This window comes from Oncorhynchus clarkii, chromosome 23 (assembly GCF_045791955.1).
Source record: "Oncorhynchus clarkii lewisi isolate Uvic-CL-2024 chromosome 23, UVic_Ocla_1.0, whole genome shotgun sequence".
Lineage (NCBI taxonomy): Eukaryota > Metazoa > Chordata > Actinopteri > Salmoniformes > Salmonidae > Oncorhynchus > Oncorhynchus clarkii.
Window position 1 is genome coordinate 43648480 of NC_092169.1, and position 71486 is coordinate 43719965.

Below are 71486 nucleotides of genomic sequence, written 5' to 3' on the forward strand. Positions count from 1 at the left end.
CTCAGCTCAGGCACCCCCATCTGTCGTTGTGTAGACTTTAGTTTTTCAGCACTTACTGTGCTCCTGTGGAAGTATTCCACAGCTGCTTTCACTTTGTCCACAGTGGGCTTCATCACCTTCAGAGTATTTCTTACAATCAGGTTGATTGTGTGGGAAAGACATGGATGATGGGTCCATTTAAACATTTTCATGGCTATGGTTATGGTAACTGCTTTGTTGCTAACACAACAGACCACTTTTCCATCTACTTGCCATTCTCTGGCCACTCTCAACAGTTCCTCTGCCAAGTTCTCTGAGGTGTGTCTGTCGCTGAACTCAAAGAAGTCCAGAAGATCGCTAGACATCGAAAAATCTTCAATGAAGTGACATGTAACTGACATGTAAGAAGTGGTTACCCTTGATGTCCAGCAGTCAGTGGTAAGGCAAACTGCAGTAGCTTTTTGGACTCTTTCCCGCACTGAAGCCTGTGTACTCTCGTATTGTTGTGAAATAAGTGATTTTGAAAGGGTTTTCCTGCTTGGAATTGTGTACACTGGATTTAGACTATTGCTATAATTTCTAAAACCTCTCTCCTCCATGATCGAAAATGTCTGGAAATCGGTGGCAATCATTTTAGCCAATGCAATATCAATTTGGCCTTGTTTTGCTACAGACATAGACATTGGCATAAACTGGTCCATAGAAGACTGTGTTGCTGTGGGTCGTAGAGTAGGCCTACTTGACTGAGTGGATACATCTCCACGTGTGGAGGTGCTGGCTCCACCAGTATCACTAGCAGGCCTGCTAGTTTTTCGAAGCTCCGCTACAGCTAGCTTCACAGTTGGGTGCACAGTTCGCATATGCCGGTGTAGGTTGTGCGTAGAACAGGCTTTATATGAGATTTTGTTTTGGCAAATTCTACACTGTGCTCTAACATTGTCTACATTATTAAAATGCATCCAAGTGCTACAGTGCTTCCGACTCATTTTCCTGCTGTTGTTTTCACAGCTGTCCTTTCTCTCTCTCCTCAGCTGCTAAGTGTGACTGTGAGTGAGAAGGCTCGGCCCTCCCTCACCTCACATATCTTTGGTTCATTGGTTGACACTGCGTGTCTGATTGACAGGGACAATAGGTGAGGCTGTTGTTCTGAGCAGACAGTCAGAACGAATGTGTGCGCTTGAGCATTTAGGCCTATATTATTACATTTATTTTTTGTTCTTTGAAATAGTTAATTCTATTAATTTAAATATTTTGATTATTAATATCTTAATTTGTTAATTTTTTTATAAATAGATTAGGCTCTTCTGATATGCTTCGCGAACTACCCATCACTACAGCAGACTTTATTTATTCTTCAATGCGCTTCCCTTTGATGTTCAGTGTCGCTGGACTATTATTGCCCTGCCAGAAGTATTTGGGTTAACATTTTAGTTAAAGGGAGGTTGCTTGCAAGTTTATTGTGTGTTGTTATTTGAAATGTATTGACATGTGGCCGAGGAGATTTTGGACACTTTAAGGCCTTTGTTTTGTCTATGAACACCCACAACACACCCATTCATACCCTCTCTGCACTCCACTGGGAGGTAATACAGATTATTGCAAATCCTCAATTGTTGTTTACTGGGTTCGTTCTTGTCAATTATTTCTATGAAGTTTCCATTAAATTGCTTTGCCATTATTATTGTATGAAGTATTATTGGTGGGGTTACCCCTGTGCTGTGATGTGTCTTTTCTCTCTACTGGCTATCTGGTAAACAGACTACAGTCTAGGCAGTCTCTTCTGCTGATGTGTGTGTGTGTGTGTGTCTGGTAGTGGTGCTCTATCCTAATATTTTCCTTTCGGCAGGGTTAATACCTGCATGGCGCCTGAACAAAGTTTTTATTTCAGCTTTTATTTCTTTCATCACATTCCCAGTGGTCAGAAATGTACATACACTCACTTAATATTTGTTAGCATTGCCTTTAAATTGTTTAACTGGGGTCAAACATTTTGGGTAGCCTTCCACAAGCTTCAACAATAAGTTGGGTGAATTTTGGCCCATTCCTCCTGACAGAGCTGATGTAACTGAGTCAGGTTTGCAGGCCTCCTTACTCGCACACGCGTTTTCAGTTCTGCCCAAAATGTTTCTATTGGCTTGAGGTCAGGGCTTTGTGATGGCCACTCCAATACCTTGACTTTGATGTCCTTAAGCCATTTTGCCACGACTTTGGAAGTATGCTTGGGGTCATTGTCCATTTGGAAGAACCATTTGCGACCCAGCTTTAACTTCCTGACTGATGTCTTGTGATGTTGCTTCAATATATACACATAATGTTCCGGCCTCATGATGCCATCTATTTTGTGAAGTGCACCAGACCCTCCTGTAGCAAAGCACCCCCACAACATGATGCTGCCATCCCCGTGCTTCACAGTTGGGCTGGTGTTCTTCGGGTTGCAAGCCCCCCCCCCCCCCCTTTTCCTCCAAACATAACAATGGTCATTATGGCCAAACAGTTCTATTTTTGTTTCATCAGACCAGAGGACATTTCTCAAAAAAGTACGCTCTTTGTCTCCATGTGCAGTTGCAAACCGTAGTCTGGCTTTTGTATGGCGGTTTTGGAGCAGTGGCTTCTTTCTTGCTGAGCGGTCTTTCAGGCTATGTCGATATAGCACTCGTTTAACTATGGATACAGATACTTTTGTACCCGTTTCCTTCAGCATCTTCACAAGGTGCTGAACGCGTCTCCTTCCTGAGCGGTATGATGTCTACTTGGTCCCATGGTGTTTATACGTGCGTACTATTGTTTGTACAGATGAATGTGGTACCTTCAGGCGTTTGGAAATTGCTCCCAAGGATGAACCAGGCTTGTGGAGGTCTATAATTTTTTTTTAGCTGAGGTCTTGGCTTATTTCTTTTAATTTCCCAATGATGTCAAGCAAAGAGGCACTGAGTTTGAAGATAGGCCTTGAAATACATCCACAGGTACACCTCCATTTGACTCAAATTATGTCAATTAGCCTATCAGAAGCTTCTAAAGCCATGAAATCATTTTCTGGATTTTTAGAAGCTGTTTGAAGGCACAGTCAACTTAGTGTATGGTAACTTCCGACTTCAACTGTACCACTATAGGCTATATATACCACTGAAGACTGAACTTCTCCTACTTATATGTATTCTTTGCATATATTATCTGTAAATGGTTTACTATAGTTTTCTGCATCGTATTGGCAGCCTACTTGTTTTTATTTTGTAGACAATTTCTTTATTTTTTATTTCACCTTTATTTAACCAGGTAGGCTAGTTGAGAACAAGTTCTCATTTGCAACTGCGACCTGGCCAAGATAAAGCATAGCAGTGTGAACAGACAACACAGAGTTACACATGGAGTAAACAATTAACAAGTCAATAACACAGTAGAAAAAAAGAGAGTCTATGTACATTGTGTGCAAAAGGAGGTAGGCGAATAACAATATCAATTTTATTCTGAGGCAAACATTGTGCCTAGGTCTATACAGAAGCTCATGTACAATCTGATTCAATCATACATGAACCATTAACTTGTGAAGTAATATTTATGTAATTGCCTTTGCATTTCACCTTCAATGTACATGTTCTTTACTCTGTAGGAATAGGGCAAAGCATACAAGAAAATGACCTATAAACAAACAACCTGTTCTGCAGTATTAACTGTGTGGCACCGAGCCCTGAATGCTGATTGGCTAACAGCCGTGGTATATTAGACCGCAAACAACCTGTTCTACAGTATAACATGTTTACCACCAAGCTTCTCTTCTTATGAGAAGCTGCAAGCAGCAGGTTCTTTGTGTACTGATCAATCTTAATAGCTATCCTTTATTATAGATAGGCTGAACTAGACATCTAACTATAACATAGACCCGAGACTAGACAAGCTAAATATCTAAGTTCATTATATATTTAGGTCTAGGCCAACTAAATCAAACCAATCATACCAACTAGACATCTAACTTGTCTTTAGTATATCAGTATATAGACCAACATACTTGGCCTCCAGCCCTAGATCCAGACCAACTAGATTTAAGATTGTGGCTGTTGAAAGCCAGTCTGTTTATGCCATCATACCGATGCTTTGTCACTCATTGTCATGCCAAACATGTGTGGCTTGACAATGATAGCAGATCTGAGACCAGGCTAGCTCTAATCAAGACAAAATGCGAACAACATGTCTAGCTAGACAATACATCTAAAACCAATAGTAATAGTTGAATAAAGCACACGCATTTTCTGAATAAAATGTACCTATTCCAGTTTAAAATATAATCTGGGTGTTAGAAATAGAAGTAATACAAAAGTAGCCTAATCCGATTCCTCTAAAATAGTAATACATTAAGTTAAATGTCTTTCAACATAACTAGTTGCTATAATATATAGATATTTTTATGTTGATTGATGCTACTTTTATTTTGAAAAAGCGTTCTACGGGAAGTGAGAGTGAAAATCCAGTAGGATTCACGGATATCATTAGGGATTTTCCTTCAATTATTATTTTTATTTCGAAGCTGCTTTGCCTCAAGAAAAACAAGTGGACATAACTATTTTAACTAGATAACAAAACACAACCCTGGCCATGTCTGAGACATACGGTAGGAAATCTTCACTAGTACAGTAAGGTCGCATTACAATAGATATCCAGAGGCGACGATGGAGCAGGTGTAACGTCATGGCTATGTCTCTATCAAAACAAATAGCCTATGCTAGCTAGCTAACGTTAGGGTTTCCTGTTTACTCGTTGATGGGGCTATAGCTTTAGCTAGATAGCTTGCATCTCTGTCAAATGTCATCATTAGCTAATTGGTTTCTTATCTAGACAATCCTCTACATTTCAGAGAGCGACAGTAGCTAACGTTAATTAACTAACGTTAAATGTCGGCGAAAAAGTAGCTAGCTATACATGAAGCAAAAAGAATGCGTTACTTCAGCTAACGTAAGTTGTAGCAAGCTGATTAAGCCAGGTGCTGTGCTGCTGGATGATTGTTATTGCAAATGCGTTGTTTGTGTACACATGTTAACTAGCTAGCTATCCAACTAGCCTAATGAATATGCATGATCTAATGATTACAATGAATATGAAAAATGAAGTTTGTTTTCCCTCTTCTAGACTTCCTGTTCAAATTCCTGGTGATTGGGAATGCCGGAACTGGAAAATCATGTCTTCTTCACCAGTTTATTGAGAAGAGATGTAAGTCCTGTCCAATGCCTGGATTCTACTGACATGTTCTTCCTATCTAGCTAGCTTTAACATGTATTTTAGGTACAAGCTACACTTTAAGGTTAAAAGAGCTTTGAATCAATAAATATGTTGTGATCAAATTATGTGTTGTGCTATTATTAACATGAAACAATTTAATTTAAATCACAGTCAAAGACGATTCGAATCACACCATTGGAGTGGAGTTTGGCTCAAAGATAATCAACGTGGGGAACAAATATGTCAAACTCCAAATCTGGGACACTGCAGGACAAGAGAGATTCAGGTATGATACAAGACAGCATTTCACATACCTACTCATACTGTGGAAGGGCAACAGACATTTTATTCAAACCAGATTGGACCGTTTCATCTCCAGCTGACCATTAGAGAACTGGTGCCAGATCCTTAGAACAGTAAGGGAATAAATAATGGCCGATATGGCCATTATTTATTTTAGCGCTGCTAAAATGCTGATGTCGGGGAGTTACTAATGTGGAGTGCAGCTAAAATTCTGAAGCACTACTACTGAGCACCATGTAGGATTTTCTTTTGTGACTTGGATGGCACCTGATGCACTAAATGCTGTTATGTATAGCTAGCGAAATTTGGAGTAGGAGATAGATAATGTCAATTTAATAAATGCAGTTCTGATGTGTAAAATGTCCCAGTTGGTACAATGATGTATTTCAAAGTGATGTTACAATTGCTATTCTCTCCCAGATCTGTGACGCGGAGTTACTACAGAGGCGCTGCAGGAGCGCTGCTTGTGTATGACATCACCAGGTAAGAGGAGAAATAATACATGCTTTATTATGGGTTACCTTCAAGGAGTATACTGTTTTGGAGCTGTCATCCATCTTTGTGATTAAACAACACATGTTTCTAAAAAGACATATTGAATTTAGTACATAAGCATGACTCACAAATATTGAATTTAGTACATGAGCACGACTCTAGGGGACCTAAATTCAGCAAAAAAATAAACATCCTCTCACTGTCAACTGCGTTTATTTTCAGCAAACTTTCCGTGTAAATATTTGTATGAACATAACAAGATTCAACAACTGAGACATAAACTGAACAAGTTCCACAGACATGTGACAAACAGAAATTGAATAATGTGTCCCTGAACAAAGGGGGGGTCAAAATCAAAAGTAACAGTCAGTATCTGGTGTGCCACCAGCTGCATTAAGTACTGCAGTGCATCTCATCCTCGTGGACTGCACCCGATTTGTCAGTTCTTGCTGTGAGATGTTACCCCACTCTTCTATCAAGGCACCTACAAGTTCCCAGACTTTTCTAGGGGGAAATGGCCCAAGTCCTCACCTTCCGATCGAACAGGTTCCAGACGTGCTCAATGGGATTGAGATCCGGGCTCTTCGCTGGCCATGGCAGAACACTGACATTTCTGTCTTGCAGGAAATCCCGCACAGAACGAGCAGTATGGCTGGTGGCATTGTCATGCTGAAGGGTCATGTCAGGATGAGCCTGCAGGAAGGGTACCACATGAGGGAGGAGGATGTCTTCCCTGTAAAGCACAGCGTTGAGATTAGCCTGCAATGACAACAAGCTCAGTCTGATGATGCTGTGTCACACCGCCCCAGAACATGACGGACCCTCCATTTCCAACTCAATCCCGCTCCAGAGTACAGGCCTCGGTGTAACGCTCATTCCTTCAACAATAAACACGAATTCGACCAACACCCCTGGTGAGACAATCTCGACTCGTCAGTGAAGAGCACTTTTTGCCAGTCCTGTCTGGTCCAGCGACGGTGGGTTTGTGCCCATAGGTGACGTTGTTGCAGCATGCCTAAGGCACGTTCACGCAGATGAGCAGGGACCCTGGGCATCTTTCTTCTGGTGTTTTTCAGAGTCAGTAGAAAGGCCTCTTTAGTGTCCTAAGTTTTCATAACTGTGATAATTGCCTACCGTCTGTAAGCTGTTAGTGTCTTAATGACCGTTCCACAGGTCATTAATTGTTAATGGTTCAAGCATTGGAAACAGTGTTTAAACCCTTTACAATGAAGATCTGTGAAGTTATTTGGATTTTTACGAATTATCTTTGAAAGATCGGGTCCTGAAAAAGGGACGTTTATTTTTTTTGTTGAGTTTAGATATATGACTCATTGTTAGCACATTCACTCCTGTCATCTTTTTTTGGAAAACACTGCTCTAACCTTTCTAAAGTCAAATTTGATTCATTTAAACAGAACCATCTCATCTGTGTCTTCACTGCTCTCGTCCTCTCAATCTATTTTATCTATCTGACCTCATCGTCCTCAGCCGGGAAACTTACAACGCCCTGACCAACTGGCTGACAGACGCCAGGATGCTGGCCAGCCAAAACATTGTCATCATCCTGTGTGGTAACAAGAAGGACTTGGATGCAGACAGGGAGGTCACCTTCCTGGAGGCGTCTCGCTTTGCTCAGGAAAATGGTGCGTTTTAGTATGAATGATGATCCCTCTTAACACTGAAATCCAACGGCTGTATATATCAAGCGTCTGACTGGGAGTGCTGATTTAGGAGCAGGTCTTCTCTGTCATTTTATTCATTGTGTTCAAGAAAGCTAAGCTGATCCTAGATCAGCACTCCTACTCTATAACGCTTGTTACGTATCACCCCAAAAAGTAGCTCCTACCCTCTAGACACTGCTGTAGACCTGAACATCTTGGAATTCCACAGACACCAAGGTGAAGCGATTACCATAATTTGAGTGTTTTCCATGCCCCACTAGAGGTCACTGTAGGACATCACTGTGTGAACTAGTGCACACAGAACCTTGGCAGTTTCATGTCCTCCACAGCTAAATGCTGATTTAGGGCTCTATTCAATCCGTATCACAGAAGTTCAGTGTTGCAGCGTGATTAAAATTTAAAGGCATTATCAGTGACTGTATTCATGGTAAACACTGCTTATGTCCGTTCCAGGTAGAGTCACTTTAACTCTGCCTGCATGTACATATTACCTCGACAAACCGGTGCCCCCGCACATTGGCTCTATACCCGTATCCCCTGTATATAGCCTTGCTATTGTTGATTTACTGCTGCTCTTTAATTAGTTGTTACTTACATTTTTTATTTTTTTACTCATCTAGTTTTTACTTAACACTTATTTTTCTTAAAACTGCATTTTTGGTTAAGGGCTTATAAGTAAGCATTTCACTGTATTTGGAGCACATGACAAATAACATTTGATTTGATTTGAATCCATTGTGCATTCTGTATCACTTCAGCTTTACTTTTTGAATAGAGCCCTGGGTTTCATATCCATCAAGGATAGTCAATGTTAATATTGTGTCCCGCTGTCTTGTCTGTTTCAGAGCTGATGTTTCTGGAGACCAGTGCTCTGACAGGGGAGAACGTGGAGGAGGCCTTTGTGCAGTGTGCTAGGAAAATTCTCAACAAGATAGAGTCGGGTATCTCTCGGCTATCCGTGTCTTCTCACCTTAACCAACAGCAATGAAAGCATAGTTTACCAGCTGAACTGTTTCAGCTCAGGGAATTTATTTCAACCTTCCTTTCTCTTTCTCTCTCTCTCTCTTTGAATCTCTCTCTGTCTCTTCTCTTCCAGGAGAGTTGGACCCGGAGCGGATGGGATCAGGGATCCAGTACGGAGACGCGGCGCTGCGACAGCTGCGCTCCCCTCGCAGGGGACAGGCCGAGAGCGCCCAGGAATGTGGCTGTTAGTGAACAAGCTCAGTGTGCCCAGATCCAAGGTGAGAGACTGCTGCCTACTGCAAAGGATTCTGGTCTGGGACTTGTCCTGGCGTTATCACACTAGTAACTCAATTAATAGCTCAGTTTAGTGACATCCAAACTGCCGCCTCTCAAAATAGCAGGCACAGATAAAGTTGTAATCGTAGATGTTGCTTTTCACATGTTATATAAGAGGCCATTCAAAAGTCTTCTCCATTTCACAGTTGAGGCTGTTTCATTGCATGGGGCATTTTGAGATGCAAATCCATGAGCTTTAAAGATTTGTCCATAATTCACCAAATGCTGAAAGACTGCTAGTTTGATCTCCATTATTGTTGTCAGTTTCATCTGTTAATTCAAGAACATCACATGCCCCCTCGGAGACGGGTTCGAGCCCTTAACTACTTCATGAACCCCTCTCTATATCTGTCCGTACATTAAAATGGGGATCAGAACTCAAATAAAATAAAACATCGCCAGAATGCTGATACATGTTCTTCCCAAATGGTTACCCTGAATAGTTTGCAATGTTTTATTTTCTGTTGCTCCAAGGCGATCTCTGAAACTACTTCAGGGCTAAGTGTAAGTCTGTATCCCAAATGTAACTCCCTAAGTCTAGAGCCTCTTTATGGTACTGTGTCTCCTCCTGTGGTAATGGGGGGGGGGGGGTTGGATTGAGGCCAGGGGGCTGTTTTTAGGTATCTCACAGAGGGAGGAGCCATCTATTTATTTCGGTCCTACAGCTCCCAAGTGGCTAATGTGTCGGTGATACAGAACCATAGCCATCCAAACCGACTCCACCTCTTTTGGTAGAGGGGAGGGTAAAGGTCATGAGAATGACGAGCCTCCCTACTAAGAAGCTGTCTGTATGCGGCTCCACACAACTGGGGTCGATACAGTGTTCCCTCTGGGCAGATATATATTTAACCCGGGATTCTCCTGACTACTGTTGGGTAAAGGGTCTCTGAAGTGCCTTATTTGGGTGTTGTAGTATTTCACAAAAAATGCCAGGCATAAATAGAGGGGTACAATGTCTGCAGACAGGAATCATCAATTAGCTTGTTAATTACAGAGCGTAGAGTTGAGTAACTGCCAAGTATTGCCAGCCCGCAGTTGTAACTCTGTTAATTGCACATTGACACAGATGTGTATCCGCTAAAGGGTCTAATAAAGGGGCTACAAGATCCCTACTCACCTGTGTGCCTGGGTGTGTATTGGATTCAAAGCTCTCTGTCCTTGTTTCCAGGCAGGTTGGTGAAGACTCAGATGACAGATGTAGGGAACATGATACATCGTGGCGGAGCAACTCTTCCCTGACCTTTTTCTAACTTCCCAACTTCCGGATGTTCCATCAGTGGTCCATAGAGAGTCCCGGATTTTTGGCCCCAATCTGGAATGCTGAGCTTGTTCCTGGACCCCTCAGACACAGGCAGAGATGCCCCTGTTCCAATCTCCTCTAAGAGTGGACCAAGCCCTTCAATCATCTAGGCCGTATTCGTAATGCGTCTCTAAGTCGGAGTGCTGATGTTATTTATTTTTCCTCTTAGATCATAATGAATAAGACAACATGGACAAGGGGACCTGATCCTCGATCAGCACACTTAATCAGAGACGCTAAACGGGCCCTGGAATTTTACTTACACCCCTGTACTGCTGCCCTATCCCTACCCACAGCATCTTGCATTATGTACAGTACTATCTGTATAAAGAATATATCATTTAAGTACCTCAAAGCATGTTTTATGGACTGAATATCACAGTATTTCATTATTAGCTGAAGAATAATCTATCGATTATGACATCACATTTTCCTTTGTCATGTTACGGTGAGAATTATCAATCAGCACTGTCTCATGCCTGCTTGTTTCATCGACCTGTTGTTTGTCATGTTACAGTGAGAATTATCAATCAGCACTGTCTCATGCCTGCTGGTTTCATCGACCTGTTGTTTGTCATGTTACAGTGAGAATTATCAATCAGCACTGTCTCATGCCTGCTGGTTTCATCGACCTGTTTGTCATGTTACAGTGAGAATTATCAATCAGCACTGTCTCATGCCTGCTGGTTTCATCGACCTGTTTGTCATGTTACAGTGAGAATTATCAATCAGCACTGTCTCATGCCTGCTGGTTTCATCGACCTGTTGTTTGTCATGTTACAGTGAGAATTATCAATCAGCACTGTCTCATGCCTGCTGGTTTCATCGACCTGTTTGTCATGTTACAGTGAGAATTATCAATCAGCACTGTCTCATGCCTGCTGGTTTCATCGACCTGTTTGTCATGTTACAGTGAGAATTATCAATCAGCACTGTCTCATGCCTGCTGGTTTCATCGACCTGTTTGTCATGTTACAGTGAGAATTATCAATCAGCACTGTCTCATGCCTGCTGGTTTCATCGAGCTGTTTGTCATGTTACAGTGAGAATTATCAATCAGCACTGTCTCATGCCTGCTGGTTTCATCGACCTGTTTGTCATGTTACAGTGAGAATTATCAATCAGCACTGTCTCATGCCTGCTGGTTTCATCAACCTATTGTTTGTCATGTTACAGTGAGAATTATCAATCAGCACTGTCTCATGCCTGCTGGTTTCATCGACCTGTTTGTCATGTTACAGTGAGAATTATCAATCAGCACTGTCTCATGCCTGCTGGTTTCATCGACCTGTTTGTCATGTTACAGTGAGAATTATCAATCAGCACTGTCTCATGCCTGCTGGTTTCATCGACCTGTTTGTCATGTTACAGTGAGAATTATCAATCAGCACTGTCTCATGCCTGCTGGTTTCATCGACCTGTTTGTCATGTTACAGTGAGAATTATCAATCAGCACTGTCTCATGCCTGCTGGTTTCATCGACCTGTTGTTTGTCATGTTACAGTGAGAATTATCAATCAGCACTGTCTCATGCCTGCTGGTTTCATCGACCTGTTTGTCATGTTACAGTGAGAATTATCAATCAGCACTGTCTCATGCCTGCTGGTTTCATCGACCTGTTGTTTGTCATGTAACAGTGAGAATTATCAATCAGCACTGTCTCATGCCTGCTGGTTTCGTCGACCTGTTTGTCATGTTACGGTGAGAATTGTCAGTCGGCACTGTCTCACGCCTGCCGTTCCATTGACCCGTTTGTCATGTTCTTTGTGTTGATATTATTAGTTGTTTTCCCTAATTGTTATGACTCATACTTTAAAAAATTTATTCTCAATAATATAGCTACTCTTTTTTTAAAATAAAGTATAACAAAATTGTGTGACAAGGTGATTCCTCTTACTTTATTACGTGTGTCTGTAATATCCATTTCGAATACTTGGTAACACTAAAAATGAAGTTGATGTTCTACCTGTAATAAAACTGTAATTACTATAGTAAGTCTACCTGTGTAACACTAATTACTATAGTAATATTCTACCTGTATAATAACACTTCCTATAGTAAAATTCTACCTGTATAATAACACTTCCTATAGCAATATTCTACCTGTGTAATAACACTAATTACTGTAGTAATATTCTACCTGTATAATAACACTTCCTATAGTAATATTCTAACTGTGTAATAACACTAATTACTGTAGTAATATTCTACCTGTGTAATAACACTTCCTATAGTTATATTCTACCTGTGTAATAACACTAATTACTATAGTAATATTCTAGCTGTGCAAAAACACCAAATACTATAGTAACATTCTACCTGTGTAATAACACTTACTAGTAATAGTAATTAATTACAGGTAGAATGTTATAGTAAGTCTACCTGTGTAGATCATCAAGGACAACAACCACCCGAGCCATTGCCTGTTCACCCCGCTATCATCCAGTAGGCGAGGTCAGTACAGGTGCATCAAAGCTGGGACCGAGGAACTGAAAAACAGCTTCTATCTCAAGGCCAGTAGACTGTTAAACAGCCATCACTAGCATTGAGTGGCTGCTGCCAACATACTGACTCAACTCCAGCCATTTTAATAATGGAAAAATTGGATGTAATACATGTATCACTAGCCACTTTAAACAATACCACTTTATATAATGTTTACATACCCTACATTACTCATCTCATATGTATATACTGTACTCTACACCATCTACTGCATCTTGCCATATTTATGTAATACATGTATCACTAGCCACTTTAAACAATACCACTTAATATAATGTTTACATACCCTACATTACTCATCTCATATGTATATACTGTACTCTACACCATCTACTGCATCTTGCCTATGCCGTTCGGCCATCGCTCATCCATATATTCTTATTCATTCCTTTACACTTGTGTGTGTATAAGGTAGTTGTTGTGAAATTGTTATAATTACTTGTTAGGTATTACTGTATGGTCGGAACTAGAAGCACAAGCATTTCACTACACTCGCATTAACATCTGCTAACCATGTGTATGTGACCAATAAAATTTTATTTGATTTAATAAAACTATAGTAACAGTCTAATTAGTAATATCTGTGTAATCATATAGTTATGGAGTTGTGCAGGTTTTGTTATTAAATAGGTGGATAAGCTGGCTCACAGACAGGAAGCTAATGCACGGTGATCTACTTACCTTTTGACACCTTGCACCAAAGTTAATATTGACGCCAGTCATTTCATTCAATGACCTTTTTCCCATTGCAGATCGGGACTTTTCAGTTCCCTGTTAGAAATGGCAGTCTCCAGAATGTCATTCCTCTGCTTAGATTGACCGTTTGCTGGAGCAAGATCGCAATATATTAATATGGTTCCCGAGACATGTAACACTTCTCCAGGCTCGACGTGACTGCAGAAATGACAACCTGCAATGCCACCATTGAGTTGAGATGACTGACAGTAAATCCACTGACCCCCCCCCCCAGGGTAGGACCGATCTACTACAGTTTTTTGAAGATGATGACGTTCATCATGAGAGAATGCACTGACAGTTACAGTACAGAAAATGCCCATCACTACTACATGATGGTATGTCCTCTCCCCACCTCCCCTCTTGTCCCCTTAATGTAACACATGAGCATAGTAATGGATGGCATTGTTCATATTTTTGTTAATTGACATTCCAACATTAGATATAATTTGAGGCATATTTGTGGTTGTGCTGACGAATTGTTGAGTATCCAGGTGAAATATGCCTTTCAATCTCATTACTGTAATAAATATTTTCTGGTGGATGTTTTCCAAGTCACACATTTCAGTAAAAAAAAGTAGTTTATTCATTATTTTAAGCATAGCACACAATATCAAAATGCAATCTGATCTCAGTATCAGTACTAATAAATGTGTAAAAGCGTAAACATTTAAGTTTGAACATACAAAATAACACTTAAACAAGAAAATAGTGGTGAGATTTTGAATCTGTTGGAGCTGGACATGAGCTCCCTCCTTACAGGTTGTCTGTGATCTAGACTCACTAGTCCTACTGGCTTTATTCCAAATAATGTAGCCTCACATAAACATATTCACTTCAGCACCGACAGGTCATTATACTGACAGGAAGATTTCCCAAAGCTTTGAGTAAATCAAGACCTCCATAATGGCTGCAGTAAATTGTTATTGTTCTATACTTCACAACATGGACATTTTGTGTACTGCAGCTTACTCACACATATCAGTGAATCAATTGTTATCCGGTGCTGGTAGATTATTACATTTCATGCATCCTGTGGTTATGATCACTGTAATCGAAAGCATTGACCCTGTTGTAGCTATTTGAAACATAATATTAGTTATTTACAAATTATTGCATCTATTTATTGCACATTATTTAATCCAAATTAGTTCTAAACGTTGTCTTATGGTCTTTTACAATAAAACCTGTGGTGTTAAAACATAATACTGACAAATAAAATAAATATATGACAACAGAAGACCATAACATAATACTGAACCACCCCAAAAAATAGATTTGACCATGAGAACATCCACATAAACTAAATTTTGACCTTCATTATCTACAGTATGTACAGAACATTGTCACTGAGGTCAATGTGCTATTGAGGTCACTTTTGGGAGAGGTTTATCAATGACATCTATGCTGTGTCCAGATTTTCATACTTTCACACGGTTCCTGTACCATACTGGGGTATACGGTATTACTTGCAGTGCACACAAGGAGCGCTATTTCTTTCCAAACTTAACAAAGAAGGCAAAAAGCTAATTTAGGCAGCAGGGATCTTGATACAGGAGGGAATTGATTGTTTCAGTTGTAACCAATAAGAGTGATCTTGCAGGTCAGCAAACCAAATGCATAGCTGGAGTCCTGAGCTGGAAATAATTTATTTGGCACGTTAGTTAACTTTTAGTTAGTTATAAGCAGTAGCGTAGCACGTGCCCTCTGCTAAATGGTTTTGAAAATCATACTGTCTGTATTTCAAAATACCCCAATATATCGCCTAAGCCTAATGCCTCCTGAGAGTAACCCTTGGCTGGGGGATGGGGCCTGGCGGTGCAATAAGCTGAGACCAGGACTATCGAGTGTCATTCTGTGTATAAATACCTTTGGACGGTGATATTGGGTTTTCACAAACAGTGGACTATTTACTGCACATTGTTACTGCAAGATAAACAATTCCATCATTCAGAGGATTTTGTGCATGACCGTTGTAAAACTTGAGTTAAGTTAATGCATGATTTGGATGCAATACTTTATAGGGACTAAGGAATATACAGTACCAGTCAAAAGTTTGGACACATCTACTCATTCAAGGGTTTTTCTTTATTTTTATTATTTTCTACATTCTAGAATAATAGCAAAGACATCAAAACTATGAAATAACACATATGGAATCATGTAGTAACCCAAAATGTTTTAAACAAATAAAAATATATTTTATATTTCAGATTCTTCAAAGTTGCCACCATTTGCCAAGAGTGTGCAAAGCTGTCATCAACGCATTCTTTCAACCAGCTTCACCTGGAATGCTTTCCAACCATCTTGAAGGAGTTCCCACATATGCTGAGCACTTGTTGGCAGCTTTTCCATAACTCTGCGGTCCAACCCATCCCAAACCATCTCAATTGGGTTGAAGTCAGGTCATTGTGGAGGCCAGGTCATCTGATGCAGCATTACATCACTCTCCTTCCTGGTCAAATAGCCCTTACACAGCCTGGAGGTGTGTTGGGTCATTGTCCTGTTGAAAAACAAATGATAGTCCCACGAAGCCAACACCACATGGGATGGCGTATTGCTGCAGAATGCTGTGGTAGCCATGCTGGTTAAGTGTGCCTTGAATTCTAAATAAATCACTGGCAGTGTCACCAGCAAAGCACCATCACACCTCCTCCTCCATTCTTCACGGTGGGAACCACACATGCGGAAATCATCCATTCACCTACACTGTGTCTCACAAAGACACAGCGATTGGAACCAAAAATCTCAAATTTGGACTCAGACCAAAGGACAGATTTCCACCAGTCTAATGTCCATTGCTCGTGTTTCTTGGCCAAAACAAGTCTCTTCTTATTGGTGTCCTTTAGTAGTGGTTTCTTTGCAGCAAATTGACCATGTAGGCCTGATTCACGCATTCTCCTCTGACCACATGATGTTGATGTCTTACTTGAATTCTGGGAAGCATTTATTTGGGTTGCAATTTCTGAGGCTGGTAACTCTAATGAAATTATCCTCTGCAGCAGAGGTAATTCTGGGTCTTCCTATCCTGTGGCAGTCCTCGTGAGCCAGTTTCATCATAGCGCTTGATGGTTTTTGCAATTGCACTTGAAGAAACCATTGACTGACCTTCACGTGTTAAAGTAATGATGGACTGCCGTTTCTCTTTGCTTATTTGAGCTGTTCTTGACATAATATGGACTTGGTCTTTTATCAAATAGGGCTATCTTCTGTATACCAATCCTACCTAGTCACAACACAACTGATTGGCTCAAACACCTTAAGAAGGAAGGAAATTACACAAATGACCTTTTAAGAAGGTACACCTGTTAATTTAAATGCCTTCCAGGTAACTCCCTCATGAAGCTGGTTGAGAGAATGCAAAGCTGTCAAGGCAACGGGTGACTACTTTGAAGAATCTCAAATATAAAAGATATTTGGATTTGTTTTACACTTTTTTGGTTACTACATGATTCCATGTGTGTTATTTCAGTTTTGAAGTCTTCACTATTATTCTACAATGTAGAAAATAGTAAAGATAAAGAAAAACCCTGGAAGGAGTAGGTGTGTACAGTCGTGGCCAAAAGTTGAGAGTGACACAAATATAAATTTTCACAAAGTTTGCTGCTTCAGTGCCTTTAGATATTTTGTAATGTGTTAATATGTTACTACAAGCATTTCATAAGTGTAAAGGGCTTTTATTGACAATTACATGAAGTTGATGCAAAGAGTCAATATTTGCAGTGTTGACCCTTGTTTTTCAAGACCTCTGCAATCCGCCCTGGCATGCTGTCAATTAACTTCTGGGCCACATCCTGACTGATGGCAGCCCATTCTTGCATAATCAATGCTTGAAGCTTGTCAGAATTTGTGGGGTTTTGTTTGTCCACCCGCCTCTTGAGGATTGACCACAAGTTCTCAATGGGATTAAGGTCTGGGGAGTTTCCTGGCCATGGACCCAAAATATTGATGTTTTGTTTCCCGAGCCACTTAGTTATCACTGTTGCCTTATGGCAAGGTACTCCATCATGCTGGAAAAGGAATTGTGCGTCACCAAACTGTTCCTGGATGGTTGGGAGAAGTTGCTCTCGGAGGATGTGTTGGTACTATTCTTTATTCATGGCTGTGTTCTTAGGCAAAATTGAGTGAGCCCACTTTTGGAGGATGGCCTTGTGTCAAGAAGAGCAGCAAAGAAGCCACTTCTCTCCAGGAAAAACATCAGGGACAGGCTGAGAAGCAACCCCACATGAATGGTCTCAGGATGCTTTACTGTTGGCATGACACAGAACTGATGGGAGCGCTCACCTTGTCTTCTCCGGACAAGCTTTTTTCCGGATGCCCCAAACAATCGGAAAGGGGATTCAACAGAGAAAATTACTTTACCCCAGTCCTCAGCAGTCCAATCCCTGTAACTTTTGCAGAATATCAGTCTGTCCCTGATGTTTTTCCTGGGGAGAAGTGGCTTCTTTGCTGCCCTTCTTGACACCAGGCTATCCTCCAAAAGTCTTCGCCTCACTGTGTGTGCAGTTGCACTCACACCTGCCTGCTGCCATTCCTGAGCAACCTCTGTACTGGTGGTGCCCCACGGTCCTGGAGATTGTTGGACTTTCTTGGGCGCACTGAAACCTTCTTCACAACAATTGAACAGCTCTCCTTGATGATTCGATAAATGGTTGATAAATGGCCTGTGAAGCCCTTTTTGTGCAAAACAATGATGATGGCACGTGTTTCCTTGCAGGTAACCATGATTGACAGAGGAAGAACAATGATTCCAAGCACCACCCTCCTTTTGAAGCTTCCAGTCTGTTATTCGAACTCAATCAGCATGACAGAGTCATCTCCAGCCTTGTCCTCGTCAAAACTCACACCTGTGTTAATGAGAGAATCACTGACATGATGTTAGCTGGTCCTTTTGTGGCAGGGCTGAAATGCAGTGGACATGTTTTCTGGGGATTCCGTTCATTTGCATGGCAAAGAGGGACATTGCAATTCATTGCAATTCATCTGATCTCTCTTCATAACATTCTGGAGTATATGCAAATTGCCATCATACAAACTGAGGCAGCAGACTTTGAAAATTAATATTTGTGTCATTCTCAAAACTTTTGGCCACGACTGTACTGTATGAACATTAAAAAGTTTTAAAAGCTGTGAGAAAAGCATGGTGAATGCAAACTTTGGAAACAAAATAATTCTTTATGTTTTTGATTTGATATCAAATACCATATTCCCCGTCCTATGTTAATCAAAAGTATTGCACTCTATATCTATCAGGACCTGGCAGAAAAGCAGCGCATGTACTCTGTCATCCAGGGGTCAAAGTCAGGTTTGGTTATGGTCACTTTCTCCAGCTCTGCAGACCGCACTCTCCACCTGTCCACTTTCTGCACCTGCTTCTCAACCTCCCGTCTGGTTTTGGCCCGTAATGCAGACTGGTGGATCTGAGGACCACAAGAGTTAGTGAAATGAAGTAAAGGAATACTATGGGCCAGTTACCGGAGATTCTCCATTGAACATTCCTTTTAGGTCTGGACTAGGCTTAATCTGGGTCTGACAAACCACCCCATTGACCTACTACACTTAAACACTTGACAGACGTTTTGGAATTTGCATTAGCTGTGAGTAATCACCTCCTTGGTTGATGCAGCTGGACCCACATTGTGAGTCTTCTTCCTAGCCATCTCAGCTGGCTTATCACCCCCTCCATACAGGGCAAATGGGTGCCTCTTTTTCTTGTCAGTCTCTTTGGGCTTCCGTAGCTGGCTCCATGCCCTGGGAGGCTTTCTGGACTGTTTGGTTTTAGTTTGGGCCTCTGGCTTCTTCCCTGACTCAGGGGCAATTAATCCTTGTCCCAGCTTCTCTTCCTCTGTCTCTCCACAGCCTACGTCCACAGCACCCTGTACATCTAGGAAGGGATGAGGAATACTCATGAGTTCAATAATTGTTTTAGTATACAGTGCCTTGCGAAAGTATTCGGCCCCCTTGAACTTTGCGACCTTTTGCCACATTTCAGGCTTCAAACATAAAGATATAAAACTGTATTTTTTTGTGAAGAATCAACAACAAGTGGGACACAATCATGAAGTGGAACGACATTAATTGGATATTTCAAACTTTTTTAACAAATCAAAAACTGAAAAACTGAAACATTTTGCACGCCCAATTTTTCAGTTTTTGATTTGTTAAAAAAGTTTGAAATATCCAATAAATGTCGTTCCACTTCATGATTGTGTCCCACTTGTTGTTGATTCTTCACAAAAAAATACAGTTTTATATCTTTATGTTTGAAGCCTGAAATGTGGCAAAAGGTCGCAAAGTTCAAGGGGGCCGAATACTTTCGCAAGGCACTGTACCTTGGTTTTTAATATGTGCAAGTGTTGTAGGAAGAAACAGTTAACAGTGTGATATAAATATGTTTTATCTTACCATGTTAACTTATCAGTATGAGAGTCCTATTGTTTCATTATTTATTTATTTTATTTTAACATTATTTGACCAGGCAGAGACCATGTACAACAAAAACACGAGTCTTTGGTAGCTGTTAGCTACTAGATTTAGCTAACAGCTCATTTTCATCTGCATAAACATCTCAAATATATAGGTGAAATTGTGCAAGACATTGTAAGAAAATTACTGAGGATATATGAATAATGAAACAAACATTTAAATAGTTGATAATAAAACTGTAAACATTGACCTTAAACATGTTTACCAATGGGTGGCGAGGTCTCCGGAGAAGCAACTTCTTGCAGTTCTTCTGAAATGGGGATCTTCTGTTCCAATGGTTCTTTAGGTGGAATCTTTCTCGCACATTCTCGTTGTGAATCTTCTTTTAGGACCAATGGCTCAACTTTATTCTTTTGAGGAGTGGACCTGCTGGATTCCGAGTCACTGTCATTGTTCCAAAACCACGGATTATGAGTTTGTTCCAAAAGCCTTCTCGTCAGTCTGTACTTTATCATCTCATCATAACACTTGGCGTAGGTTTCCCATTCCGGGTCCTTGAATCTCTTCATATACTCCGTTCGGATCCTCTTTGTAACCATTCTTAATTTCCGTTTGTTAGACCCTTATCAAAAAGAAAATGTGTTTGAATTAATTCCTGCCTTGTTACAATGTAAAACTGTTACATAGTAGCGAGCAATACCAGACTATGCCTAGCCTACTCATCCCGCGCCAGACATTTAAACCAAAACATAGGGGGTGTAGTCCGAATCCTAGAGAGAAGACGCCAATGGCTGAACAGCTGTGTGATGCAAAGTTGACACACCCGTTAATGCGCCGCCCTCTTAAAAAACGTCGTCATTCAGAGGACGTTCTTCAAACGACTCTTCTAGATTTTATGCCATAATATTTTCAGTGTAGAGAAATGGTTGTTTTTTATCATTAATTCTTATTTGAAACTCTAGCAAATTAGCCATAAAGCGTGTTGTAATGTAATCGTTATTGCATTGCATTCACTATGTAATTCATTATTAAACTGGTATGACATGATTATTATTGGAAAATTAAGCTGATAATAGCATATCAATCTCCATATTCTATTGTCAGAATACACTAAATAGGACAATAAAACGACTATATAATGTAGGTAATGTAGCTTACACTGCAACGAATGCAAAATGTGCAAGATAACTAGATTATGCACGCTGTAGCCTATGCGATTTAATTCTGCACAGAACTATAGAATGTCTGAAACTGTATTGCAAATCGTAGGTTTGAACATTCTAATGTATTATACTTACAGCATATAGAGTTACTGGCTCGGATTTCACGGAAGCAAAACACAACAGATGGTGTTTCGAGTGCTGTAATCATAGGCTTGCTACGTCTAAGCCCCGCCCGGAGTTGAGATCCATTTAGAATGCCATTTCCTCCCAACAGGTGGCCGAATATATGAGAATAGGGTGAGAATGTACAGACCAAATGAAACATGGTATAACATGAGTCTGATCAGATGCTTTTAAATAGGTGGTAAATGTTGCCTAGAATACAGGGATGTTGTGGCTAAAATGTATGTCTGCAGAATGCGCTGAGTAGCTCTACTCCTGGAGTGCTGGTGCGCAGGGTTTTGCTCCAGCCCTAATATGAGCAACTGATTAGTAACCTGCAATCAGTGTGCTAGATAGCTAGAGCAATGTTTGGTCAAAATCGTGGATAGGCCTACCTGTCTTTTCAAAAGGATGGATGGGGCGGGCGCTTTGAAGAGTTTGAAATGTGTGAAAGATTTGCTCTAAAACTGTGTTCAATTATTTGCCAATGTATTCTAAATTAAGAATATGTCCTTGGAATATGAGATTAGTGTCAAATCTGTGTTGCTGCGAAGTTTAAAGTACCCGGGAAGGAGCAAGCATAGCACATTCAATCGAAGGAATAGCCGAGAGTCACCTTTCACTCTCTCCAAGCCAAATCAAGAGTCTTAAGACTCCACGCAAGTCAGTTTGCATGAAGTTTTATCGCGTGCGTAAACGTCCGAATGTGTGAAATTTGATAACAATTAATGTGGTTGACCTTGGTATCTCCAATAGCCTATTATCTCACAGTGCCATTGCATTCAGAATGAAAATCCTAAATTTGCCATGCAGTCTACCTGTGCATGTGCACGAGTAGTCAAGCCTATTGGTTCATTGCATGATGATCATGGTATGTCTTTTCTAACATAGGCTGTTCATTACAAAACAGAAATGTATGAAAATACCAAATAATGGACTTTAATAACTTAGTATTTATGTACATTCACGTTCACATGTTGAATAATAACATGGCATGTTTCGTTCTTGTTGATGTTGGTTGACATTTGCAGATTTTCTCCCCAGGTAACATGGTTACAAAATAAAAGCGTGGCAAAAAAAGTCCAGTAACAACATGTTGTTTCTCTTCGCGATCCAGAGAAAGCAGACACTGGAGACGATGATAGGTTTAGAAGCACTTGCGGTGGACAATGCTGGGGCCTGCCTCGTCGTATTCCTGCTTGGTGATCCACATGGCCTGGAAAGTGGACAGGGAAGCCAGGATGGAGCCACCGATCCAGACGGAGTATTTACGCTCAGGGGGGGCGATGATCTATAGAGAATGAAGTTGAGTATTAGTTTTAAAAGACATGACATATTAATATTGTATTGTTGAGATCTATTTTATTTTTCCAAAAAGTTATTTTAAATGTCAGAATATTGTCATTGGGTTGTCGATTATATAATTACCTTGATTTTCATGGTGCTGGGGGCCAGGGCAGTGATCTCCTTCTGCATACGGTCAGCAATACCAGGGTACATGGTGGTACCGCCAGACAGCACGTTGTTGGCGTACAGGTCCTTACGAATGTCAATGTCGCACTTCATGATGCTGTTATAGGCGGTCTCGTGAATACCGGCAGACTCCATACCTGTTCAGATCATATCATATTAGAAACATAATCTCTTTAATTCGACCAACATAGCAGGCATAGCATATTACCCCTACCCGTTATACGATGATTACGTACCAATAAAGGAAGGCTGGAAGAGGGTCTCTGGGCAACGGAAACGCTCGTTACCGATGGTGATGACCTGACCATCGGGAAGCTCGTAGCTCTTCTCCAGGGAGGAGGAGGAAGCGGCAGTGGCCATCTCGTTCTCGAAGTCAAGAGCCACATAGCACAGCTTCTCCTTGATGTCACGCACGATCTCACGCTCGGCTGTAATGAAGAAGTATTTTTGCTCAGAAAATGGAACAAATTATTGCAATTACGCACAGCCAAATGTGAACGTCTTGTGCGTCTTTTCTCATTTGACAGATTACACATGGCATTCTCATGGTAAGTAAAACAAGGCAAACGAAATCTCACCAGTTGTGACGAAGGAGTAGCCACGCTCAGTGAGGATCTTCATGAGGTAGTCAGTCAGATCGCGACCAGCCAGATCCAGACGCATGATGGCGTGGGGAAGGGCATAACCCTCATAGATGGGCACGTTGTGGGTCACACCATCACCGGAGTCCAGCACAATACCTTGAACATAAACCAAAACGTCAATATTCATCTGAATGAACTCATAATAAAGAGACATGGTTGGCTACACGGAGCCGATATGTTGTTTCAAGTTAATTATTTAGATGCGTAAACTCTGCATTCCTTACCAGTGGTACGACCGGAGGCGTACAGGGACAGCACAGCCTGGATGGCAACATACATGGCGGGGACGTTGAAGGTCTCAAACATGATCTGGGTCATCTTTTCACGGTTAGCCTTGGGGTTCAGGGGGGCCTCAGTGAGCAGGGTGGGGTGCTCCTCGGGGGCCACACGCAGCTCGTTGTAAAAGGTGTGGTGCCAGATCTTCTCCATATCGTCCCAGTTAGTAATGATACCGTGCTCGATGGGGTACTTCAGAGTGAGGATACCTCTCTTGCTCTGAGCTTCATCTCCTACGTAGGAGTCCTTCTGACCCATACCGACCATGACACCCTGGAGGAAAGAGGAGACTCGTTGGTTTATATGGGGACGTAGGCTATTCCCAGTCAAAACATTAAGTGTGAACGCAAAGATGGACAATACAGGATTTACTGGGGGGGAAATGCATAATATGGGCCTGTTGCAAACATCATTGGAGAGCAGATCTTACCTGGTGACGAGGGCGACCAACGATGGAAGGGAAGACAGCCCTGGGTGCGTCATCACCGGCGAAGCCAGCCTTCACAAGGCCGGAGCCGTTGTCGCACACAAGAGCAGTAGTCTCGTCGTCGTCACACATCTTGGGTTCTTAATAATTCAAGTAAAGATGTATGTTAATTTTTCTGCTTGGCGCACGCACGTCGGAGCTTTGTAACACATCACAGAACAAGATAGAGCAGGATGCACACCGAAACTGTATGTCCAACTTATTATGTATTGTAGCCACAAATGACAGCTAACACACAGGACTTGTTTAGATAACCATAACATTTACTCATGCTACTTTGTCGATATTATTGTAATGAAACAGGCAGGGAGCAGGTCTCGAACCCTCGACCTTCTAGACCGAAGTCCAGCGCACTATCGACTGTGCCGCGAAAGCATGCTCAAGCGACAAAGTCGATATCCGCGCTTATAAACCCAGGGTCGTTACACTACTCCCTCCTTTCAAAGAGCGCGTCCTCGCGCTAGTTTGCGACTCTTCGTTTTACAGGAACGCGCTCACCGGTCAAGCACCTGCACTGTCGTTTGACTGTCGTTTGAAACAAGCAGGGAGAAGATCTCGAACCCTCGATCTTCTAGCCCGAGAGATTCACCCATTGATGTTGTCGCCCGCTGAATTGCCTACTGGACATGTTCTCCTTATTGTATACCCATGTTATAGGCCTACACTAATTTGTTCAATGAGTGTAATGATCTCTGCAATTATTTTTTCTCAACTCCATGAAACTCCTCCAATTTATTTCACAACACAAAATAAAGGTAGGCAAGTCTATTAGGCTTCTACAAACAAGGGTTTACCAAATAATCTGATAGAAAGGAAAATTTATATTTTATCGCTTTTCTACCCTTCCCCATGTTGTAGCCTATACAATTCCATTAGTAATTTCTTCAGGTGAAGAGCCTGTGACATCACTATCAGTATCTTGTGTAATATTAATTGGTCCCGCAGATGTAAAATAAAAACAAATAAGAGTATTTCCATTGAAATTAATCCATAAATAGTAGATCCAGTCTTTGAGGTTTGTGTTGATTCCAGGTTCTTACCTTGTCTGTCTCAAATGAAGCTCAGAACACGGAAAACAACTGCTGCTGGATCGAACTACAGTGGCACTTCCAACCTTATATACTCACCGCGTTCGGCCTATTTCCCTTACCCAGCATTGGGATTGTCTACGTATTCCATTGGACATTTACCCAGCCGTCATCCATATTAGGTTCTTCGGGGTGACAGGGGAGACTTCGAAGGCAGGTTACAGGGCTCCCCGGTTTCGAAGTGAGCTGCAGGGCTCTCCATGTATGGGACTGTTGTCCTGATTCCAAGCCACGGTGCCAGAGCCGTATATGGAGAGCCTGTGATTTGTAAGACACCCTCATGGCATAGCAAACTTTAACTGCAAACAGGATCCCGGTTGGAAAGCCCTTCCCTTATCAAGGACCGCAACCTTATAGCCATATAGGAATGACAACACCAAGGAAAGAAGGTAGTTTACGTTCTTGTTCTGTCAAACTACTGCAGGCTGATTACAAAAATGTGAATGTTCCTTTGAGAATGGAATTCCTTTCATATAATTTTAATGCAATTGCACAGCCGTTTTAACAATGGGTTGGTCTGTAATTTTTGCTAGTTTGATCTTTGGGATTTTACTCGGTTTAGAGCTCTAGATCACAGTGGGTTATCGAAACAATGACAGATGCCCCATTGACTCAGACCTGTAGTAGCATACATTTAATGAACTATTTCCATGATGCTATTTGCTAGTTGCATGCATACAAAGTTATCATTTTTTGAAATGTAGATTTTGTTAGAAGACCAAATAAAGGTATTATTATTCTATCAGTGTATTTATGGCCAGCGTCAGACAGATCCTCTGAAACAGATCATAACAGCTATACTAAGCATGTAAGCAGCATAGTATGTTATTTATTGGGTTTAAAACCAGTTCTAGTAGGTCTAATACATTTATTATACAGTATATATATATATTTTTTAAAGAAATAGTCCAGGTCACCTGCTCACAGCAACACCCCAGTCAAATCATTTGTTGACAGAGACCACAGGAGGCCAGGGTTAATTCAGTGTTGGCATGACGACCCTGTCTAAACCGTTAGCAGTGTAGCCAGACCACATGACACGATAAGCTATCCAAGAATCTCATATCTAACCTTAGAATGTCTTTATGAAAATGAATAGCTGCTGAGCATTATTTTCTATTGAAATTCTGTGAAAATTAGTCCTTCCATTCACTTGATCTTATTATATATTGTGTTGTACAAAATAAATAAAGCGTTTTTTTAGTAGCTCTACATCCGAGGCTGGTTTGGTCTGCAATCCCAGCTGCTGCCACTCAACTGTCTGCCCCAGCAGGTGATGCCCCAGTTTAGCCACTCAGAAGACCACTCCAGCCTGAGCTAGAGAACCTTACACTCTTAGAAAAAAAGTTCTAAATAAAAGTGGTTCTATTGCTTGTTAGTATATTATGTATTATGGCACCCCTAAAGGTTTTAATACAGAAGCCCAATTAACCCATTTTCTTGAACTGCCTAGAACCTTTAGGGGTGCCATATATGAAGCAAGTGATATAAACTTTTCTATAATCTTTTTTATATGAGTGTAATAGGGCAAGGATAAACTAGGGCTGGGATTCAATCCAATCGCCTCATGAGCTTAGTTCAACTGTCGTACCCCATCAAAACCCCAAATATAATATTTGTATACCTCACAGTTAGTAAACAATGTAAATGTCAACAAACAGCCTCAAAATATGATTAAACTACTTTTTTTTTTTCTTTTTTTTTGATTAAACTATAGTGTTGATGTCATGGATGGCCAGTCTTTGCATCCATAGCTCTGTCTATGAATTTGAGAGTGGTTACATTTCTCCACGGCCATCCCTCAGATTTTTACCAAAACCGAGATGGGGTGTCTGCTTTATTGTTTCAATTAAGGATTCTAGCTTTAATGAGGTTTAGAGGTCTCTTCTAGTCACATTAATTTGGCTCCTGTGTTTTCATGACAGATAGGCATGGCCAAAAGTATGTAGACATCCCTTTAAATGAGTGGATTTGGCTATTACAGCCACACCTGATGCTGACAGGTGTATAAAATTGAGCATACAGCCATGCAATCCTCATAGACAAACATTGGCAGTAGAAAGGCCTGTACTGAAGAGCTCAGTCACTTTCAATGTGGCACCGTCATAGGATGCCACCTTTCCAACAAGTCAGTTTATCCCATTTCTGCCCTGCTAGAGCTGCCCCAGTCAACGGTAAGTGCTGTTATTGTGAAGTGGAAACGTCTAGGAGCAACAACAGCTAAGCCCCAATGTGGTAGGCCACACAAGCTCACAGAACGAGACCGCAGAGTGCTGAAGCGCGTAGGGCATACAAATCGTCTGTCCTCGGTTGCAACACTCACTACCGAGTTCAAAACTGCCTCTGGAAGCAACATCAGCACAAGAACTGTTCGTCGGGAGCTTCATGAAATGGGTTTCCATGGCCAAGCAGCAACACACAAGCCTAAGATCACCATGCGCAATGCCAACTGTAAAGTTTGGTGGAGAAGGAATAATGGTCTGGGGCTGTTTTTCATGGTTTGGGCTAGGCCCCTCAGTTCCAGCAAAGGGAAATCTTAACGCTATAGAATACAATAACATTCTAGACGATTCTGTGCTTCCAACTTTGTGACAACAGTTTGGGGAAGGCCCTTTTCTGTTTCAGCATGACAATGGCCCCGTGCATAAAGCGAGGTCCATACAGAAATGGTTTGTCGAGATCGGTGTGGAAGAACTTGACTGGCCTGCACAGAGCCCTGACCTCAACCCCATTGAAAACCTTTGGGATGAACTGGAGCCAGGTGTAATCAGCCAACTTCAGTGCCTGACCTCACTAATGCTCATGTGGATGAATGGAAGCAAGTCCCCGCAGCAATGTTCCAACATCTAGTGGAAAGCCTTCCCAGAAGAGTGGAGAGGCTGTTATAGCAGCAAAGGGGGGACCAATTCCATATTAATGCCCATGATTTTGGAATGAGATGTTCGACCAGCAGGTGTCTACATACCTTTTATCATGTAGTGTATTAGGATTAGGCAAAAATCCAAGGAATTGTTTTGGATAGCCCAGATATCTGAACTGAAATTATGCTGTACAAAAATATAAATGCAACACGCAACAATTTCATAGATTTTACTGAGTTACAGTTCATATAAGGACATCAGTCAATTTAAATAATTTCATTAGGCCCTAGTCTATGGATTTTGCATGACTGGGCAGGTGCGCAGCCATGGGTGGGCCTGCCTCCCTAGTGGGTGGGCCTAAGCAGTCAGCAGGCTATTTGTGGGGACTTGCTTCCATTCATCCACATGAGCATTAGTGAGGTCAGGCACTGAAGTTGGCCGATTACGCCTGGCTCCAATTCATCCCAAAGGTGTTCAATGGGGTTGAGGTCACGGCTCTGTGCAGGCCAGTCAAGTTCTTCCAGCCAATCAGAATGCGCTTTTTCCCACAAAAGAACTTTAATGCAGACAGAAATACTCCTCTGATGTGGAGGTCTGCGGTTGTGAGGCCGGTTGGACATAATGCCAAATTATCTAAAACGACATTGGAGGCAGCTTATGGTACAGAAATTAACATTCAAGCATCTGGCAACTGCTCTGGTGGACATTCCAGCAGTCAGCAGGCTATTTGCACGCTCCTTCATCACTTGAGACATCTGTAGCATTGTGCACAAGGTGCACTTGTGTAATGATCACACTGTTTAATCAGCTTCTTGATATGCCACACCTGTCAGGTGGATGGATTATCTTGGCAAAGGAGAAATGCTCACCAATTAGAATGTAAACAAATTTGTGCACAACATTTGAGAAAAATGCCATTTTTGTGCATATGGAATATTTCTGGGAATTTTTATTTGAGCTCATGAAGTATGGGACCAACACTTTACATATTGCATTTATATTTTTGTTCCGTGTAGTTCAGGTAAAATTAGAACTTTTTTAAACACACTTTACACACACGGATTGGAGAGAAAAAAAAATCAATAGGGTAATAGCACCCTCTTTTGGTATGAGGAAATATTTTCAGAGAATATGTGATGACTGAGTATGATATAAACCTGTCATGTAATGTCAGTACTGCATCTGCTGTATTAGTAGGGCTATAAGTGGGGGTTAATTTGAAAAAGTATTCACAGAATATCAATTAGAGATTTTATATAGATATGAGTAAATGTGATGTAGGAACGGGTAACTCCAGTCCACGGGGGGCCAGAGTGGTGTCACACTTTTCCCCCACCCTTAGCAAAACACAGCTGATTAAATTAATTACATTCTACACTGAATATCATTATTAGTTGATTATTGGAGTCCGGTGTGTTAGCTAGGGCAATACATAGATTTGAATTAAATTTTACCTACTGAATGTTAGATTGTTCAGACATGTTCACCAAACTGGTAGCAAAGTCCCAAAAGCACCTTTGAATAGCAGAATATTTTCATGGAGAGGCACATAATTTTCACAACTGATCAGTGGCTTTATCACCTGGAATATAAGATGTTATTTGATTATCTACATTTATGACAATGTAGCTTGTATTTCAGTTCTCTGTATGTTTGCCGTGTCTTGGAAATAGATCCGCCTAATTGACAATATTTACGTGACATACTTCAGAGTTTGAATGTCCTTCTTATTTTCAGGAAACACTAACCTCTTGAGGATCCGCAATGAGTTGGGTGTCCTCAAGAAGAAAAGCCAACCCCATTGACCATCTCAAAATGAATCCCAGCAGTTATATGAGATATCTGCAGTACTCACATTTGACACGTCCAAAATCATCCATGATCTATTTGATATGCACATGCAGCTTCATCTGATTCACACACTGACGTACTGAGGAGTGTAGCAGATCACATCACCACACAGTTACTGTAAAGGCACTTTCTCTACATTTAAAGAACTCCCCTGTCCTCTGCTCTTTTCAACGCTTGCTTTTGCCCCTCTTAGAAGAAGGCTAGTTTCTCCATCAGTTTCCTGAAGAGGCCTTGGTAGTTGCCAAGGAGCTGTGCGTGCTGACCACACTCCACCATACACCGTTGGCCCAGCACCGCCACAGCGTCAGCGTTCTGGATGGTGGTGAGGCGGTGGGCGATGATCAGCACCGTTCTCCCATCCATGAGCCGCTCTAGAGCCTCCTGGACCAGGAACTCATTCTCTGCATCCAGGGCACTGGAGAATAGGGGAGGAAACATTATTATTTAAAAAAAATGTAAGTTAAAATTAATTGATTAGAATTAGATCAGAGGTCCATTGAGTTCTCTTTCAAATACTTGTTTCGGTCTCTCACTATTGGGAAGCGAGAGACCTTACTCGTTATCAGATAACCAGGGTTAACGCAAGTAACCTCAAGTTATAGCTCACATGATATTGTTGGGTTGTTTGACTTTTGACATCACCCAGCTTATTGACCTTGCTTAACTGTCCAAAATGAAGAGGAAGAGGCTGAAATAAAACATGTGATGTGATTATGCACATCGCTTACCTTGTAGCCTCATCAAGTAGAAGTATCTTGGGGTTCTGAAGGAAGACGAGGGAAATAAACATTACTTCAGCTCATAACTAAAAACATCCATTGTTGACACATGCAATCGGGTGTAATTAAATTACCTTAGCAGAGCCCTTGCAATAGCAATTCTCTGTTTTTGACCACCTGTTGGTTCAAGTAAAATAAGTCATTCCATTCCAGCTGTTAAAGAAGCTATGATGAAGAACTCCATAACAAAACCCATATCTGTCTGTAGTCAGATCATTCAGGGTTGAGAATGTCCAATGAAGTCCAACACCATCATTAGGAAATCTATGTATTTGTTTCACCTGACAGTAGAACACCCTTCTCTCCCACCACTGTGTCAAAGCCTTCAGGGAAACCTCGGACAAACTTGTAGGCGTTGGCGATCTGTCCAGCCCGGTGGATTTCCTGAACTGTGACCATGTTAAAGTCGGGCGCTCCATAGGCAATGTTCTCAGCGATGAAACAGGAGAAGAGTACAGGCTCCTGCAGACCCACAGAGTACAGGGACAGACCACACCTCACAACACCAGCTCAGCCACAACAATGGGAACATGTGGTCAACTAATAATGCCATCATGTGACCGATTACCTGACTAACAGTTCCAATGTGATTCCTCAACCAATAAGGATTCAAATCTCTCACATCATGCCCGTCAATAGTGATCACACCTACAGAGCAAAACAGGGATCTCAAAATCAGAAGACTTGATGAAATGTAAGACACATGCACACAGTGACATCAAATCATATTTTATTGGTCACATACACATGGTTATCAGATGCTAATGCGAGTGTAGGGAAATGCGAGCAGCTTCATGCTCTTACAGCATGAAGCTGCTGTAAGAGATGGCTGCAGTCCTCACCTGAGTCTGGGTCATAGAGCCTGAGCAGCAGGGAGACCAGGGTGGATTTGCCCAATCCGCTGGGGCCTACCACGGCCATGACAGAGCCTGGAAGAAAGGGGCATCTTTGCGGGTCGGGTATGCAAAGGAGACATTCTGGAACTCCAGATTACCCTTCAGTTGCTCCGGCCTCAGCACTATAGAGAAATGAGGTGGAAAAAGGACATGCCAGTTTAGATGCAGAGGAGTGTGAAGTGTGCTGTAGCTATGGTGTTTTGCACAATGCTGTCTCAGTGTGGTCTAGAATTAGAGAGGGGAATGATGCTGACCATTAAGGTGGGAAATCAAGCTTCCTGTCCAGTACCTCCCACAGCCGTGGCCCTGCTCCACAACCCTTCATCAGCTCAAAGTAGAACGAGCTCATCCCTATTCAACCAAACAGACAATTAAACAAATGTTTAGATGAGCTAAGCAACTGAGAATCTGTTTTTTATTTAAGTGTGATTTGTTCATTTATTAATGAGCTGGGGTTTTCCTAAGAATGCATGGATTGGAAATGAGACAATTATATGCACCCTACCTGCAATGCTAATGCCCACCCAGAAGGCGTACATGAGGAATGAAGAGAGCTTTCCCACAGTTATGTGCTCAGTGGCCATCAATAGCCCTCCCTTCTACAGCACAGAGAGGATGATGATGTTGCCACTGAGTCCTGTCTAAAAAAACAACATACGAAAGCAGTTACAACCCAATAGCCCCTGAAGGAACATAGGCCAGGGCCAGAAAAACACAAGCTTCCATCACAGATCAGACAACTGTGATTCCTGTCTTTCAAAAGACCAAAGGGGTGGAGTACACTTCAACTGACGTGATTGACAAAATGTCAACCATCTCTTAGGGAAAATTGGGCAACATTGAATGGCTGAATGCTCACCACTACAAAGAACCCGGCCAGCAAAACAGCTTCCTGTTTGGCCAGGTGGAGAATGTAGTTGGCCTTCTCTGTATACTTGGCCACTTCTGTCAGCTCCTTACCAAACGCACAAACTGTCCTCATGTTGCTGATACGCTCTTCTGCCAACTACAAGAGGACAGAACAACAGAGTATGAGTCTGATCAATTGGTTTCAATTCAATATTTTGGGGTTAAAAGACCTGGATGTTGATTAGGTTGTATTTGTGCTCTGCTTAGAGAGTAATCTAGGGGAAACACTGCCTCAATAATGACTGTAATGATGAGCAGTTAGTGGGCCTGGTCTTACCTGTGTGGCCTCGGCCAGAGAGTCCTGTGTGCATTTGGATATGGAGTGCAGGTATCTCCCGTATATGACAGCCAGGCCAGCCATAGGAGGCACGATCAGAAGCACAAAAGCTGCTAAACTGGGTGACACATAAAACTGTTGGCAGAGAGGGAAGGAGAGGCCAGGAAACGTGAGGAGGCAATTCAGCTCGAGTCTTTTAAGCTTTCTCTGTTACCTTTTGAACCAGTAAAGCCACTAATGACTAAAAAGGATGTGTGAACATATTTATCAATGTATTCAACTTGACTATATTTAGTATAATAATTTGTAATGGATATTTTGCTTTACGAAACAGTAAACAAGGAAGAAACTCTAGTGACTTGCTAAATTTTAATTTCCTTGTTGTGACAGAAAGAACTGTGATCAAAACAGACAGTCAACAATCTACGTAGAGTAACCAGAACAATGGAGCCGTTTAAATCGGGTGTACATGACACGATTTTGGCCATAATTTAGCGGTTCCAGACACGTTTTCGAGATGCGTTTGAGTAGGCACGGGGCCGTCACCTACACTCGTTTAATATTTGGGGGTCAAAGACGCAATCTGAGGGCTACCGATCTCGTCTTTAAGTAGTCACAGACGTCCCAATATTTTCAAATATATTTGATTTTATCGGCACAAAATCGGCAATGCTCTTGTAATGTGAGATGTACAACAACAAGTTTTGAGAGCGGTGATCAGCAATGGCAAATGAGAGCTCACTAGAGAAACCAGTGAGATTACGTTTTGCATCACATAATGTGTACTCTCGAGCAGGAGCAATGGCTACTAATAGTATGCGTTTGTACTTGCATTTAACCAAAGCGAAAGTGTCAAATCGTTACAGGTCTGAAGTTCACAAGGAATGTTATTCAATTCAACTCTGTATGGCAAGAGTGAATGTCTGACTGAACGTTTACAAGGCTGCTTTGAGCCATAGCTCATCACTATTTTAGTGTGTGTGCTACAATGTTGGCAAGACAAACAACTACAGATAGTTATTTAATGTGAGAGGCTCAGCGATGTTAGGATTTTAAAAGTTGTGTAGTGTCCACCCGAGGAAAGCCGTACCTGAAGGGATGAAAAAAATGTCATCTTCCTCATGACAATAAACCAGTTGACTTACATTCTGATGTGACTCACAATCTTAAAACTGACACCAGTACAGAGAAAACAAACCAGTTTACCTGTTTCTCACCACCATGCTGATCCCAGCTGCTGCCTGCGCGAGAGCGCGGAGCCCGCCGGAGAGGTTGTCAGTGAGGAAGTGCCCGATGATAGCCGTGTTGGCAAACAGGCGCTTAATGAGCTCCCCGGTAAGGGTCTTATCAAAGAAACCTGCCTCAGAATCGTGGAAAATAGAGATACGCGTAGATTTCTTACAATATGTTGCCCTGCAAGAGTCATAACCTAATTGTGTAACACATTTACTCTGTATGGCATCAAAGTGTAAAGTAAGTTAAGTTCCCTTATAGTCAGTCACCTGTGTAATCGCTATGGAAACCTCTGCATGCACTGGAAGCAAATGGTGACACACACCTGAGATTTGCATGAGGTAGACACGGGCTGCATTGGCAGCGCCCCCACAGAGAAACACCCCTAAGAGCGTGATACACCGAGAGCAGAGGGAGGCACTGAAGTCCTCTGAGGAGCTGGAATAGATGGTGTCAATGACTTGGCCCAGAAAGAAGGGCCAGCGCTGGAAACCACCAGGAAACCCACAGCCGCTGTGGAGGATAGCGTAGATAAAATATAAGAATCAAAACTGAAAGTTACTTCATTATTGTTAAAAAAAATATATAAACTTTCATGACAACAAATAGGGCCTAAGTAAGTAATAAAGGTTGTAATGAAGTCAACCCTACACAGGCACAAGTTAGTGATAACAGTGTTATTTCAGTGCCACGTTTGTCATTCTAGAAGTTGTCCCTGTTGTACAGTGAACCAGTGACATGTCCTACCAGACAGACGCAAGTTGGAGTTTGTTTTGTTTCTGTTGATTGCAGATCTTTGCTGTCAACTTCTTGTTGTGTTGCTTGTTCGGAGTCTGTGGAGGAGCTGTAGTTGGCTAAGTTGACCGTGGTTGTCCATGAGCGCCTCAACTATGCAAGTGGAACACAGTGCATCTCCGCCGGGGTAAAAGCGAAGCGCGTGCCAAAGGTTTGAACCGTTTCCTTTTCCACTTTACCTCTCGCCCACGGGACGTCTGGCATTCTAATCAAACTAGTCTATGTGTACGGGATTGAACATTGCGTTTCAAAAGATTTACGCCTAGACATCTTGACAACAGCAACATTCCCATTCTGCAAGACAATTAGCGAGCGACTAAGAGACAGAAAAGCAAGAACAATGACAACTCAAGTGCGCTAGCGTTAAGGATACCTCTTTCTGAAGCTATTTCCTGGTTTTCAAACGTAAATGAACCATGTGTATATGTGTTTCCAATTAAACAAAACTTAATTGATTAAAGTCAAAATAGTGGGAATGAAATAGTGTGTGTTCTATTTGCATTATCTAAAACATTTTGGTGAATGGACGGAGGTCGTTCATAACTAAAACTCTGCTAATGCGATTTCCTCTTCCGATGGGTATTCCAGTAAAATGGTTTAACAATTTCACTATTTGGGTGATTCTACATCTACGGGCACTTTAACCAAGCAAGCTTTCAGGAATTAAAATGTATTGAAACACCATTTTACCAGTATTATAATCATCTTTGATTTGTCTAGAAATAATATCCGATGATAGCTGCGATCGTATTATTCAGGAATGTATATATTTTCATTTTTCTCAGACAGCCATAGACAAATGTAATTTCCATCACATAATTAACATCCATTTTAGTTGAAAATGAAATATCATACAATTATTTTATAACACATTTCTTATACATTTGTACATTAACTTGCACTGAATATTATTTTAAGTTCTTTTTAAGGTTTTCCTAAAATGAATCATTCAACATAACGCCTGAATGTATAAACTTGCCTTTGTGACAGCTGAAAATATTTATTTATCATAAAAAAAAAAGATATTTCCACCCAAACGTTTAGTGAGATTATGATAACAACTATATGATTTCCCTATCTAAAACAAATCAATCAATGTAAATTAGACATAGTATACTAATTTACCTAAAACATATGGGTGTGGTGGAAATGACAAGGTGTGGTGGAAAAGACTATGTAAAAAATAACAATATTTTATTGCAAACATTTTGAACAACAACCACTGTAAAACATGTAATTAACTTAAGAATAAGTAAGATTCCAAAAGTGGGCAGAGCGCAAGGACATAGGCCAGTGTTTTTGAAAGATGAGCCCAGATTGCAGAGGGGTCATCCGCATAGAAGAGCTCAGTGAGCAAAGTGAAACGGTATCATTTGTGGTATGTCCAACACAGGTGTGGAGGGTCACCTGCATGTGAGAATCACCAAAGTGAACTGCCTGGATTTCACTGGTGTATTTACGCACGTAGTTCTCTCAGTGGCACAACTTTGATTTTAGAAGTGGGGGGAAAATAATAATCATAATTAGTTTAATCCAGTCGGATAAACATTCCAAACAGCCTACCCGACCGCTCTGAGGTGTCTGCATGGTCCTAAAGCACACTGTTGCCTCATCTTGTATTACATTCAAATGATAAAACTGAAGGGGACAAAAATGCAATTTCAGAATGTGAGGGGGACATATCCCCCCCGTCCCCATCCCCAGTGAAAGTTGTGCCCCTGAGTTCTCTGCAAAGTCAGTATGCACAATGATCTCCTCTTTCTGCAGATTCTCTTAATTCTCTCAGTTTGGAGTATTGGTGTCGAATGTTGTACATATGTTTTCCCAACTTCTGTTTCAATCCTTTGGAGAAATTCGCCAGTAGAATATGCAGTGTGTCACACACCTTTTCTTATACTGTCAAATATACAGTGAACTTCTCCATGTTTCCCTTCTTTGCTTTTCCTTCTCTCTCTCTTCAGCTTTGTTTTTCCACTCAAACCACCATGTCTGATCACCAGCATCAAATTCAGATGTTATAAGCTCTTTGGCTTGGCAAAGGGAGCACTCTCTATACATACACTCTTAATTCAGGTTCTCACAGCACAAAGACTCAATAAGGTTCCCATTGTTGCTGCAACTTTGTAATTTTGAGACTTTGCAACTTTGTGACTTTGTGATACTGTAGTTTGTTCGCCATGAACTGGACATTGGCTTGGGGTTTGCATGTGGCATGTGTCCCTATCCTGGACTGTTGACTTGACAACCCAAAAATACGTCCTTTAAAGAATTCATGGTAGGACATTTTAATATCTGAATTTTCCCTCTTAAAATCCTGATAAAGGTTCTGAATTGTGCCATTCAAGAAGCACTTCTGCTTTTTTTTCTTGTTCCTCGTTAGTGTGTCCTTTTCCCCTGTTGTTGCTCTACTGTTGACATCACGTTCATAGAATCTAGTGATTTTCTCTTCTGTGGCTGTGCTAATTATGTTACACTGCTTTTACCTGGAGTATTGAAGACTGGTTGGCCTGTTTCCCTCAATGCATTTGCTGAAAATCCAAATTCTCTGTTTGCAGCTTTGACCAGGCCATACTTTCTCAGGATGTTGCCTCTGAGCATTTTTGAAGTCACTTGTTTGTCCTTGGCACTGCACATTTTTTGATAATTTTGCTTTAACTGTGCAATGATGGCATTTTGAAACAATAAAATCCTTCTCAAGTTCTTCGGAGTTCCCTTCATTTTTCTGTTTTATATTTGTCTTTGGGGAATCTTATCTCTCCATTTTCTTCATCAGTTGATTATCCGGCTACCCGGATAAAGCACTAAATAAACTTCAGTTAGTGCTAAATATGGCTGCTAGAATCTTGACTAGAACCAAAACATTTGATCATATTACTCCAGTGCTAGCCTCTCTACACTGGCTTCCTGTTAATTAAGGCAAGGGCTGATTTCAAGGTTTTACTGCTAACCTACAAAGCATTACATGGGATTGCTCCTACCTATCTTTCTGATTTGGTCCTGCCGTACATACCTACACGTACGCTACGGTCACAAGACACAGGCCTCCTAATTGTCCCTAGAATTTCTAAGCAAACAGCTGGAGGCAGGGCTTTCTCCTATAGAGCTCAATTTTTTATGGATGGTCTGCCTACCCATGTGAGAGATGCAGACTCGGTCTCAACCTTTAAGTCTTTACTGAAGACTCATCTCTTCAGTGGGTCATATGATTGAGTGTAGTCTGGCACAAGAGTGTGAAGGTGAACGGAAAGGCTCTGGAGCAACGACCCGCCCTTGCTGTCTCTGCCTGGCCGGTTCCCCTCTTTCCACTGGGATTCTCTGCCTCTAACCCTATTACAGGGGCCGAGTCACTGGCTTACTGGTGCTCTTTCATGCCGTCCCTAGGTTGGGTGCGTCACTTGAGTGGGTTGAGTCACTGACGTGATCTTCCTGTCTGGGTTGGCGTCCCCCCTTGGGTTGTGCCGTGGCGGAGATCTTTGTGGGCTATACTCGGCCTTGTCTCAGGATGGTAAGTTGGTGGTTGAAGATATCCCTCTAGTTTTTATTTCTATTTTTTATTTCACCTTTATTTAACCAGGTAGGCAAGTTGAGAACAAGTTCTCATTTACAATTGCGACCTGGCCAAGATAAAGCAAAGCAGTTCGACACATACAACGACACAGAGTTACACATGGAGTAAAACAAACATACAGTCAATAATACAGTATAAACAAGTCTATATACGATGTGAGCAAATGAGGTGAGATAAGGGAGGTAAAGGCAAAAAAAGGCCATGGTGGCAAAGTAAATACAATATAGCAAGTAAACCACTGGAATGGTAGATTTGCAATGGAAGAATGTGCAAAGTAGAAATAAAAATAATGGGGTGCAAAGGAGCAAAATAAATAAATAAATAAAATACAGTAGGGAAAGAGGTAGTTGTTTGGGCTAAATTATTGGTGGGCTATGTACAGGTGCAGTAATCTGTGAGCTGCTCTCACAGTTGGTGCTTAAAGCTAGTGAGGGAGATAAGTGTTTCCAGTTTCAGAGATTTTTGTAGTTTGTTCCAGTCATTGGCAGCAGAGAACTGGAAGGAGAGGCGGCCAAAGAAATAATTGGTTTTGGGGGTGACTAGAGAGATATACCTGCTGGAGCGTGTGCTACAGGTGGGAGATGCTATGGTGACCAGCGAGCTGAGATAAGGGGGGACTTTACCTAGCAGGGTCTTGTAGATGACATGGAGCCAGTGGGTTTGGCGACGAGTATGAAGCGAGGGCCAGCCAACGAGAGCGTACAGGTCGCAATGATGGGTAGTATATGGGGCTTTGGTGACAAAACGGATTGCACTGTGATAGACTGCATCCAATTTGTTGAGTAGTAAAATTTTGTAAATGACATCGCCAAAGTCGAGGATTGGTAGGATGGTCAGTTTTACAAGGGTATGTTTGGCAGCATGAGTGAAGGATGCTTTGTTGCGAAATAGGAAGCCAATTCTAGATTTAACTTTGGATTGGAGATGTTTGATATGGGTCTGGAAGGAGAGTTTACAGTCTAACCAGACACCTAAGTATTTATAGTTGTCCACGTATTCTAAGTCAGAGCCGTCCAGAGTAGTGATGTTGGACAGGCGGGCAGGTGCAGGTAGCGATCGGTTGAAGAGCATGCATTTAGTTTTACTTGTATTTAAAAGCAATTGGAGGCCACGGAAGGAGAGTTGTATGGCATTGAAGCTTGCCTGGAGGGTTGTTAACACAGTGTCCAAAGAAGGGCCAGAAGTATACAGAATGGTGTCGTCTGCGTAGAGGTGGATCAGAGACTCACCAGCAGCAAGAGCGACCTCATTGATGTATACAGAGAAGAGAGTCGGTCCAAGAATTGAACCCTGTGGCACCCCCATAGAGACTGCCAGAGGTCCGGACAGCAGACCCTCCGATTTGACACACTGAACTCTATCAGAGAAGTAGTTGGTGAACCAGGCGAGGCAATCATTTGAGAAACCAAGGCTGTCGAGTCTGCCGATGAGGATGTGGTGATTGACAGAGTCGAAAGCCTTGGCCAGATCAATGAATACGGCTGCACAGTAATGTTTCTTATCGATGGCGGTTAAGATATCATTTAGGACCTTGAGCGTGGCTGAGGTGCACCCATGACCAGCTTTGAAACCAGATTGCATAGCAGAGAAGGTATGGTGAGATTCGAAATGGTCGGTAATCTGTTTGTTGACTTGGCTTTCGAAGACCTTAGAAAGGCATGGTGGATAGATATAGGTCTGTAGCAGTTTGGGTCAAGAGTGTCCCCCCCTTTGAAGAGGGGGATGACCGCAGCTGCTTTCCAATCTTTGGGAATCTCAGACGACACGAAAGAGAGGTTGAACAGGCTAGTAATAGGGGTGGCAACAATTTCGGCAGATCATTTTAGAAAGAAAGGGTCCAGATTGTCTAGCCCGGCTGATTTGTAGGGGTCCAGATTTTGCAGCTCTTTCAGAACATCAGCTGAACTAGTGGTGTGGGGGCTGTGCTTTGGCAAAGTGGGTGGGGTTATATCCTTCCTGTTTGGCCCTGTCCGGGGGTATCAGCGGATGGGGCCATAGTGTTTCCTGACCCCTCCTGTCTCAGCCTCCAGTATTTATGCTGCAGTAGTTTATGTGTCGGGGGGCTAGGGTCAGTTTGTTATATCTGGAGTACTTCTCCTGTCTTATCCGGTGTCCTGTGTGAATTTAAGTATGCTCTCTCTAATTCTCTCTTTCTCTCTTTCTCTCGGAGGACTTGAGCCCTAGGACCATGCCTCAGGACTACCTTGCATGATGACTCCTTGCTGTCCCCAGTCCACCTGGCCGTGCTGCTGCTCCAGTTTCAACTGTTCTGCCTGCGGCTATGGATTCCTGACCTGTTCACCGGACGTGCTACCTGTCCCAGACATGCTGTTTTCAACTCTCTAGAGACAGCAGGAGTGGTAGAGATACTCTTAATGATCGGCTATGAAAAGCCAACTGACATTTACTCCTGAGGTGCTGACTTGCTGCACCCTTGACAACTACTGTGATTATTATCATTTAACCATGCTGGTCATTTATGAACATTTGAGCATCTTGGCCATGTTCTGTTATAATCTCCACCCGGCACAGCCAGAAGAGGACTGGCCACCCCTCATAGCCTGGTTCCTCTCTAGATTTCCTCCTAGGTTTTGGCCTTTCTAGGGAGTTTTTCCTAGCCACTGTGCTTCTACACCTGCATTGCTTGCTGTTTGGGGTTTTAGGCTGGGTTTCTGTACAGCACTTTGAGATATCAGCTGATGTACGAAGGGCTATATAAATACATTTGATTTGATTTGATCATACCTTTTTTTGTATTTCTCAGTTTTCCTGTTAAGCTTTATCAAGTTTGACATTTGTCATGCAAAGATCTCTATGTTTTTGAGCGACCACTTCCAACCTTTTTCCTTCCAATATGTATTAGACTTCTCATTCCTGTTGCAGACGATGAGGAAGGGGTATCAGGGCGTGCATCAGGGGCAGGTAAGTTAGGGGGCAGGTATGATGGCCTCGTGTTCTGGCTGCAAGTCATCTGGTGACTAAGGTGTTGTGTTGCCCGATGGGTAGGTCTCCATTGCAACTGTTCTCTTTAAAGTCTGTCTTCTATTCTGTTGGTTGGATTTCTATAGCCATCTCTTGCTTCTTTGTACTCTCTTTGTAAGCTCGAAGATAGATATCACTTCTCCCTTCTTTTTTTTCTTCTAGTATCTCTTCCTGTCTTTTTGCAGATGTTCCTGGTATCGTATAGGATCATTTTTAAAATGTTGTTTCTATGTCTGTGACCTCTGTGCTGTTTTATGTGGCATCTTCTAAAAACAAAGAATAATACTCAAGTTTTCCAATTGTGCACACCTTGGATAATTTTCTATATTAAAGTAATTTATAACATGATTAAATAAGCCTAAAGTTTTTAAAAAGTAAAAAGTAATAACATAATAGATTTTTGTTATTTCCACCATGTTCTGTCATTTCCATCAGAGTTAAGTTTGTGATGGAAATGACGCTTCTGCTGTTTTTGGAGAAAAATTACAGACTGCTTAGCATGCTTTAGGCAACTACGGGAACTTCTATGTCCTCAGGGTCAATTTTGTGGATTTTATTAAAAAAAATATGTTTTTATTCTTTATATGTTAAGTTCACACGACAATCACCCCATATTGTTTTCAACATCTCTCTATCAAGTATTTTAGCTACTTTTCAGATGCATTTTATACCTCAATTTCACTGTTTTGCCCTTGTCCCTGACCCAGACTTTTGAGCTACTATGTTTTTCTATGAGAAAACATGAATAATTACACATGATGTAATGTTATCTTCTAGAGAAAGAGTCAATAAAATCAAATCTATATCAATATGTATTGTGAGTATGCCCTTTATATTGTTATTTCCACAAAATATACTTGTCAGTGGTGTCATTTCCACCACTGAGGGCAAATAATAATAATAATAATTAATAAAGTTTTGTCAAGAGAATATCTTTAACGTTTGTTTGCGGACCACCATTTTATCATAGAAGATGAAGAAGAACACCATTTTCTAACAAACACATAATTGTGCATTTTATTAAAATGAGCAGCGTTTGAATTGTTCAGACATTGCCTCATCTGCACCATGCTTTCTTGATCAAATAGGTTCATGTGATTCTCGTTTGTTCTTACTAGCGACTCCTTGAGTTTTGTTACAACCTCATGACTAAATATGAATGACATTCACATGTATTTATTAACCTCTTTGACCTGACAGGTCATTTTGACAGATGTCAGCATTGCAGCAACAATCTTATACCTTAGTTATAGTAGCTCATCAGGTTTCTCTCTATGTTTTCTGCCTATGTTTTCTCTCAGGCTGATACAGAGAGACTCATCCATGCTTTTATTACAAGCAGGCTTGACTACTGCAATGCTCTCCTGTCTGGTCTACCTAAAAAAAGCCATTGGTCAACTGCAAAATATACAGAATGCTGCAGCAAGGGTACTGACCAAGACCAGACAGAGAGCACACATTACACCGGTTTTCCAGGTCTGCACTAGCTGCCTGTGAGATTTAGAATTCATTTTAAGAATCTTCTATTGGTTTTTAAATAAATCCACGATTGTTCACAATACATGTCAGACATGCATTTAAGTTATGTACCCAGTAGGTCCCTCAGGTCCTCAGGCAATGGACTTTTAACTATCCCAAATCCTAGAACCATTACAAAAAAAGATTGCAGTATTTGCATGAGGTAGACACGGCTTCCAAAATAACACTGTTTTATTTGCTGCAGTAAGTTTGCAATGTAAGAGTGGAGTAAAACTGCTGTTCAACTGCAGTACACTACATTTATTATTAAAACACACCTTTTTAGCTTTGCTTTTCCTTAAGAGGCTTTTTAGCCATTCCATTCGTGTTATTCTTTAGTTTTTATCCTCATGTTTGTTGTGTAGTAAATGTTTCAGTTTTTATTTTCATTGTCATTATTCGTTTTTCCTGTGAAGCTCATTGTGTTGCATTCCATGTCTGAAATGTGCTGTAGAAATAAGGCTTGATTTGATTTGATTGGGTATTGGCTACGTTTTATATTTAAAAAGAAAAATCTGATTACAAGTTTATTTGACCAGTACACTCCAGGCATGGTACATTTATATTTCACAATCATGAGGATACTTCCTATTTCAAGCCCATTCACCAGCTCCTTTATTCCAAGTTGTCATAATTTAACTTTAAGGAAACGACTCCCTCTGCTGGCCAAATAAGATAACATTCCTTTTGTCTCAGAACTGTATTGACTCAGGTCAATCTCTCCCTTTCGACAGGCCTTGTTTCATGTACAGTAGGGCTTCCATTTACTCTGGTATTCACATTAAGCTGAAAAAAACCCAAGACACCCCGGGTAGAAAAACTGAACCATGCCCATTTTACACTGATGATACAACTGTTTTATTAAATGTCATGATTGCAATTTTTTTTTTATCTCCAGGTTATAATTGAAAGGATTCAGGAATTGCCTCAGAGACCTCCTCAGCATCTGTCTCCACTGTGCTGAGCTTCTGTAAGGGCATCCTGCAAATCACAGACCCCCTGACACAGGTGTTTGAGGTCCTTCTTCTTACCCTGAGCAGGTACCTCACTGTCAACCGGCCAATGTCAACCGTGTGTTTGTCCAAGTCACAACACACATGCTCCCGCACCTCCCCCTGCTCAGGGACCTACTGACCATCAGGGCCTAGATGGCCGAGAATGACCCATGTGTTGGCCATTACCTGAGTAGGGACATCCGTGGTAAGGTGGACACCATCCGGCAGTCTGCCCTGTTCCTGTAGACCACCTCCAGGCGTATAAGGAGGAGCCAGGAATGAAGAAAGGGTTGGCAAGGAAGGGCCTACTCTCCCTAATCCACTCAGTAATTACAAAGCTCTGTGACACCACTCTCCATTACGGGGTCAGGTGGAGTTCCCTCCCGCTGCTCTTCAGGTTCTCACTGGTCGCCTACTGTAAAGGAGAGGATAATAAAGAACACAGTTAATCACCGCCGTGGATTTCATAAACGTGGTGACTCTCAAAGACACGTTTGATGGTGAAAACTACAGCTTAGCTCTGCTGGCTTTGGAGAACCTCTTGAATTTATGCTTGACGGCTGACAGGATAAAGAACAAGGAGGTTCAGTGGATTTTTTATAGGAAGGTGGTTAAGATGTTGTTTGACAATGCCAATCCCATTATATCAGCATGGTACCGCTGTCTAAAAGCTCTGCTCAGTCTCAACCACCTGATCATAGAGCCGGACGTGGACGAGCTGCTGTCGGCCGGATGGATCAACTCCGACTGCACAGAGCCACGGGTTAGGAAGGCACACGAGGCCCTCATCTCCTCTGTTCTCCTGACCTACGCCAAGCTGAGGAGCTCCTGGCTGTCATCTGCCGCCCAGCAGTGGATGAGTTCCGACAGCCTGTTCCTCTAGTGGCAGTACAAAGGACGCCCAGCAGTGGATGAGTTCCGACAGCCTGTTCCTCCAGTGGCAGTACAAAGGACGCTCAGCAGTGGATGAGTTCCGACAGCCTGTTCCTCTAGTGGCAGTACAAAGGACGCCCAGCAGTGGATGAGTTCCGACAGCCTGTTCCTCCAGTGGCAGTACAAAGGACGCTCAGCAGTGGATGAGTTCCGACAGCCTGTTCTTCATAGGACGCTCAGCAGTGGATGAGTTCCGACAGCCTGTTCCTCTAGTGGCAGTACAAAGGACGCTCAGCAGTGGATGAGTTCCGACAGCCTGTTCCTCCAGTGGCAGTACAAAGGATGCCCAGCAGTGGATGAGTTCCGACAGCCTGTTCCTCCAGTGGCAGTACAAAGGACGCTCAGCAGTGGATGAGTTCCGACAGCCTGTTCCTCCAGTGGCAGTACAAAGGACGCTCAGCAGTGGATGAGTTCCGACAGCCTGTTCCTCCAGTGGCAGTACAAAGGACGCTCAGCAGTGGATGAGTTCCGACAGCCTGTTCCTCCAGTGGCAGTACAAAGGACGCTCAGCAGTGGATGAGTTCCGACAGCCTGTTCTTCATAGGACGCTCAGCAGTGGATGAGCGCCGACAGCCTGTTCTTCATAGGACGCTCAGCAGTGTATTTTTTCTTCACAATTATTTAACCAGGTAGGCTAGTTGAGAACAAGTTCTCATTTACAACTGCGACCTGGCCAAGATAAAGCAAAGCAGTTCGACACAAACAACAACACAGAGTTACACATGGAATAAACAAACATATAGTCAATATCACAATAGAGAAAAAGTATATGTACAGTGTGTGCAAATTAGGTAATAAAAGGGAGGTAAGGCAATAAATAGGCAATTGTGGCGAAATAATGACAATTTAGCAATTAAACACTGGAGTGATAGATGTGCATCGGTGTTCTTCAAGGTTCCGTTTTAGGACCACTATTGTTTTCACTATATATTCTACCTCTTGGGGATGTCATTTGAAAACATAATGTTAACTTTCACTGCTATGTGGATGACACACAGATGTACATTTCAATGAAACATGGTGAAGCCCCAAAATTGCCCTCGCTAGAAGTCTGTGTTTCAGACATAAGGAAGTGGATGGCTGCAAACGTTCTACTTTTAAACTCGGACAAAATAGAGATGCTTGTTCTAGGTCCCAAGAAACAAAGAGATCTTCTGTTGAATCTTACAATTAATCTTGATGGTTGTACAGTTATCTCAAATAAAACTGTGAAGGACCTTGGCGTTACTCTGGACCCTGATCTCTCTTTTGACGAACATATCAAGACTGTTTCAAGGACAGATTTTTTCCATCTACACAACATTGCAAAAATCAAAAACTTTCTGTCCAAAAATGATGCAGAAAAATTAATCCAAGCTTTTGTTACTTCCAGGTTAGTCTACTGCAATGCTCTACTTTCCGGCTACCTGGATAAAGCACTAAATAAACTTCAGTTAGTGCTAAATATGGCTGCTAGAATCCTGACTAGAACCAAAAAAAATTATCATATTACTCCAGTGCTAGCCTCCCTAGACTAGCTTCCTGTTAAGGCAAGGGCTGATTTCAAGGTTTTACTGCTAACCTACAAAGCATTACATGGGCTTGCTCCTACCTATCTCTCTGATTTGGTCCTGCCTTACATACCTACACGTACGCTACAGTCACAAGACGCAGACCTCCTAATTGTCCCTAGAATTTCTAAGCAAACAGCTGGAGGCAGGGCTTTCTCCTATAGAGCTAAATTTTTATGGAATGGTCTTCCTACCCATGTGAGAGACGCAGCCTTGGTCTCAACTTTTAAGTCTTTACTGAAGACTCATCTCTTCAGTGGGTCATATGATTGAGTGTAGTCTGGCCGAAGAGTGTGAAGGTGAACGGAAAGACTCTGGAGCAACGACCCCCCCTTGCTGTCTCTGCCTGGCCGGTTCCCCTCTTTCCACTGGGATTCTCTGCCTCTAACCCTATTACAGGGGCTGAGTCACTGGCTTACTGGGGCTCTTTCATGCCGTCCCTTGGAGGGGTGCGTCACTTGAGTGGGTTGAGTCACTAATGTGATCTTCCTGTCTGGGTTGGCGTCCCCCCTTGGGTTGTGCCGTGGCGGAGATCTTTGTGGGCTATACTCGGCCTTGGCTCAGGATGGGAAGTTGGTGGCTGAAGATATCCCTCTAGTGGTGTGGGGGCTGTGCTTTGGCAAAGTGGGTGGGGTTATGTCCTTTCTGTTTGGTCCTGTCCGAGGGTATCATCGGATGGGGCCACAGTGTCTCCTGACCCCTCCTGTCTCAGCCTCCAGTATTTGTGCTGCAGTAGTTTATGTGTCGGGGAGCTAGGGTCAGTTTGTTATATCTGGAGTACTTCTCCTGTCAGTTTTACGAGGGTGTGTTTGGCGGCATGAGTGAAGGAGGCTTTGTTGCGAAATAGGAAGCTGATTCTAGATTTAATTTTGTATTGGAGATGCTTAATGTGAGTCTGGAAGGAGAGTTTACAGTCTAACCAGACACCTAGGTATTTGTAGTTGTCAACATATTCTAAGTCAGAACCGTCCAGAGTAGTGATACTAGACGGGTGGGCAGGTGCGGGCAGGGATCGGTTGAAGAGCATGCATTTAGTTTTACTTGCATTCAAGAGCAGTTGGTGGCCACGGAAGGAGAGTTGTATGGCATGGAAGCTCATCTGGAAGTTAGTTAACACAATGTCCAAAGAAGGGCCAGAAGTAAACAGAATGGTGTTGTCTGCGTAGAGGTGGATCAGAGAATCACCAGCAGCAAGAGCGGCATCATTGATGTATAGAGAAAAAAGAGTCGGCCCGAGAATTGAACCCTGTGGCACCCCCATAGAGACTGCCAGAGGTCCGGACAACAGGCCCTCCGATTTGACACACTGAACTGTCTGAGAAGTAGTTGGTGAACCCGGCGAGGCAATCATTTGAGAAACCAAGGCTGTTGAGTCTAAGAATGTGGTGATTGACAGAGTCGAAAGCCTTGGCCAGTTCAATGAATACAGCTGTACCGTATTGTCTCATCGATGGCGGTTATGATATCGTTTGGGACTTTGAGCGTGGCTGATTTGCACCCATGACCAGCTTGGAAACCAGATTGCATAGTGAAAAAGGTACGGTGGGATTTGAAATGGTCAGTGATCTGTTTTTTAACTTGGCTTTCGAAGACCTTAGAAATGCAGGGTAGGATATATATAGGTCTGTAGCAGTTTGGGTCTAGAATGTGTCCCATTTGAAGAGGGGGATGACCGCGGCAGCTCTCAAATCTTTGGGGATCTCAGACGATACGAAAGAGAGTTTGAACAGGCTAGTAATAGGGGCTGCAACAATTCCAGCTGATCATTTTAGAAAGAGACGGTCCAGATTGTCTAGCCTTGCTGATTTGTAAGGGTCCAGATTTTGCTGCTCTTTCAGAACATCAGCTATCTGGATTTGGGTGAAGGAGAAATGGGGAGGCTTGGGCAAGATGCTGTCGGGGATTCAGGGCTGTTGACCAGGTAGGGGCGGCCAGGTGGAAAGCATGGCCAGCCGTAGAAAAATGCTTATTGAAATTCTATATTATAGTGGATTTATCGGTGGTGACAGTGCTTCCTAGCCTCAGTGCAGTGGGCAGTTGGGAGGAAGTGCTCATGAACTTTAGAGTGTCCCAGAACATTTTTGCGTTTGTGCTGCAGTTTTTTAAAAACTAGCCTTTGCTTTCCTAACTGCCTGTGTATATTGGTTCCTAACTTCCCTGAAAAGTTGCATATCGCGGGGGCTATTCGTTGCTAATGCTATACACCACAGGATGTTTTTGTGCTGGTCAAGGGCAGTCAGGTCTGGAGTGAACCACGGGCTACATCTGTTCCTGGTTTTACATTTTTTGAATGGGGCATGCTTATTTAAGATTGTGAGGAATAGACTTTTAAAGAATAACCAGGCATCCTCTACTGACGGAATGAGGTCAATATCCTTCCTGGATACCCAGGCAAGGTCGATTAGAAAGGCCTGCTCGCTGAAGTGTTTTAAGGAGGGTTTGACAGTGATGAGGGATTGTCGTTTGATCGCAGACCGTTACAGACGCAAGCAATGAGGCAGTAATCGCTGAGATCCTGGTTGAAGACAGCAGAGGTGTATTTGGAGGGCAGGTTGGTTAGGATGATATCTATGAGGGTGCCTGAGCTCCGACAGCCCGTTCTCCATAGGGCGCTCAGCAGTGGATGAGCTCCGACAGCCTGTTCTCCATAGGACGCTTACAGTGGATGAGCTCCGACAGCCTGTTCTCCATAGGGCACTCAGCAGTGGATGAGCTCCGACAGCCTATTCTCCATAGGGCGCTCAGCAGTGGATGAGCTCCGATAGCCTGTTCTCCATAGGACGCTAACAAATCAAAATCAAATCAAATGTATTAATATAGCCCTTCGTACATCAGCTGATATCTCAAAGTGCTGTACAGAAACCTAGCCTAAAACACCAAACAGCAAGCAATGCAGGTGTAGAAGCACGGTGGCTAGGAAAAACTCCCTAGAAAGGCCAAAACCTAGGTAGAAACCTAGAGAGGAACCAGGCTATGTGGGGTGGCCAGTTCTCTTCTGGCTGTGCCGGGTGGAGATTATAACAGAACATGGCCAAGATGTTCAAATGTTCATAAATGACCAGCATGGTCAAATAATAATAATCATGGGCAGAACAGTTGAAACTGGAGCAGCAGCACAGCCAGGTGGACTGGGGACAGCAAGGAGTCATCATGTCAGGTAGTCCTGAGGCATGGTCCTAGGGCTCAGGTCCTCCGAGAGAGAGAAAGAAAGAGAGAAAGAGAGAATTAGAGAGAGCATACTTAAATTCACACAGGATACCGGATAGGACAGGCGAAGTACTCAAGATATAACAAACTGACCCTAGCCCCCCGACACATAAACTACTGCAGCATAAATACTGGAGGCTGAGACAGGAGGGGTCAGAAGACACTGTGGCCCCATCCGATGACACTCCCGGACAGGGCCAAACAGGAAGGATATAACCCCACCCACTTTGCCAAAGCACAGCCCCCACACCACTAGAGGGATATCTTCAACCACCAACTTACCATCCTGAGACAAGGCCAAGTAGAGCCCACAAAGATCTCCGCCACGGCACAACCCAAGGGGGGGCGCCAACCCAGACAGGAAGATCACATCAGTGACTCAACCCACTCAAGTGACGCACCCCTCCTAGGGACGGTATGAAAGAACCCTAGTAAGCCAGTGACTCAGCCCCTGTAATAGGGTTAGAGGCAGAGAATCCCAGTGGAAAGAGGGGAACCGGCCAGGCAGAGACAGCAAGGGCGGTTCGTTGCTTTACAGTGGATGAGCTCCGACAGCCTGTTCTCCATAGGGCACTCAGCAGTGGATGAGCTCCGACACCCTGTTCTCCAAAGGGCACTCAGCAGTGGATGAGCTCCGACAGCCTGTTCTCCATAGGGCGCTCAGAAGTGGATGAGCTCCGACAGCCTGTTCTCCATAGGGCGCTCAGCAGTGGATGAGCTCCGACAGCCTGTTCTCCATAGGACACTTACAGTGGATGAGCTCCGATAGCTTGTTCTCCATAGGGCACTCAGCAGTGGATGGGCTCCGACAGCCTGTTCTCCATTGGACGCTTACAGTGGATGAGCTCCGACAGCCTGTTCTCCATAGGACGCTCAGCAGTGGATGCTCTCCGACAGCCTCTTCTCCATAGGACGCTTACAGTGGATGAGCTCCGACAGCCTCTTCTCCATAGGACGCTCAGCAGTGGATGAGCTCCGACAGCCTCTTCTCCATAGGACGCTCAGCAGTGGATGGGCTCCGACAGCCTGTTCTCCATAGGACGCTCAGCAGTGGATGAGCTCCGACAGCCTGTTCTCCATAGGGCGCTCAGCAGTGGATGAGCTCCGATAGCCTGTTCTCCATAGGACGCTTACAGTGGATGAGCTCCAATAGCTTGTTCTCAATAGGGCGCTCAGCAGTGGATGAGCTCCGACAGCCTGTTCTCCATAGGGCGCTCAGCAGTGGATGAGCTCCGACAGCCTGTTCTCCATAGGGCGCTCAGCAGTGGATGAGCTCCGACAGCCTGTTCTCCATAGGACGCTTACAGTGGATGAGCTCCGACAGCCTATTCTCCATAGGACGCTTACAGTGGATGAGCTCCGATAGCTTGTTCTCCATAGGGCACTCAGCAGTGGATGGGCTCCGACAGCCTGTTCTCCATAGGACGCTTACAGTGGATGAGCTCCGACAGCCTGTTCTCCATAGGACGCTCAGCAGTGGATGCTCTCCGACAGCCTCTTCTCCATAGGACGCTTACAGTGGATGAGATCCGACAGCCTCTTCTCCATAGGACGCTCAGCAGTGGATGAGCTCCGACAGCCTCTTCTCCATAGGACGCTCAGCAGTGGATGGGCTCCGACAGCCTGTTCTCCATAGGACGCTCAGCAGTGGATGAGCTCCGACAGCCTGTTCTCCATAGGGCGCTCAGCAGTGGATGAGCTCCGATAGCCTGTTCTCCATAGGACGCTTACAGTGGATGAGCTTCGACAGCCTGTCCTCCATAGGACGCTTACAGTGGATGAGCTCCGATAGCCTGTTCTCCATAGGGCACTCAGCAGTGGATGAGCTCCGACAGCCTGTTCTCCATAGGACGCTTACAGTGGATGAGCTCCGACAGCCTGTTCTCCATAGGACGCTTACAGTGGATGAGCTCCGATAGCTTGTTCTCCATAGGGCACTCAGCAGTGGATGAGCTCCGACAGCCTGTTCTCCATAGGGCACTCAGCAGTGGATGAGCTCCGACAGCTTGTTCTCCATAGGACGCTTACAGTGGATGAGCTCCGACAGCCTGTTCTCCATAGGACGCTTACAGTGGATGAGCCCCGACAGCCTGTTCTCCATAGGACGCTTACAGTGGATGAGCTCCGACAGCCTGTTCTCCATAGGGCACTCAGCAGTGGATGAGCTCCGACAGCCTGTTCTCCATAGGACGCTTACAGTGGATGAGCTCCGACAGCCTGTTCTCCATAGGACGTTTACAGTGGATGAGCTCCGACAGCCTGTTCTCCATATGACCCATCTCTTGCAAAAACTGCTCACTCTCCAACACATGAAGAAAGGTATCCTAAGCATGAGCTATGGGACAGACTAGAGCTTCAGATGTCCTCCGCAGAGCAGTCAAGTACATTGTGGGGAGAGAAGATCCTCAACTTGGCCAGCAGAGTGACCAACTATGGGACTGCCAGGTCAGTAGTATGGATGCCATCACCTACCCAGTAGCACACTGGTATCTAGTTACCACAAACCTACCAATGATCTCGCTATACCTCTCAGAGGACGAAGTGCTTCATATAGCTGAAGTTCTCCTCAGCTCCCTACTTCAGAAGACACTAGACGACACCACTGAGAGGCTGTCTGTCTCTCTCATTTCCAAACATCTGCTTGAGAGCCTCATTCTGGTCGAGTTACCCATTACTCACTCTGCTGTGGTTAGATTGTGGGGATTCTCAGCAGCATCCCAGACATGACCCCAGTCCATCCAGCACTCATGAAGTTAAGTGAAGGTCAGTTGTTCAACAGCTGAAGACAAAATAAGTAACTCAGTCAGACGGTGATGTCACTGAAGCCCCTTCTGCTTTGAAGAGACTGGAGGCCACATACTGAGCTCTAGTACGACTGGAGCCTCTTTAACCCTATCTGAAAGTCAAGCCGATAACCTTTTAAGCTTACTTCAAGTCACCGATGCTCTTAACCCAGATCGAATGTCATCTGAAGACTTTCCAGGGCTCTTTTTGTTCTTAATTCCTCATGGCCACAGACACACAGCTACATAATGACGTGAAGCCTTCAGTGACAAGATATCTGCCGAATCAGATCTTCAGTCTCATGGGGTCACTTCTGGCAGGGAATAATTCCCATTGTGTTTTAAAGATTGTGCATAGGAGTAGCCTCTTGGAGGCAGCTTTGGCAGCTCTCCTTTCACACTGCAGTAAGGGCCTCTCAAACTGTGGACAGCTCTGCTTGGCTGACTTTCTTAAAAACCATCCAGGATTTCATCCAGTCCCTGATTCTTTTTATAATCCACAGAAAGAGCCGTGTCTGTCTCAACCAATAGAAATGCACAGGTGGTTGTTATGGCTTTGTCTACTGTCCCAGGAAACACTGTTCTCTGTACAGCTCCTGCTTGCATCTTCGAACACACTGTGCCAGGCCATGACCTCCAGCCTCAGCAAAACCAAGCAGCTAGATGAGACCCTGAGCCACTTGCTGGGGAAGAGCACTGCTGTCATGGGTCCTGCCATCCAGGCCTGCTTGACAGACAGTCTGCTAGGCCAGACCTTCACTGTGGATGTGATGACCGGGATGGTGAAGAGCGAGCTGACCTGCGCTTGCCTACAGGATGAGCCTAGTGAGGGCATCACCCAGGAGAGTCTAAGTCACATGGGTCTCTATAGGAACTTCAGCCAGCAGATCCTGCGAGAGCTGTGCCCATCCTAGCACCCCATGGACTTCCTGGTCTCATCGCTCCACTTCTTTTCACTCTCTTATTACACAACAATGCACGTTTCTTTTTCATTTTTAGATTGACATTGACATTTTAGTCATTTAGCAGACACACTTATACAGAGCCACTTACAGTTAGTGCATTCATCTTAAGATAGCTAGGTGGGACAACCACATATCACAGTCATAGTAAGTACTATTTCCTCAACAACGTAGCTATCAACAAAGTCAGAGCTAGTAAAAGAAAAAGAGATCAGACTTGGTAGTGTGTTCTGAGATGGTAGTGTGTTCTGAGATGGTAATGTGTTCTGAGATGGTAGTGTGTTCTGAGATTGTAGTGTGTTCTGAGATGGTAGTGTGTTCTGAGATGGTAGCGTGTTCTGAGATGCTCACCTGTACATTGTGGGATTTCCTGCTCCTGATAATAGCTGTAATAACCCTCCAGTAAATGTCCAAGTAAATTTCCTGTAGCATCAATGACAGACCGTCCAGTAAATGTCCAAGTTAACTTCCTGTACCATCACTGACAAACATAGGTGACTAAAACAGACATCATTCAGAATTTCACAGAATTTCTCTTGAAAACAAAATAATAATAAAATACAACGAATAACAAAGTTTCTTGCCAGCTGCCTGATTCCAGAAAGCTGCTTAGAGGCATTCTGACTCATTGCGTCTCAGATGATGTCTGCCGTGGTAGTAAGTATTCACTGTGACTTTTGATGTGCTGTGTTTAAATTGAGGACTGTTCATCCAAATAAATGAATGCCGCTGAAAAATATGATTTGAGGTAGAATCATGCAAAATCTAGTTATCAAATCAAATCAAATCAAATCAAATTTTATTTGTCACATACACATGGTTAGCAGATGTTAATGCGAGTGTAGCGAAATGCTTGTGCTTCTAGTTCCGACAATGCAGTAATAACAAGTAATCTAACTAACAATTCCAAAACTACTGTCTTGTACACAGTGTAAGGGGATAAAGAATATGTACATAAGGATATATGAATGAGTGATGGTACAGAGCAGCATAGGCAAGATACAGTAGATGGTATCGGGTACAGTATGTACAAATGAGATGAGTATGTAAACAAAGTGGCATAGTATAGTATAAAGTGGCTAGTGATACATGTATTACATAAGGATACCGTCGATGATATAGAGTACAGTATATACGTATGCGTATGAGATGAATAATGTAGGGTAAGTAACATTTATATAAGGTAGCATTGTTTAAAGTGGCTAGTGATATATTTACATCATTTCCCATCAATTCCCATTATTAAAGTGGCTGGAGTTGAGTCAGTGTCAGTGTGTTGGCAGCAGCCACTCAGTGTTAGTGGTGGCTGTTTAACAGTCTGATGGCCTTGAGATAGAAGCTGTTTTTCAGTCTCTCGGTCCCAGCTTTGATGCACCTGTACTGACCTCGCCTTCTGGATGATAGCGGGGTGAACAGGCAGTGGCTCGGGTGGTTGATGTCCTTGATGATCTTTATGGCCTTCCTGTGACATCGGGTGGTGTAGGTGTCCTGGAGGGCAGGTAGTTTGCCCCCGGTGATGCGTTGTGCAGACCTCACTACCCTCTGGAGAGCCTTACGGTTGAGGGCGGTGCAGTTGCCATACCAGGCGGTGATACAGCCCGCCAGGATGCTCTCGATTGTGCATCTGTAGAAGTTTGTGAGTGCTTTTGGTGACAAGCCGAATTTCTTCAGCCTCCTGAGGTTGAAGAGGCGCTGCTGCGCCTTCTTCACGATGCTGTCTGTGTGAGTGGACCAATTCAGTTTGTCTGTGATGTGTATGCCGAGGAACTTAAAACTTGCTACCCTCTCCACTACTGTTCCATCGATGTGGATAGGGGGGTGTTCCCTCTGCTGTTTCCTGAAGTCCACAATCATCTCCTTAGTTTTGTTGACGTTGAGTGTGAGGTTGTTTTCCTGACACCACACTCCGAGGGCCCTCACCTCCTCCCTGTAGGCCGTCTCATCGTTGTTGGTAATCAAGCCTACCACTGTTGTGTCGTCCGCAAACTTGATGATTGAGTTGGAGGCGTGCGTGGCCACGCAGTCGTGGGTGAACAGGGAGTACAGGAGAGGGCTCAGAACGCAACCTTGTGGGGCCCCAGTGTTGAGGATCAGCGGGGAGGAGATGTTGTTGCCTACCCTCACCACCTGGGGGCGGCCCGTCAGGAAGTCCAGTACCCAGTTGCACAGGGCGGGGTCGAGACCCAGGGTCTCGAGCTTGATGACGAGCTTGGAGGGTACTATGGTGTTGAATGCCGAGCTGTAGTCGATGAACAGCATTCTCACATAGGTATTCCTCTTGTCCAGATGGGTTAGGGCAGTGTGCAGTGTGGTTGAGATTGCATCGTCTGTGGACCTATTTGGGCGGTAAGCAAATTGGAGTGGGTCTAGGGTGTCAGGTAGGGTGGAGGTGATATGGTCCTTGACTAGTCTCTCAAAGCACTTCATGATGACGGATGTGAGTGCTACGGGGCGGTAGTCATTTAGCTCAGTTACCTTAGCTTTCTTGGGAACAGGAACAATGGTGGCCCTCTTGAAGCATGTGGGAACAGCAGACTGGTATAGGGATTGATTGAATATGTCCGTAAACACACCGGCCAGCTGGTCTGCGCATGCTCTGAGGGCGCGGCTGGGGATGCCATCTGGGCCTGCAGCCTTGCGAGGGTTAACACGTTTAAATGTCTTACTCACCTCGGCTGCAGTGAAGGAGAGACCGCATGTTTTCGTTGCAGGCCGTGTCAGTGGCACTGTATTGTCCTCAAAGCGGGCAAAAAAGTTATTTAGTCTGCCTGGGAGCAAGACATCCTGGTCCGTGACTGGGCTGGGTTTCTTCCTGTAGTCCGTGATTGACTGTAGACCCTGCCACATGCCTCTTGTGTCTGAGCCGTTGAATTGAGATTCTACTTTGTCTCTGTACTGGCGCTTAGCTTGTTTGATAGCCTTGCGGAGGGAATAGCTGCACTGTTTGTATTCGGTCATGTTACCAGACACCTTGCCCTGATTAAAAGCAGTGGTTCGCGCTTTCAGTTTCACACGAATGCTGCCATCAATCCACGGTTTCTGGTTAGGGAATGTTTTAATCGTTGCTATGGGAACGACATCTTCAACGCACGTTCTAATGAACTCGCACACCGAATCAGCGTATTCGTCAATGTTGTTATCTGACGCAATACGAAACATCTCCCAGTCCACGTGATGGAAGCAGTCTTGGAGTGTGGAGTCAGCTTGGTAGTTATGGTAAAGACACAATGTGTCCTCACTTACAACCCTGCTTCCATGCTTCAAGAGGGACAAAACAAAGCATTGGATTGGCTTTGGCATTGACTCAACATGGAATTGAAGGGTAAATGTGTTTCCTATTTAGCGTAGAAACCCCCTTGGGGCATTGCAAAAAGAAACAGTGTCGTGTCTTTGGCTATGCCGGATTAAGTGATATGACATGCTATTCTATAAAATAATTTCTCCGTAATTAATATGACCTGATTGAGCTATTCATGTAAATGTAATTAACTGGAGAGTCGGGCACCACAAAATTATATTTATAGAGCTGTTATCTTCTGAATAAACTCTTAAAGACCTAGTAATATTTTACCTCAATAGCAGTCAATATTAGTCGTCATCTTAATTCAGTCTCATCTGAAAGTTGTAAATTCTTGGTTATCTGCATGAACCCTGGCTAACAAGTTGAATCAGCAATACAAAATTGGGTTTAATTATTTATTTACTAAATACCCAACTAATCACACAGAATTACACATACACATATTTAAATCATAACTTGATTACAAATTACGTCATAAAGGAAAACGTCCCTAGCGGGTGGAATAGAAATGACAGCTGGTTACACAAAGAAAAGGGGCTGGGTTTGAGTGAAAGAGCGGGAAGACTGAGGAACAAAGGGCGAAGCTGTGCTATCGTAAATACAGTATCTGATGCATTCTAAATTACCGCCCATTTGGAAAAGGAAAATGCAATAAATATTTACTCTGAGCTGCGCTTCGGTAGGTTGGTGGTAGATGGAAGGCCATGTTGCCCAACAGAGTCATTCGTCCTTAGAAGAATGTCTCTGCTGGTAAATTGAATACGTTGTAGTAATGTCGTTGTGTGGTAGACGGGATACTCTGTCTGTTCCTTCCTAACCCTCGTTTTCAGGGGTTGTTGCTAACTCAACGGCTAGGAGGTATCACTTCTGTAGTGAATAAGAGTTCAAAGTTCATACCATTCGCAACCAAAGCTCACGCTGATGTTGGCTTCGTTCTGTAGTTATTATCTGAACCGTTCTGACACCGGACCGTCGTCCTCACGTCCTCGGAACAGGAGGTTATATTGTCATCAAGGGCTTATATAGAAAGGGAGAGGAGGGCGTGTTGAAAAGTTTTGTAGCCCATGTCCCTTCACAGGGGCAGGCCACTGATTGAGCAGTGGCCTGCAAATCTCACATTTTAGAAGCTAAAATCACATTTCATCACATCACGAATAATTTCATATTCAAACGTTTAAATTGAACAACAATTTCATGTGAATCTGATAACTCTGATGTGTAGACTTTCCACTGTATAGTTTGTCATCTTATCATTGATGAGAATGTCTCAGATGACAACCGAACTGACATCATATTCATTAAGTACCACCGCATATGTTCAATTGGTCGGATTACCAGAATATAGTTCATTTCCCCCACCTTCTGATGTTCCCAGAATCTCTATGTTAACCAAAGGGTTTGCAAATGTAACATCAGTAGGGTAGAGAGAGGAAAAGGGGGGGGGGGTATTTATGACTGTCATAAACCTACCCCCAGGCCAACGTCATGACAACAGTCTGGCAGTCTGTTACAAAGCATGTCACGCTTCTCCTGCTCTGCACTGTCTCCCATGTCCTGGATGTGATTTGGGGGAAGGATTGGTTTAGCTGGGGAAAGCCAATTTTGTCTCCCTGTCTCAGTCTCAGTGTGCAGCAGGGAGAGTGACTACCTGTCCCATTTAATCAAGCTGAATCTGATTTCATTTATTGATATGGCCCACTCTCACCTCACTGCAACTCTGCAGGAAGAACTAACATTAGGTGTTACCACACACAACTACAATCCCTCACTGTGTCCACAAGACTTACAAACAGGAATGTTGTCTCACTCCAATTGGTGTTCCAGTATTTCTGTTTTTCTCTGTTCTCTCTCTCTGGGTGACATTTAGTACATTGAGAACCCACACAGGATGTAGTACTTCTCTCTCTTTCTGTCCTTTGTCTCTGGTTCAACTCCCATTGTCCTCTCTTCTCTCAGTTTCTAGTGAAGGAGTCTGGCAAGCAGACAACCCTGACCGCTGCTCTGACCATGCCAGTGCCGGACACTCTGCTCCGTCATGGGGAGGAGATGCTCTCCAACCCCCATGACGTGACCCTGGTGCTGGGAGCCCTGCAGTTTGTCTCCCTTGAACATCTGATCATGGAGGTCTACCACACTACCTTTGAGTCCATCCACGAGGCTCTGTTTGCAGTCATCCAGTGTCTCCCGCAGGTTAGTGGCCTAGGTTCGATACATGTCACTTCATGCATCTTTTTATGTTTTTACCCAATCCTTGGGCATAAGAATGGTTCTTTCTGGGGATGTTTTTAGTGGATGTCATTGTGATTATGAAACCTATATTTGATTCCTTTATTTTATCTCTCAATATTCCCTTTGTCCATGGAGTTCTTTGATGTATTTTGGAGGACGTCTTGCTCTGAAAAACACTACAGCAGAGCACATTTTGCCTGAGGTTTGATACCACTACAGCAGAGCACATTTTGCCTGAGGTTTGATAACACTACAGCAGAGCACATTTTGCCTGAGGTTTGATACCACTACAGCAGAGCACATTTTGCCTGAGGTTTGATACCACTACAGCAGAGCACATTTTACCTGGGGTTTGATACCACTACAGCAGAGCACATTTTACCTGAGGTTTGATACCACTATAGCAGAGCACATTTTGCCTGAGGTTTGATACCACTACAGCAGAGCACATTTTGCCTGCGGTTTGATACCACTACAGCAGAGGACATTTTGCCCGAGGTTTGATACCACTACAGCAGAGTACATTTTGCCTGTGGTTTGATAACACTATGGCAGAGCACATTTTACCTGGGGTTTGATACCACTACAGCAGAGGACATTTTGCCTGAGGTTTGATACCACTACAGCAGAGCACATTCTGCCTGGGGTTTGATAACACTACAGCAGAGCACATTCTGCCTGGGGTTTGATAATACTACAGCAGAGCACATTCTGCCTGGGGTTTGATAACACTACAGTAGAGCACATTCTGCCTGGGGTTTGATAATACTACAGTAGAGCACATTTTGCCTGCGGTTTGATAACACTACAGCAGAGCTGGTTTGCCTGGGATTTGATAACACTACAGCAGAGCTGGTTTGCCTGGGATTTGATAACACTACAGCAGAGCACATTTTGCCTGGGGTTTGATAATACTAGAGCAGTGCACATTTTGCCTGGGAATTGATAACACTACAGCAGAGCACATTTTGCCTGGGGTTTGATAATATTAGACAGAGCACATTTTGCCTGGGGTTTGATAATATTAGACAGAGCACATTTTGCCTAGGATTTGATAACATTACAGCAGAGCACATTTTGCCAATACTAGAGCAGTGCACATTATACCTGGGGTTTGATAACACTACAGCAGAGCACATTTTGGGGTTTGCATCACTTCTCTGAAGTACAACACAAAGAGCCCTGTTTTGTGCACTTCTAATCTCTGGTTGGGGATTAGTTTCATATTCACAAGTAGGGTCTTCTGATTTTCCTTTTACCCAGACACCCTCAGGGTGTGAAGATCAATCATTGTCAGTGCTGTGGATTCCTTCTTTTCCCTCCTTCCCCTGAACCACAACTCAAGCCATGCTTCTCGGTAATCGAAAGCCCTAGCACTTTAATATGTCCATGTACAGAGTGTCTGATTTGTGTTTAATTTGCTGTTCACGATAGAAAAAACAGTACTTCTGTTATTGTGTCATAAACAATGGAATACAAGGCTTAGACAGGTCGATGGAAACAGCGGTTGCATGCTAAGGTGCTAGCACAGACATTGTGCACTGCAGCAAAGGGAATATTAGAGTTGCTGTCTTGGCAAGCGAAATGGTTGGCATGCCTAGTGTTTTATCCTGCAGCCAGGAAATCCATTTTTATGTAATTTGGTGCAAACATCAGTGTCCATTGATCCACGGTGTTGACTGACCCTTAGAAAGATTTAGTCTTGTTCATAATAATAGTTCTCGCTGAAGCAAAATTTGAATCATACCTTTTCACTACCAAAATCACATTAACTTTATTCAATTTACAATACTTTGACAATAGCAAGCAACTCTATGCTATATGGTTTTTCATTCTCAAGCCCTTGTAATCTCTCTGTAATGATACGTCTCCTGAAGGCTTCACTTCTCCCTGAAATGATGTGTCTCCTGAAGGCTTCCCTTCTCCCTGCAATGATTTGTCTCCTGAAGGCTTTTGACACTGTGTAGGTGTTGCCTTGGGAGGCCTTATACTTGCATGGACAAATAACATCTGTCTACACACCTGTCACACAGGTTTACCTAAACGTTAATGCAGAATCTTTCTGGCAGATGCTGCTCCAATTTCTCTAGCTTGATTCAGCCTATCACACAAGCACAAAACGGAGTGACTAGCTTACCCCTTTGTCACGAGTCCGACCAAGGGTGTTTCCCTTTCCCGGGCAGGTGGCGCTCGGCGGTCGTCGTCACCGGCCTATTAGCTGCCACTGATTGTTTTTCCTCCCCCTCCTTGTATGTTGAGTGGTAGCACCTGTGGATGTTTAATTAGTTTGTCTTTATTAGACAGCCGGCCCGCCTGGTTGTTGTGCGGGATTATTTCTATGTAACCTTCGGCTCTGTGGTATAGGCACGTGTTAGTGCCCGGTCGGGATTGTTTCCCATTGTACATTTTGATTCCCTGTGTTTTGGGAACGTTACTTTTGTGAGCACCCTGTGGTGCGTTGGTGCGATTAAAAGACGCGCAGCATTGAACTCTGTCTCCTGCATTTGACTCCACACCCACGACACCCGGAGCATTACACCCTTCCCCATTTGCCATGACTATTATACTCAGTCAACCTTGGATCTTGGCCAGCACCTAAGTTGGCCCATTCCCACTTGACATTGAACATATTTTGGGGGTGCTAACCAAAGAAAACATCCCACTGCCTCCCACTGTAGGCAATAAAACAGAATAACTTCAGAATCAAAAAGGGCTGTTGGTCTGTGCCAGATGGGTGCTTAAGTGGAGGCAGATGTGCTCTGGAGAAGTGCACGTCTTTGGCGTGAACACTGGAGGGTGTGTGGAAATGATTACCTTGCCAACTGATGACTCATAGGAACATGGTAGCTCCTGAGCCTGAGAATTGAGGGCATTTTTTTCTCTTTCTCTCTCATTGGGAGACTGATAGCACATGGCACCTTCCTCTCCTCGACCCATACCAAAACAATTACAGACATCCAAGAACAGGGTCTAACAACCGTCTGAAAAATATAGACCCACACAAATGCTTCAGTTTGATTATGTATTACATTTTTTTCCTCAAATGTAAAATGCTTTAAAAGCATGCTATAGCTAAATGTAATAGAATCTAAATGTCTTTCAAATGTAAAGTTGTCGAAGTTGAACTTTTTGTAACGTGGCCCTTTTTTGGAATGTGCCCAGGTGAAAGCGATGCAGTCTTACCTCAACTGTTTGTACCGCCTGGAGGCCTCCTCATTCACGGGGGAGACAGAAGGGTGAGGCTGAGAAAGGTAAGGTCATCGGTTCATTTAATCATTTATTCACTCACTCAGCCACTACTTCGTATGTTAATCCAAGTATTCACCCATTAACTCATAATCTCAATTGATAGGAATGACATTGGCATTTACAGGAATTGTGTGCATCCTATATATTATTCAGCAGTTTCTATTTTCCTGCTGGTTCCCATTAAAGAACAGCGACCAACCATCTTCATGTGTACTAAATGTCTTCATGTGGACTAAGTGTCTTCATGTGCACTAATTATCTTCATGTGGACTAAGTGTCTTCATGTGGACGAAATGTCTTCATGTGGACTAAGTGTCATGTGCACTAAAAATCTTTGTGGACTAAGTGTCTTCATGTGGACTAAGTGTCTTCATGTGTACTAAATGTCTTCATGTGGACTAAATGTCTTCATGTGGACTAAATGTCTTCATGTGTACTATATGTATTTTTCAGCCTAAAAACGGCCATAATTAAATCATGCAACCCTGCTGATGTAAGAACTACAGGCCCATTAGTATATCACCGGTGGTGTCCAAGGTGCTGAAAAGTGTGTAGCAGAGCAACTGATTGCCCACCTCAACAACAGCCGCCTCACAGTACCTGCCATGCAGTCCAAGATGGACAAAGCGTTGTTGGGGCTGAATTTCTAGACCCAAGGAAAGCTTTTGATACTGTTAACCATGTGGTTCTCATCACAAAACTGTCCAAGTTCAACTCTTCCCCCGATGCCTTGAGATGGATGAAATCATACAGAGAAGGCAGATCTCAGTGTGTCAGAGTGATGATGTGCGCGTGCCCCAAGGGTCAATACTTGCCCCTCCTGTTCAGCCTGTACATGAATGATCTGCCTTATGTCTGTACTGGGTCTGAAGTTTAAATGTATGCAGATGATACAGTGATACAGTGCATTGCGAAAGTATTCGGCCCCCTTGAACTTTGTGACCTTTTGCCACATTTCAGGCTTCAAACATAAAGATATAAAACGTTATTTTTTTTGTGAAGAATCAACAACAAGTGGGACACAATCATGAAGTGGAACGACATTTATTGGATATTTCAAACTTTTTTAACAAATCAAAAACTGAAAAATTGGGCGTGCAAAATTATTCAGCCCCCTTAAGTTAATACTTTGTAGCGCCACCTTTTGCTGCGATTACAGCTGTAAGTCGCTTGGGGTATGTCTCTATCAGTTTTGCACATCGAGAGACTGACATTTTTTCCCATTCCTCCTTGCAAAACAGCTCGAGCTCAGTGAGGTTGGATGGAGAGCATTTGTGAACAGCAGTTTTCAGTTCTTTCCACAGATTCTCGATTGGATTCAGGTCTGGACTTTGACTTGGCCATTCTAACACCTGGATATGTTTATTTTTGAACCATTCCATTGTAGATTTTGCTTTATGTTTTGGATCATTGTCTTGTTGGAAGACAAATCTTCGTCCCAGTCTCAGGTCTTTTGCAGACTCCATCAGGTTTTCTTCCAGAATGGTCCTGTATTTGGCTCCATCCATCTTCCCATCAATTTTAACCATCTTCCCTGTCCCTGCTGAAGAAAAGCAGGCCCAAACCATGATGCTTCCACCACCATGTTTGACAGTGGGGATGGTGTGTTCAGGGTGATGAGCTGTGTTGCTTTTACGCCAAACATAACGTCTTGCATTGTTGCCAAAAAGTTCAATTTTGGTTTCATCTGACCAGAGCACCTTCTTCCACATGTTTGGTGTGTCTCCCAGGTGGCTTGTGGCAAACTTTAAACGACACTTTTTATGGATATCTTTAAGAAATGGCTTTCTTCTTGGCACTCTTCCATAAAGGCCAGATTTGTGCAATATACGACTGATTGTTGTCCTATGGACAGAGTCTCCCACCTCAGCTGTAGATCTCTGCAGTTCATCCAGAGTGATCATGGGCCTCTTGGCTGCATCTCTGATCAGTCTTCTCCTTGTATGAGCTGAAAGTTTAGAGGGACGGCCAGGTCTTGGTAGATTTGCAGTGGTCTGATACTCCTTCCATTTCAATATTATCGCTTGCACAGTGCTCCTTGGGATGTTTAAAGCTTGGGAAATCTTTTTGTATCCAAATCCGGCTTTAAACTTCTTCACAACAGTATCTCGGACCTGCCTGGTGTGTTCCTTGTTCTTCATGATGCTCTGTGCGCTTTTAACGGACCTCTGAGACTATCACAGTGCAGGTGCATTTATACGGAGACTTGATTACACACAGGTGGATTGTATTTATCATCATTAGTCATTTAGGTCAACATTGGATCATTCAGAGATCCTCACTGAACTTCTGGAGAGAGTTTGCTGCACTGAAAGTAAAGGGGCTGAATAATTTTGCACGCCCAAATTTTCAGTTTTTGATTTGTTAAAAAAGTTTGAAATATCCAATAAATGTCGTTCCACTTCATGATTGTGTCCCACTTGTTGTTGATTCTTCACAAAAAAATACAGTTTTATATCTTTATGTTTGAAGCCTGAAATGTGGCAAAAGGTCGCAAAGTTCAAGGGGGCCGAATACTTTCGCAATGCACTGTATATGTGCATGCAAAGAGCAAACAACAAGCTGCATGAGAACATGAGAACTCACTACTGTAATGGTCCAGGTGACAAAGTGACTCATGTTTGCATCTCAATGTGAAAAAAACAGTCTGCATGTTCTTCACAGAGAGGGCAACTGATGCTACTGAGCCAGATGTCTATGTGTCAGGGGAGAAGCTCCAGGTGGTATCCGATTTTAAGTACCTTGGCATCATACTTGATTCCAATCTCTCTTTTAAAAAAAGGTAACTAAAAGTTCAACCTAGCTCATTTCTGATTCATGCGAAATTGTTTGACTACAGAAGTAACAAAACTGTACTTCAATGCTATGATACTCCCCCACTTAACATACTGCTTGACTAGTTGGGCCCAAGCTTGCTGTACAACATTAAAACCCATTCAGTCTGTCTACAAACAGGCTCTCAAAGTGCTTGATAGAAAGCCCAATAGCCATCATCACTGTTACATCCTCAGAAAGTATGAGCTCCTGAGGTGGGAAAATCTTGAGCAATACAATTGACGCATGTCTTGTATTCAATATCCAAATGGTCTAAGCTCCCCTCGGCTTAGTACTTTTGTTAAACAGAAAACGCAAACTCATGGCAGAAGATCCACAAGGTCTGCCATGAGAGGTGACTGGATAGGTTCCTTAAGGAAAAGCACTTTTGGTCAATCTGCTTTCTCTGTGAGAGCTTCCCATATATGGAACTATCAGACACACACAACTGCACCACCTATCACACCTTCGCAAAAAATATGAAGACATGGCTAAAGGCCAATCAGACTTGTGAACATAATTCCTAGCTGTGTTTTGTTGCTTTCCATGTTGTCTGTTGTCTGTAGGTGTGGAAAAACTTTGTTGCTGTTATGGACTTTTGTTTTGTTGCTTGTGCTATTGTGCTATTTGTCTGTCTGCATGCTACGTGTTGCTTGTTATATGTTCTTCTGTCTGCATGCTACGTGTTGCATGTTCTATATTATATGTCTGCATGCTACGTGACGCTTGAGTTCCTCTGTCTGCATGCCACGTGTCGCTTGTTATATGTTCCTCTGTCTGCATGCTACGTGTTGCATGTTCCATATTTATATGTCTGCATGCTACGTGTTGCTTGTTCTCTGTTTTTCTGTCTGCATGCTACGTGTTGCTTGTTCTCTGTTTCTCTGTCTGCGTACTACGTGTTGCTTGTTCTGTTTCTCTGCATGCTACACATCGCTTGTTATATGTTCCTATGTCTGCATGCTACGTGTTGTATGTTCTATATTCCTCTGTCTGCATGCTACATGATGCTTGAGTTCCTCTGTATGCATGCTACGTATCGCTTGTTATATGTTCCTATGTCTGCATGCTACGTGTTGCATGTTCTATATTTCTCTGTCTGCATGCTAAATGACGCTTGAGTTCCTCTGTCTGCATGCTTGTTCTATGTTCCTCTGTCTGCATGCTACGTGTTGCATGTTCTATATTATATGTCTGCATGCTACGTGACGCTTGAGTTTCTCAGTCTGCATGCTACGTGTTGCTTGTTCTGTTTCTCTGCATGCTACGTGTCGCTTGTTCTATGTTCCTATGTCTGCATGCTACGTGTTGCATGTTCTATATTTTTCTGTCTGCATGCTACATGACGCTTGAGTTCCTCTGTCTGCATGCTACGTGTCGCTCCTTCTATATTCCTCGGTCTGCATGCTACGTATTGCTTGTTCTATGTTTCTCTGTCTGAGTGCTACATGTTGCTTGTTCTCTGTTTCTCTGTCTGCGTGCTACGTGTTGCTTGTTTTCTGTTTCTCTGTCTGCATGCTACGTGTTGCTTGTTTTAAGTTTCTCTGTCTGCATGCTACGTGTTTCTTGTTCTATGTTTCTCTGTCTGCATGCTACGTGTTGCTTGTTTTAAGTTTCTCTGTCTGCATGCTACGTGTTTCTTGTTCTATGTTTCTCTGTCTGCATGCTACGTGTTGCATGTTATATGTTATTCTGTCTGCATGCTATGTGTTGCTTGTTCTATATTTCTCTGTCTGCATGCTACATGTTGCTTGTTCTATGTTATTCTGTCTGTATGCTCCGTGTTGCTTGTTCTATGTTATTCTGTCTGCATGCTCTGTGTTGCTTGTACTATGTTCCTCTGTCTGCATGCTACGTGTTGCTTGTACTATGTTTCTCTGTCTGCATGCTACGTGTTGCATGTTCTATATTTCTCTGTCTGCATGCTACGTGATGCTTGTTCTATGTTTCTTTGTCTGTTTGCTACGTGTTTCTTGTCCTATGTTGCTCTGCATGTGCTCACTGCTCATTGTTTGTCTGTATTGTTATTTTAATTGTTTTTAATAACCTGCCCAGGAACTGGGGTTGAAAATTAGCCGCCTGGCTAAAACTGGCACTTTTACTGAAATGTTGATTAATGTGCACTGTCCCTGGAAAAATAAAAATAAACTCAAACTCGTGCTGTCACCAGGCTAACCAGTCCTGTTAGTAGGGCAGGAGTATTGCAGGATAAAGGAGAATATGATAGGTGTGTTTTATCATGTTATATTATGCTATTTCACACATGAAACTGGGCCTATTTTAAATCAGCAGAGCTCATCCAGTGGAAAGAGAGAAAGGAAGAAGAATGGTTTCACCTTTAGTAATGTTATATTTCTGTAGCTGGTTGTATGCCTTGCTGGTCTCCGAGGACTGGATCAAAAGCAATGTGAGGGAAATCTAACATTCCCACTGAGGATGACAGAACTGTCGTAGGAGACATGAAAAGCACAGTGCACAGCAGGAGTCCAGTACAAGCTCGTGGATGGACACCTTTTTAAGTCCTGCACTGCTGCAAGCATCCCTGATGAGTTGAATCAGTGTTGAGGAGCTGTATTCAGCTTTGTGATCAACATATTCAGGGATACATTATGTTTTCCTGTTTCTAAAAGGAGCAACATAATCTCAACATCAAAGCCTTCCTGACGTTGTTCACGAAAAGGAAATAATGACATATTCAATTATGCAACAGTAATTGTCTTCAGATGGGGTTTATTTTTAGAAATCATATATAACACGTTGTAAGTGTTCGCCTTCCTCAGCCAAAGGAGGCCAACTCTGTACACATCTAGGCAGACCTCCCCTGTTCCAGGCACAGGAGGAAGGGTCAACAAGAGGAGATGGAGAGGACCAGATTGTTGATTTGAACTAGCATATAAGGCTCAGTGCATCATGTCCTGGCTGGCCCTGTGAAATATAGTAACCCTCACAGGTGACAAATTGCATGGAGACTGGGTTGTTTAACAACACCTCTCACCCTGACAACAGTGGCCATATTTCTCCTCTGTTTGTTTTCAGCAAGTGAGCTGTGCTTTACTGTACATCTAATCAGTCAAGAGAGGAAAGCAGGGATGGAGAAATTGTTCCAGCCGAGCCTTTGTGTTCTCTAATGGGCTATACTGTTTGTTTTATGCAGACTGTGAGCATAAACATTAGTTTATACACAATTAGAATGATTAAATAGCTTTTGTTGCTCCATATTCTGCTCTTAACTATCATGATTAATGTCTCAGCTTATACAAAACCCTGTTGTTATTGTTCTGCTCTGTCACAATGCATTGAACATATATTCATTCTCAGTCGCACCCTGGAGATTTGATTCAAATGCTCTGCTGTCATCAGTTATATCCAGCCCATGTCTGTGTCAGGAGCACAGTGCACTCTGAACACCCACTGTGCTGCATCAGTTATATCCAGCCCACGTCTGTGTCAGGAGCACAGTGCACTCTGAACACCCACTGTGCTAAATCAGTTATATCCAGCCCACGTCTGTGTCAGGAGCACAGTGCACTCTGAACACCCACTGTGCTGCATCAGTTATATCCAGCCCACGTCTGTGTCAGGAGCACAGTACACTCTGAACACCCACTGTGCTGCATCACTCAAAAGTCCCCATTTTGTAGAAGTTGTCCCACTTCTAAAGTTCTGTCTGAAATAAAAGTTTAACCGTCAGTGTTTGGCGCGGTCTAGTTTTCTAAAAGCTCTCCTCTTCTATTCCCCAGCCCCTGAGATCGATGCGGAGGTGCTTTTGAAGTGTACTCGCCTGGTGGAACGCATGTACTCTCACACCGCTACCACAGCCGAGGGCTTCACTATCCTCTCCTCCTTCATGACAGCACAGTACATCAGCGAGTTACAGAAGGTAAGATCTTTGGTTCTCTCACATCATCAAGGACGATGGTGATTAGTAGAGCTGGGCAATATAAACAAAAATCCATTAAATTGACTGAATTATCACGGTAACGATCAATTAAACGATAAGTTTGTAATATTTTCTACAGATGTTTTTTTAAATATTACCCTTAAATCCACTACTACTACTTTGAATGCTGTAGCTATCAATTGTTCCTTTTAAGAATCACCCATATTACCAAATTTAATTCATTTCAAACTTCAGATTTCTCTTGTAGGACCCTATAGGTTATTTATTATAGTGAATGACATCAGCAGAATATCAACGATGAGTTGTCGGTTTGTTCAGTGTCGATAAGTTGTCGGTTTGGTCAGTGTCGATAAGTTGTCGGTTTGGTCAGTGTCGATGTCGATAAGTTGTCGGTTTGTTCGGTGTCGATAAGTTGTCGGTTTGGTCAGTGTTGATGTCGATAAGTTGTCAGTTTGGTCAGTGTCGATAAGTTGTCGGTTTGGTCAGAGTCGATGTCGATAAGTTGTCGGTTTGGTCAGTGTCGATGTCGATAAGTTGTCGGTTTGGTCAGTGTCGATGTCGATAAGTTGTCGGTTTGGTCAGTGTCGATAAGTTGTCGGTTTGGTCAGTGTCGATGTCGATAAGTTGTCGGTTTGTTCAGTGTCGATAAGTTGTCGGTTTGGTCATTGTCAATAAGTTGTCGGTTTGTTCAGTGTCGATAAGTTGTCGGTTTGGTCAGTGTCGATGTCGATAAGTTGTCGGTTTGTTCAGTGTCGATAAGTTGTCGGTTTGGTCAGTGTCGATAAGTTGTCGGTTTGGTCAGTGTCGATGTCGATAAGTTGTCGGTTTGTTCAGTGTCGATAAGTTGTCGGTTTGGTCAGTGTTGATGTCGATAAGTTGTCGGTTTGGTCAGTGTCGATGTCGATAAATTGTCGGTTTGGTCAGTGTCGATGTCGGTAAATCGTCGGTTTGTTCAGTGTCGATAAGTTGTCGGTTTGGTCAGTGTCGATAAGTTGTCGGTTTGGTCAGTGTCGATAAGTTGTTGGTTTGGTCAGTGTCGATAAGTTGTCGGTTTGGTCAGTGTCGATGTCGATAAGTTGTCGGTTTGGTCATTGTCGATGTCGATAAGTTGTCGGTTTGGTCAGTGTCGATGTCGATAAGTTGTCGGTTTGGTCATTGTCGATAAGTTGTCGGTTTGGTCAATGTCGATAAGTTGTCGGTTTGGTCAGTGTCGATGTCGATAAGTTGTCGGTTTGGTCATTGTCGATGTCGATAAGTTGTCGGTTTGGTCATTGTCGATGTCGATAAGTTGTCGGTTTGGTCATTGTCGATGTCGATAAGTTGTCGGTTTGGTCATTGTCGATTTCGATAAGTTGTCGGTTTGGTCAGTGTCGATAAGTTGTCGGTTTGGTCATTGTCGATAAGTTGTCGGTTTGGTCAGTGTCGATAAGTTGTCGGTTTGGTCATTGTCGATGTCGATAAGTTGTTGGTTTGGTCATTGTCGATGTCGATAAGTTGTCGGTTTGGTCATTGTCGATTTCGATAAGTTGTCGGTTTGGTCAGTGTCGATAAGTTGTCGGTTTGGTCATTGTCGATAAGTTGTCGGTTTGGTCAGTGTTGATGTCGATAAGTTGTCGGTTTGGTCAGTGTTGATGTCGATAAGTTGTCGGTTTGGTCAGTGTTGATGTCGATAAGTTGTCGGTTTGGTCAGTCTCGATAAGTTGTCGGTTTGGTCATTGTCAATAAGTTGTCGGTTTGGTCATTGTCAATAAGTTGTCGGTTTGGTCATTGTCAATAAGTTGTCGGTTTGGTCAGCTCTAACGATTAGGCTATTATTATACAGGTTGGAAACAACATGACATTTCAGATCTTCTCTCATCATCCCAACAAGCCCTTACATCTGAAGGGAATACACTCTATCTGCAAATTGAATTCAAGGATTTTTATTTGATCCATGGCTGTTTGTATTGTGGTGTTACACTATACATGGGACCATTTAGAGCTACTAAGGCAAGTCCTCTGGACTTCTCCGATTTGAAGGAGAGAGAAGTCAACATTTCATTTCCTCCATAATCTTGTGTCCCGCCCTGCGCCAACTTGTCTTCGAAAGGACTGTACTTACTGTAAAGTCTAGTAGACCGTTTTTCCGTCGATGTGATGCCATTATGTGATGCCGTCTGAGCATGTCTGGCACTGTCTCAGTTTTTATTTTCCATGGAACATGCAGAGAGGGAAGTTGCATGAGGATTACCTTGGAATGTAAAAATCCATGGGAAACTCTTTGAGTAAGGATCTAACAAAGGATTGATTAAAGAAATAGCTGAACACTGTCATGGTTCTTTCCAGGTAGACTAAGTGCTTTTGTTGTCCAGTTTCCAGCTGGCAGTACATTGTATTCCTACCAGGCTTTCAAAACTGCCTCGGCTGAGTACACAAACAAAGGTGTAAGGAAAAGGCAAAACACAGATCAGCCATCTCACTCATCACACCAACATTATGACGGTTACATTTTAATACCCCTTCCCCAGCCTCAAACGCTCAGTCATATTGAAACCATTTTTTGGGGCCTGCCTTTCAAAGATAATGTCTACTCTTTTAAAGATATTTGAAGATGTGCATGCTTTCCCCTGAGAGAATAACTTCACTGGGCTGTTTGTCCACTTCTATCTGAAACATCCTGGTTGGTACT

At 43.0% G+C, this 71486-nt stretch overlaps 3 protein-coding genes and 1 pseudogene across 4 annotated transcripts; 1 reads left to right on the forward strand and 3 right to left on the reverse strand.

Annotated features, from left to right (window-relative positions):
• Positions 1 to 4412: 4412 nt before the first annotated feature.
• Positions 4413 to 12148, forward strand: LOC139381688 (ras-related protein Rab-4A-like). Its single transcript, XM_071125388.1, has 8 exons — positions 4413 to 4582; positions 5098 to 5178; positions 5359 to 5473; positions 5911 to 5973; positions 7474 to 7628; positions 8513 to 8608; positions 8764 to 8908; positions 10135 to 12148. The coding sequence occupies exons 1-7, from the start codon at positions 4567 to 4569 to the stop codon at positions 8877 to 8879; spliced, it is 642 nt and encodes a 213-aa protein (XP_070981489.1). The 5' UTR covers positions 4413 to 4566; the 3' UTR covers positions 8880 to 8908; positions 10135 to 12148.
• A 5835-nt stretch (positions 12149 to 17983) lies between these two features.
• On the reverse strand, positions 17984 to 21938 carry LOC139381382 (centriole, cilia and spindle-associated protein b). 2 transcript variants are annotated; one of them, XM_071124865.1, is made up of 4 exons: positions 21231 to 21938; positions 20198 to 20554; positions 19116 to 19390; positions 17984 to 18926 (listed from the first exon to the last, which is right to left on the reverse strand). In XM_071124865.1, exons 1-4 carry the CDS (start codon positions 21418 to 21420, stop codon positions 18756 to 18758), a joined length of 993 nt encoding a protein of 330 aa, XP_070980966.1. In that variant the 5' UTR covers positions 21421 to 21938; the 3' UTR covers positions 17984 to 18755. The 2 variants fall into 2 exon arrangements, with proteins under 2 accessions (XP_070980966.1, XP_070980967.1); XM_071124866.1 differs by lacking the exon at positions 21231 to 21938 and having other exon boundaries at positions 20198 to 20633.
• A 236-nt stretch (positions 21939 to 22174) lies between these two features.
• Positions 22175 to 25526, reverse strand: LOC139381381 (actin, alpha skeletal muscle 2-like). The gene is made up of 7 exons (XM_071124864.1): positions 25178 to 25526; positions 24081 to 24217; positions 23599 to 23923; positions 23309 to 23470; positions 22967 to 23158; positions 22686 to 22867; positions 22175 to 22548 (listed from the first exon to the last, which is right to left on the reverse strand). Exons 2-7 carry the CDS (start codon positions 24207 to 24209, stop codon positions 22405 to 22407), a joined length of 1134 nt encoding a protein of 377 aa, XP_070980965.1. The 5' UTR covers positions 24210 to 24217; positions 25178 to 25526; the 3' UTR covers positions 22175 to 22404.
• A 4549-nt stretch (positions 25527 to 30075) lies between these two features.
• LOC139381297 (ATP-binding cassette sub-family B member 10, mitochondrial-like) lies at positions 30076 to 35119 on the reverse strand (annotated as a pseudogene).
• Positions 35120 to 71486: the final 36367 nt, after the last annotated feature.

Bases quoted from the DNA above. Each gene is read 5' to 3' on its own strand.
- LOC139381688 (XM_071125388.1), top strand. The intron at 5,474-5,910 runs GTATGATACAAG...ATTCTCTCCCAG, and splicing joins GCAGGACAAGAGAGATTCAG to ATCTGTGACGCGGAGTTACT. The intron at 5,974-7,473 runs GTAAGAGGAGAA...CATCGTCCTCAG, and splicing joins CTTGTGTATGACATCACCAG to CCGGGAAACTTACAACGCCC.
- LOC139381382 (XM_071124865.1), bottom strand. From the start codon at position 21,420: ATGTTTCATTTGGTCTGTACATTCTCACCCTATTCTCATATATTCGGC. The intron at 20,555-21,230 runs GTAAGTATAATA...CTTTTTGATAAG, and splicing joins AGCCAGTAACTCTATATGCT to GGTCTAACAAACGGAAATTA. The intron at 18,927-19,115 runs GTGATTACTCAC...TGTGGTCCTCAG, and splicing joins CAGCTGCATCAACCAAGGAG to ATCCACCAGTCTGCATTACG.
- LOC139381381 (XM_071124864.1), bottom strand. From the start codon at position 24,209: ATGTGTGACGACGACGAGACTACTGCTCTTGTGTGCGACAACGGCTCC. The intron at 23,471-23,598 runs GTAAGGAATGCA...TTTATGTTCAAG, and splicing joins CGCCTCCGGTCGTACCACTG to GTATTGTGCTGGACTCCGGT. The intron at 22,868-22,966 runs GTACGTAATCAT...TGATCTGAACAG, and splicing joins CTTCCAGCCTTCCTTTATTG to GTATGGAGTCTGCCGGTATT.